At 39.6% G+C, this 72,089-nt stretch overlaps 1 protein-coding gene across 6 annotated transcripts; it reads right to left on the minus strand.

Annotated features, from left to right (window-relative positions):
* Window positions 1-34,532: 34,532 nt before the first annotated feature.
* Window positions 34,533-49,548, minus strand: LOC104090970 (uncharacterized). Of its 6 annotated transcripts, none has more exons than XM_009596190.4 (21): window positions 49,148-49,547; window positions 47,137-48,342; window positions 46,758-46,961; window positions 46,111-46,215; window positions 45,939-46,004; window positions 45,683-45,847; window positions 45,144-45,215; window positions 44,936-45,066; window positions 44,641-44,779; window positions 44,476-44,545; window positions 44,257-44,384; window positions 44,092-44,148; window positions 37,798-37,983; window positions 37,595-37,687; window positions 37,418-37,503; window positions 37,089-37,155; window positions 36,936-37,002; window positions 36,690-36,826; window positions 36,334-36,425; window positions 35,719-35,785; window positions 34,533-35,154 (listed from the first exon to the last, which is right to left on the minus strand). In XM_009596190.4, the coding sequence occupies exons 1-21, from the start codon at window positions 49,274-49,276 to the stop codon at window positions 34,951-34,953; spliced, it is 3,471 nt and encodes a 1,156-aa protein (XP_009594485.1). In that variant the 5' UTR covers window positions 49,277-49,547; the 3' UTR covers window positions 34,533-34,950. The 6 variants fall into 6 exon arrangements, with proteins under 6 accessions (XP_009594485.1, XP_009594486.1, XP_009594484.1 ...); XM_009596191.4 differs by having other exon boundaries at window positions 34,533-35,072; window positions 47,137-48,348; XM_009596189.4 differs by having other exon boundaries at window positions 47,137-48,348.
* Between the last annotated feature and the right edge of the window lie 22,541 nt (window positions 49,549-72,089).

The following is a 72,089-nucleotide window of genomic DNA, read 5'->3' on the forward strand; positions in this document are numbered from 1 at the left end:
CTCTAGCAGATGACTATACTGGAGTGGAAATGGGAACGCATTACTATGGACTTCGTAGTCGGGTTGCCGCGGACCTTGCAGAAGTTTGATGTAGTTTGAGTCATTGTCGACAAGTTGACCAAGTCGGCACACTTCATTCCAGTTGTTACTATGTATACTTCAGAGAGGTTGGCCCAGATTTATATTCAGGATATAGTTTGGTTGTATGGGGTGCCTGTTTAAATCATATCAGATAGAGGCCCTCAGTTTACTTCGCATTTCTGGAAAGCAGTACAGAGTGAGTTAGGGACCCGTGTAGAGCTTAGCACAACATTTCATCCACAGACCGATGGGCAGTCGGAGAGGACAATTCAGATCTTGGAGGATATGCTCAGGGCATGTGTGATTGACTTTGGAGGGCAGTGGGTTCGATTTTTACCTTTGGCCGAGTTTTCTTACAACAACAGTTATCAGTCCAACATCGAGATGGCTCCATTTGAGGTTTTATATGGTCGGCGATGTCGTTCTCCCATCGGGTGGTTTGAGCCCGACGAGGCTAAGTTATATGGTACTGATTTGGTGAAGGATGCCTTGGAAAAGGTAAAGTTGATTCAGGAGCGAGTTCGCACAGCACAGTTCAGATAGAAGAGTTACGCGGATAAGAAGACACGTAATTTATCATTTATGGTGGGCGCGAAGGTTTTCTTGAAAGTCTAGCCGATGAAGGGGATTATGAGATTCGGGAAGAAGGGCAAGTTGAGCCCAAGGTTTGTAGGCCCATTTGAGGTGTTAAGACGAGTTGGGGAGGTTGCTTATGAGCTTGTCTTACCTCCCAGTCTATCGGGAGTTCATCCGATTTTCCACGTGTCTATGCTCCAGAGGTATCATGCCGACTTGTCACGTGTGTTGGACTTCAGCACGATTCAGTTAGATGAGAGCCTGGGTTATGAGGAGGAGCCAGTTGCCATTGTGGGTAGGCAGGTTTGCCAGTTGAGATCCAAGGGGATTTACGTAGTAAAGGTTCAGTGGAGGGGTCAACTAGTCGATGAGGCGACCTGAGAGTCCGAGAAGGACATGCGGAGTAGATATCCACACTTATTCAGCACTCCAGGTATTACTCTAAACCCGTTTGAGGATGAACATTTGTTTAAGAGGTGGAGAATGTAACGACCCGATCGGTCGTTTTGCTTTCTAGAACCCCGTTGCCCTAAATAAGACTTCTCGTACGTGCTTTTACTGTTTTATGACTTGTGGGGATGGTTAGTTCGAGTTTTGGAAGGGTTTGGATTGAAATTGGAACACTTGGTTCCTTAAGGTTGGCTTAAAGTCTAAGTTTAACTTCGGTCAATATTTTTGAGTAAATGACCTCGGAATCGGGATTTGACGGTTCCAATAAGTTTGTATGATGATTTCGGACTTGGGCGTATGTTCGGATCGGGTTTTGGATGACCCGAGAGCATTTCAGTGCTTATTAGTGAAAGTTGGCATTTAGGGTGAATTTCATAAGTTGGGGTTGAAGTGGATCTTTACATTATAGACGTCCATTTGGGATTCCGAGCCTGGAAATAGCTCTGTATGTTGATTCTGGACTTAGGGGTGCGTCCGGAAGTGGATTGGGAGGTCCATAGGTCGTTTCGGGGTCATTTGGTGAAAAATGAAAATTTGAAGTTTTTGGAAAGTTTGACCGAGGGTGGACATTTTTATATCGGGTTTCGGATTCCAGTTCCGGAAGTTGGAGTAGGTCCGTAATGTCATTTAAGACTTGCGCGTAAAATTTGGCGTCATTCCGAGTTGATTTGATAGGAATCGGACCCGCGAGTTTAGAAGTTTTTGAGTTCATGAGTTAATCCATGCGTTTTGGCGTCCGATTCGTGGGTTTTGATGTTATTTCAGTGTTTCAATCGCTCGACCGAGTTTGTATGATGTTGTTAGACTTGTGTGTGAGTTTGGTGTGGAGCCCCGAAGGCTCGGGTGAGTTTCGGACGTTCGGGAGGATGAGAAAATTTTTTAGTCTTTTTGGTGTTTCTTGGCAGCTGTTGTAGGTCTCGCAAATGTGAGAATTTGTTTGCATTTGCGAGAAAGGCTTCTCAATTGCGAAGAAGCCTGACCTGGGCAGTGTTCGCATTTGCGATCTCAACAGTGTCCGCATATGCGACTCCTTGGTTGCATTTTCGACCTTGGCAGTAAAAGCCCAAGTTCGCATTTGCGATGGATTTGTCGCATTTGGGACCTTCGCAATTGCGAACCAGGTGTCGCAAATGCAACATCTGAGACTTGTACACAACTCTATTAAATGCGGGACTTAGGCCATTTAGCTCATTTTCTTTCATTTCTTGGCAATTTTGGAGCTCTTGGAAGGGGGGTTTTCACCTAGCACTTTGAGGTAAGTAATTTCTACACAACATGAGTTAAATAAATAGATTATGGGTAGATTAACATGTAAAAATTTGGTAAAATCAAGGGTTTAGATAAAAACCTAGGTTTTTGGATAAAAGTGGGATTTGACCACGAAATTAGTCATGAAATGTAGTATAAATCATATATTTGAGTTCGTGAGGTTATGGGTAATAACTTTCTTCAAAACTTTCCGAAATCCGAGCACGTGGGCCAGGGGTGAATTTTAGGAATCTTACATTTAGGGTTGGGTAATAACTTTAATAGTTGGAATATGAACTTTTGAACATGTATTGATTAGTTTATATACTATTTGATTAGTTTTGGATTGTTCGGCACCAAATTGAGGGTTTGAGAGTAATCTTGGACGGAAAAGTAGGCTTTGAGGCAAGGTAAGTCTCTTTTCTAACCTTGTAAGAGGGAATTAACCCTATAGGTGAATTGAATTAAAATGTGCTTCTATTTGTGGGGGCTACATACGCACGAGGTGATGAGAGTCTGTACATAGCTACTAATTATGCTATTGTCTAGGTAGTCTAGGACTCATATCATGCTATACTTACAATGTTTGTACCCTACTTGTTAACTTAATTGCTTAAGTCTTTTGAAACCTGGTAAAATAATTAAATTTCACTTACTTGAAGTTGTGAATGGAACACTTGACTGTTACTGAGAATTGTATTTTCCTTAAAATATTTTCTATTTGTGGAGCGGACCGAACGCTTCGGTAGCAGATAGATGCATCTATGGTTCGTGTCGTTCGAACCTCGGAAGTGCACAGATTAAATATTATGTTAGATCTGGCCGTACGACCTCGGCATAATTTGCGCATGATAAATCTTTGGAACCATTTATAATTGATATTGTTTCTTTGGCTTGAGATATAAATTATTAAATGATGAAAAATAAACTTGGGACTTAATATTGGTGAAGGGATTATTTATTGTTTCCTGTTATTGGGTTTTCAGTATTCTTCTTGTAATCCATGCTTAATTAAAATTTTGACATATTATTGTTAGCCCATAGTAAGTGTCAAAGTCGACCCCTCGTCATTACTTCTTCGAGGTTAGACTGGATACTTACTGGGTACATGTTGTTTATATACTCACGCTACACTTCTGTACTTAATTGTGCAGGATCTGAGGCAGGTGCATCTGGATATCAGTCTGGCGCGCACACTTGATTACCACTTCGAGGCTTCACGGTGAGCTGCCTTCTGAGCCCGTTCTGCAACAACCAGAGTCTTTATTTTGATTGTATTTTTCTGTCTATTTCACTTCGGATAGTAGACTAGTATTCTTTTGTATATTCTACTAGATGCTCATACACTTGTGACACCAGGTCGTGGCACACACGAGTAGACTTGCGGTTTTGGTTTTATTCTATAATTATGATTGCACACAGTTGCTTTCGTGTTATTTATTTTAGATCTGTTATTTCTCAAATTCTTTTTAATTTAAGGAAAGTTTAATTACTTTGAAAAGAATTTGTTAAAAAGAGAAAATCACGTGACTAGTTCATAGTTGTCTTTTCTAACGACGGCGTTAAGCGCCATCACGGCCTATTATGAAATTGGGTCATGACAGATATCAACAATGAAATGCAACCCTTATACACTGCATAACAGTAACCCAAATCATACAACAATTTACACAAAAAATTATCACAACAACACCACATAATTACTCGCATTTACATATTTCCTGTAGGTCACAACCTTTCCAAAGGTACAACGAAATCAATTAGTTTCACAGCAAATAGCCCAAGGCTCCACACAATATATGTAAAATCTCAAAAGCAACAACAAAAATGGAAAAATAACTCTACAAGAACAACCTCTTATTTAATCCAAATTTCTGATAAATATATTAACGCATCAATTTAAACTTGTTTAATTAATTATTTGCATATGGAAAATCCATAATGCGATTATTTTCAAGAAATATCAAATCAACAAACACACGAAATTCACACAAAATCCAAGTGGCAATCACACCAAATTATCATATTAAATACAAACTCGACGAACAAGGAATGAGGCATGACAAATCAAGGATTTACTAAGTTCCAACAATTTTTCAATTTAATACATAAGGGTGTCTACGAATTTCAGCCGATATAATTTTAACATATAAACCAAGTACGTACTCATCACCTCGCATACATGGTTTTCAATCACACAATTTTCACATAAGACTCAATGCCTAGGAAAAATTTCCCCGCACAAGGTTAGACAAGATACTTATCTTTTTGAAGTTAGGCCAATATTTCAAAAATCGCCTTCTTGCTTGAATTAACCTCCGGATGGATCAAATCTATCCAAATTAATTGTATAACTTCATTAAAATTTATCGAAAATAATTCCGGATAATAAAATGTCAACTTAAAATTTTGCATTAAAAAAGTCAACTAAAGTTAACGCGGGGCTCGCCTCTCGGAACCTGGAAGAATTTTCACGAATTCCGAACATTCAATCCGATACGAGTTCAACCATACCAATTTTATCGAATTCCAATAACAAATGGTCCTCCAAATCTTGAATTTTCGTTTTTGAAAAGTTTTACAAAAATCTTGCTTTTTTCCATTTAAATCCAAAATAAATGATGAATATAACCATAGATTCATGAAATATAATCACTTAAGGATATAGAATACTTACCCCAACCAAGCTTGTGAAAAATCCCTCCAGAATCGGCTAAATTCGAGCTCCAAAAATCCAAAACGGAAATGGCGAAATGACCATTTTTGGTCCTTAATATTTCTGTCCAGAACCGCTTCTGCAGAACAAATTGCGCGTCTGCGGTCTCCTTTTGCGAGACAAAATGCGCTTCTGTGATGATCACTGCCCAGACAAAGAGCTCGCACCTGCGGAGAAATTTTTGCTTCTGCGATGATCGCAGGTGCGCACACATTTGCGCTTCTGCGTAGAAAACATCGCACCTGCGATTGTGCAGGTGCTGAAGGCTGACCGCATCTGTGACCTTCCTCCAGTTCTGCCCAGGTTGATTTTGCGATGAAATCCTCGCTTTTGCAAGGTCGCTTCTGCGATGAAACTTCCGCAGAAGAGAAAGCACCAGCTGCTGCACAGAAATTCCAACAGCTTTTCTTCAAATTTGAATTGATCCGTTAACTTTCCGAAATCCACCCGAGGCCCTTGGGACCTTAACAAATTATACCAACACGTCCCAAAATACAATACAAACTTAGTCAAGGCTTCAAACCACGTCAAACAATGCCGAAATTACGAATCACGCATCGAATCGAATTATGAGTTTTCAAATCTTCCAACTTCTATATTTTGCGCCGAAACATATCAAATCATTCCGGAGTGACTTTAAATTTTGCATATAAGTCATAAATGATGTAATGGATCTGTTCCAATTTTTTGAATCAAAATCCGACCTCGTTATCAAAAATTCAACCTTCGGTCGAACTTTTCAAAAATCTTCTATTTTTCAACTTTCGCAAAAATGCGTCGAATTGTCCTACGAACTTCCAAATCCGGACATACGCCTAAGTCCGAAATCACCATATGAAGCTATTGACATCATCAAAATTCCATTCCGGGGTCGTTTGCTCAAAAGTCAACTCTCCGGTCAACTCTTTTCATTTTAGCTTCTAAAATAAGAATTGTTCTTTTAATTTAATTCTGAATCTTCCGAAAACCAAACTTGACGGCACACGCAAGTCATAATACATATTACAAAGTTTTTTGGGACCTTAAGTATCTGAACGGGGCATTAATTCTTAAAACGACAAGTCGGGTCATTACATTCTCCCCCTCTTAAAACATATGTTCATCCTCGAACGTGCCAAGAATTATTCTGATGATATTAAATTACTGAGTGTATCCTTACACACATACCCGAGGGTGATTCTACGTCCCCTCAATTTAACATGGGTCCGACAACACCATCTCCGCTGAGATTATTACTTTTTGCCCTCCTTTATAAACTTTAAAGCCAATTCCTTACACTCCAATTAATTTCAAAAGGCCTGATTTTCCATATTAGCACACTGTGTTAGTATCACTGGCAATAGCAATTTTGTGCCTACACACACATTATACGTATGCCCATAATCACATCACTGGTCATAATAACTGTTCATAATTAATTCCAGCATCCTCAATTAATCTTATATTAACCAAAATCGTGTTTCAAAATTTTCACAATACTGACAGCAACACACGAGGCATGAAGACCTCATAATTATTTACGCGAATTAACGAGTCATATTTAACGCCACCTGGGCACTCATCTCGTAGGCGAAATCTCAATATTTACAGCATGAATATGGCTAAGTATGCACAGAAAATATATACAAAATTATCAAATAAGCATAACATGCATGACTCCCTATTAATATTATAGTACAAATTTTAATTTCACAGAGGGAGAATTTAAACTCGTAAAAAAGAAATTCACCACAAGGACCTCTATGATGACTCAAAATGTCATATTTAAATTTAATAAGTAATTCTATATTCTAAGACCTCGAAAAGTACTATGTATAATTCCTTGACTTGCGTGCATAATCCGTATAATTTTTCAGAAAGTTTTTATGTGAAAAATGGATTAAAATGTGAAATATAGCTTTAAAACTCAACTGAGTTGACTTTGGTCAACATTTTGAGCAAACAAACTCGGATCAGTGTTTTACAATTCGTAGGTCCGTATCGTAATTTGGGACTTGGACGTATGCCCAGAATCGAATTCCGAGGTCCCTAGCCCGAGATATAGAATTTTGATGAAAAATTAAAAGCTTGAAAGCTTAATGATTTATAAGAAATTATTGAAGTTGGATTTATTGACCTCAGGTCCGTATTTTGGTTCTGAAGCCCGGTATAGGCCCACTATAATATTTATGACTTGTCTGCCGTATTTGGTGAGAATCGGAGTTGATTTGACGTGATTCGAATGTCCGGTTGTAAAAAATATAAGATTTAAAGTTTTCTTAAAAATTTCCTTTGAATTGGTGTCCGATTCGTAGTTCTAGGTGTTATTTTGGCGATTTGATTGCGCTAGAAAGTTCGTATGATGTTTTAAGACTTGTGTGCATGTTTGGTTTGGAGCCCCGAGGGCTCGGGTGAGTTTCAAATAGGATACGAGATGATTTGAACTTAGAAAATATGGTTTTTCTGCAACTTCATGCTTCTGGTATTTCCTTCATCGCGTTCGCAAATGTACTCTCGCGAACGCGAAGAGCAAAATGGGCTGGCTAAATTTTCCTTCTTCGCGAACGCGAATATTGGGTCGCGAACGCGAAGCTATGGGGACTTTACCCTTCGCGAACGTGACCAGCTCAATGCGAACACGAAGCTTAAGAGGCCTGGGGGAGGAGTCAGATGTCCTTCTACGCGAACGCGTGCACCGGCACGCGAACGCGAAGGCCAGGGGGGAAAGCCTTCGCGAACGCGAAGGAGGACTCGTGAACGCGAAAGCCACGAGCTGCTATTCATCGCGAACGCGGCAGGCCCTTCACGAACGTGAAGAAGGCCTGACGCCTGTTACTTAAAACAGAACCAAAACGGGATTTTTTCCATTTTTCACAAACCCTCAATTATAACTCGGCTTAGGGGCGATTTCTAAGGAGTTTTTCACGATTTCGAACTGGGTAAGTGTTCTTTATCATATAGTGATTGTATTTCATAAATCTAAGTCTATATTCATCATTTATTTCGAATTTAGACGGAAGAAATTGGAATTTTTGTAAAACTTTCCAAAAATGAAAAATTTAGATTTGAAGGTCCATTTGACATCGGAATTGGATAACTTTTGTATGGTTGGACTCTCTCAGAATGGGTGTTCGGATTTCGTAAGTTTTTTCGAGATTTGAGATGTGGGTCCCACTACCGAATATTTTAATGAATTTCGAATTTTTATCCTGAAAATTAGTAAATTCATATGGAATTAATTTCTATGATTCGTATTGAGTATATTGAATTGTTTGTGAATAGATTTGAAGCTTTCGGAGACAAATTTAAAAAGAAAAGATGTGGTTGAGTAATTGATTGGAATTTGCAAAGCGAGGTAAGTCACGTGGTTAACCTTGACTTGAGGGAATAGAACCCTTAAATTATTTGTTATGTGATATGCATGTGAACGACGTATAGGCGAGGTGACGAGTGTCTATACGTCGTCAAATAAATTGTTTGCATATTTACTTGAAAAATCATAAATTATTTTAAATTATGAATTAATTGTTATAATATTTGTTTCTCTCCTATTCTTTGTCAAATATTAATTCTTGAATTCCTGCATTAATTGTTACATGCTATTTGATTTATGTGCCTTAATTGTTATTTGACATTTAGTATATTAAATATTAAACTGTATATTTTCTCTCTGATTTCTATAACAATTTGCTATTTGCCTTTGTTGTTCGTAATTTAATCATAATTAGTGTATGCTTGTTGTCTTATAATTTATATTAATTATTGCATTGATTGGGGAAATTCTTCTATAAGAATTGGTATATGAATATGTTGGAGGAGCGGGTTGCACGCCGCAACAAGATTGATTATAATGAATATATTGGAGGATCGGGTTGCACGCCGCAACAGACTTCTTAAAAGTCCATATTGGAGGATCGGGTTGCACGCCGCAACAGACTTATGAAAAGTCCATATTGGAGGATCGGGTTGCACGCCGTAACAGACTTATTTAAAAGTCGACATACATACATATATATATATATATATATATATATATATATATTGGGGGATCGAGTTTCATGCCTCAACAGACTTGATTAAAATGAATATATTGGAGGAGCGGGTTGCACGCCGCAACAGAACTGAATGTGAATATATTGTGAGAGCGGGTTGCACGCTGCAACAGAATTGAATGTGAATATATTATGAGAGAATTGAATGTGAATATATTATGAGAGCAGGTTGCACGCTGCAACAGAATTGATAGAAATGATAATTGGTTATGACTGCTGAGTTGGCTTCAATTATTATAAACGAGTTACCTGATTTATTTCTACTATTGTTGTTGTTACTAATATTGCGTACAGATAATGTAAGTGACCCGCCTTAGCCTCGTCACTACTTCGTCGAGGTTAGGCTCAGCACTTACCAGTACATGGGGTCGGTTGTACTGATACTACACTCTGCACTTCTTGTGTAGATTTTGGAGTTGGTCCCAGCGGCGTACTATAGACTTACTCGGATCTCAGCTACTAGAGGAGACTTGAGGTATAACTGCATGGCGTCCGTAGTTCTAAAGTCCTCGTCTATTTTACTTTAGCAGTGTGTTTATTTCCAGACAGCTTTATTTTATTCAGACCTTTATTTGTATTTATTCTAGAAGCTCGTGCACTTGTGACACCAATTCTGGGATGGTATTTAGATATCGTCATTTTTATGGATTATTTTACTATATCTCAAACTTTGCTTCCGCATTTGTCTCTTTGATTATTAATAATTTAAAGATTGTTTAAAAAAATTGGTTAATATTATTCTAACATTGGTTTGCCTAGTAAGTGAAATGTTAGGCGCCATCACGGTCCGAAGGTGGGAATTTCGGGTCGTGACAGTTGGTATCAGAGCACTAGGTTACATAGGTCTCACGAGTGATGAGCAAGCTTATTAGAGTCTAAAGGATCGGTACGGAGACGTCTGTACTTATCTCTCAGAGGCTATGAAGTTTAGGAACAATTTCACTTCTTTCATTCCTTATCGTGTGGCATTGATTTATCTTGAAACATATATCTTACATTCCTTTATATCTACTTGTGTATGACACTGCACACTCGGTATCAGTTGTGCGTCGACGGTTCGTTATGCCGCAAATGAACTACGAGGGAGCCAGAGATGCTCAAATATTGCCTCAACGTGTGATTCCGACTGAAGATACAGACGTATAAAGAGATCACCCAGTGAATAATGTGGGGGGGTGCAACGTACCTTGGCATCTGGTTGATTTATATGAGTTGTGAAGGTTAATATTGTGGACCATCCGACGTTGTGAACTATGATTTTGCGCCGAGTGGGGGAGTCCACTATCAATGAATGGATTGCGAATCATGTGTTATATCAGTTTTGGCCTGAAATGTATATATGTGGTACTGAAAGGTTCTCCCAAAATTTACATGTATTTAAGGCCTGAGATTTTGTAGAGGATAAGGTTGGGACTTGCAGTATGTCTGCCTCCATAATAATCTTATATTTCAGTACCAAAGGAGTTAGATAAACAACATTAAATTTACAGAAGGTCTACTCAACGTGGACGTCACGGTTGTGGATTTTGGGGTGCTTCGGAGGAAGTACAGTGGTTGACGAGATTATGGACTAAGAATTGTCTGTATGGAGCTCTACTTTTGTGATCATTTTATATAAATAGGGGTAAAGTTTACCCCAAAGAAGAATCAAAGAGTATGTTAAGAAATGGGTCAGCTCAACAGTATTGAGTCAGCATAACAAAAGAAGAAATTGGCCTTGGGAGAGATAATTCTCCACAGGTGTCTATGGAAAGCCTATGAAGAGGGCAGACCAGCAGATACAACACTGCCCACTTGACTCGATTCTCAGAAATACTTTTGAAAGAGTTTGTTTCCCGGACTCTCCGTAATGCATGGCGCATAGGTTTGAACGATTGCGTCAGGTCACCATGACGGTGTCATAATATGCCACCAGGTTCAATAAGTTAGCCCGTCATATTCCTAATTTGCTTCCTACATCCAGAGAGTGAGTCAACAGACTCATTAAAGGACTTAATTATGATCGTAAAATTTTGTATGACTCGGGAGCTACAGACTGATACTTCATTTCTACTAGTGGTAGAAATTGCCAAGATATTAGAACGTGTTCGGGGTGAGGAAAAAAGGAAACTAAGGAGACCAAGACGTCTCGAGGTTCTGGGGGATTCAGTAGATTCTATTCTTCGAGTATAAATCATTATAGCGGGGGCTCGGATAGTTGGCCAGCCCAGTTCACATATCAGATTAATCGAGGTGCTCCAGTAATTTCTTTAATGCACCACTGACATGAGTTTCCTACAATGGTTATTCCAGTTATCTGGCACATACTCAATATGAGCAGCCAAACCCGCAAAGGGGTTGTTATAAATGCTGTGATACTAGGCACATCATGAGAAAATTGTCCCAAACTTGGGAGAGGCATATTTCATTAAAACACTCGGGCTACGTGCCCCATTGCAGTTACTACACCACCCACACGATCAGTTAAGGGTGGAGGACAGGCGGGTAGAAAGCGTCCTAGAGGTGGAGACCCAGCCGTTGTTATATTTGTTTTATGGTATGGTGTAGGTCGTTACATCAGACGGTGTCGTTATGGGTACGACCTCGATTTAAAATAAAGGAATAATTCCCTTAACTTGATTCGGTTCTGAGTATCAAGACGAGTCCTCCTATTGTGCTCCACTTATAAGAAAGCTTCGTAATTCTATAATCTACTTATGTGTTTACTCCTGTTGGGAGATTCTATGGAGATAACTACGCCTATCATTCCATGTTGGTCACTAATAAGAGCTGTGAGGCTAAATGTGGCTTTCTGTTACTCATTTCGGTAAGTTTTGATGTAATTTAAGGATAATTAATTACAAATTATGAATTATATGCCCTATCGGTGTGAGGTTCATTATGTGTTGTGATTTTGTTTAACGAAAGTAATTTAAAAGGAGAAAATGGAAAGTTTCGATTGGCAAGATGTGCATATTACTTATGATTCAGAACTGAGGTCGAGGTCCTCGTATTTTAAAATAAATTGATATGTTTAAACCGGGCTATGAGCTGCGGTGGAAGTTATATAAGGACGAGATCCTTGTGATAAAAAATTCCTTGTGTTTAAATCCTCCCTTGTGAAATTAAATTTGTATTATAGTACTAATAGGGAGTCATGCCTGCTAGGATTATTTAAAAATATTTGTATGAAATTCTCTGTGCATACTTGCCAAATTCGTGTTGTAATATTAAGTTGTAACCTACGAGGTAGGTGCCCGCCCAGGTGGCGTTAAATATGACTCGTTAATTCGGGTAAACAATTATGAGGTCTTTATGCCTCGCATCTCGTTATTAGTATGAGATTTTGTTAACATGAAGTTAATTGATGATTATGTATTGATTATGAACAACTATTAAGACAGATTGACCCAGAAGGGTGCCCCATTTAGATGGTCAGACGAGTGTGAGTTGAGCTTTCAGAAGCTCAAGACCGCTTTGACTACAATGCTAGTGTTGGTATTACCCATAGGTTCAGGATCGTATACGGTATATTGTGACGCATCTCACAATGGGCTTGGTGCAGTATTAATGCAAGATGGCAAGGTAATTGCATATGCGTCGCGGCAGTTGAAAGCTCACGAGAAGAATTATCCTGTTCATGACTTAGAATTGGCAGCCATTGTTTATGCGCTGAAGATTTGGAGGCATTACCTCTACGGTGTCTCGTGTAAGGTATTCACTGATCATCGTAGCCTTCAGTATCTGTTCAAACAAAAGGATCTTAATTTGAGGCAGAGAAGATGGTTGGAGTTGTTGAAAGACTATGATATCACCATTTTGTATCACCCCGGAAAGGCCAATGTGGTGGCTGATGCTTTGAGTAGAAAGGCTGTGAGTATGGGCAGTCTTGCGTGTATTCTAGTAGGTGAGAGGCCATTAGCTGCAGATGTTTAGACTTTGGCTAATCAGTTCGTGAGGTTAGATGTTTCAGAACCCAGTCGGGTTCTAGCTTGCACAGTCGCACGGTCTTCTTTATATGAGCGCATCAGAGAGAGGCAGTACGATGATCCTTATTTACTTGTCCTTAAGGACACGGTGTGGCACGATGATGCCAAACAGGTTGTTGTGGGGGAAGATGGGGTTCTGCGAATGTAGGGTCGTATTTGTGTGCCTAATGTGGATGGGCTTCGTGAATTAATTCTTAAAGAGGCACACAGTCCCAGGTATTCAATTCATCCATATACCATCAAAATGTATCAAGATTTGCGGCAACATTATTGGTGGAGGAGAATGAAAAAGGATATAGTTGCACATGTAGCTCGGTGTCTGAATTGTTAGCAAGTTAAGTACGAGCATCAGAGACCTGGTGGTTTGCTTCAGAAGTTAGAAATTCCTGAGTGGAAGTGGGAGCGTATCACTATGGAATTTGTTGTTGGGCTCCCACAGACTCAGAGAAAATTTGACGTAGTTTGGATCATTGTGGACAGGTTGACCAAGTCAGCACATTTCATTCCAGTGGCAGTTACCTATTCTTCAGAGAGGTTAGCTGAAATTTACATTCGTGAGAATGTCCGCCTTCACGGTGTGCCCGTGTCTATTATTTCAGATCGAGGTACGCAGTTTACCTCACATTTTTGGAGGGCTGTACAGCGTGAGTTAGGCACGCGGGTGGAGTTGAGTATAACATTTCATCCACAGACATACGGACAGTCAGAGCACACTATTAAGATATTGGAAGTTATGCTTTGCGCTTGTGTTATAGACTTTGGAGGTTCTTGGGATCATTTCTTGCCACTTGCGGAGTTTGCTTATAATAATAGCTACCAGTCGAGTATTCAGATAGCTCCATATGAGGCATTATACGGAAGGCGATGCCGATTGCCAGTTGGTTGGTTTGAACCGGGAGAGGCTCGGTTGTTGGGTACCGATTTGGTACAGGATGCCTTGGATAAGGTCAAGATTATTCAGGATCGACTTCGCACAGCTCAGTCTAGGCAAAAGAGTTATGCCGACCATAAAGTTCATGATATTTCATTCATGGTTGGAGAAAGAATATTGCTCCGGGTTTCACCTATGAAAGGTGTAATGAGGTTCGGAAAGAAGGGCAAGTTAGCCCTAGGTATATCGGACCCTTTGAAATTCTTGAAAGGGTGGGTGAAGTAGCCTATAGGCTTGCATTACCACCTAGTTTATCAGCGGTTCATCCGGTGTTCCATGTGTCTATGCTCCGAAAATATCATGGTGATCCGTCCCGTGTGTTAGATTTCAGCTCAGTCCAATTGGACAAAGATTTGACATACGAGGAGGAGCCGGTGGCTATTCTAGCCCGACAGGTCCGACAGTTGAGGTCTAAGAGTTATCCTTCAATTCGGGTGCAATGGAGAGGTCAGCCGGTAGATTCATTTACCTTGTAGTCCGAGTCGAATATGCGGAGTAAATATCCACACCTTTTCTCCAGCTCAGGTACTTTTTCTAACTCCGTTCGAGGATAAACCTTTGTTTTAGAGGTGGAGAATGTGATGACCCAAAATATTATATTTAAATTTACTAAGTAATTTTGTGTTCTAAGACATTGAAAAGCACCATGTATAATTCCTCGACTTGCGTGCGCAGTCCTTATAATTTTCCGGAAAGTTTTTATGTGAAAATGGATTAAAATGTGAAATAGAGCTTTAAAACTCAACTGAGTTGACTTTGGTCAACATTTTGAGCAAACAGAACCGGATCACTGTTTTGAAAATTCTGGTAGGTCCGTATCGTGATTTGGGACTTGGGCCTATGCCCGGAATCGAATTCCGAGGTCCCTAGCCCGAGATATGGAATTTTGATGAAAAATTAAAAGCTTGAAAGCTTAATGATTTTTAAGAAATTACTGAAGTTGGATTTATTGACCTCAGGTCCGTATTTTAGTTTCGGAGACCGGTATAGGTCCACTATAATATTTATGAGTTGTCTGCCAAATTTGGTGAGAATCGAAGTTGATTTGACGTGATTCAAACGTCCGATTGTAAAAATTTAAGATTTAAAGTTTTCTTGAAAAAATTTCCTTTGAATTGGTGTCTGATTCGTAGTTCTAGATGTTATTTTGGCAATTTGATCACGCGAGCAAGTTCGTATGATATTTTAAGACTTGTGTGCATGTTTGGTTTGGAGCCCCGAGGGCTCGGGTGAGTTTCGGATAGGATACGAGGTGATTTGAACTTAGAAAATCTGGTTTTTCTGCAACTTCAGGCTTCTGGTATTTCCTTCATCGCGTTCATGAATGTACTCTCGCGAACGCGAAGAGCAAAATGGGCTAATTGAATTTTCCTTCTTCGCGAACGCGACAGGCCCTTCGCGAACGCGAAGAAGGCCTGACGCCTGTGACTTAAAACAGAACCAAAACGGGATTTTTTCCATTTTTCACAAACCCTCAATTATAACTCGGCTTAGGGGCGATTTCTAAGGAGTTTTTCACTATTTCGAACTGGGTAAGTGTTCTTTATCATATAGTGATTGTATTTCATAAATCTAAGTCTATATTCATCATTTATTTCGAATTTAGACGGAAGAAATTAGAATTTTTGTAAAACTTTCCAAAAACAAAATATTTAGATTTGAAGGTCCATTTGACATCGGAATTGGATAATTTTTGTATGGTTGGACTCGTCTCAGAATGAGTGTTCGAATTTCGTTAGTTTTTCCGGGATTTGATACATGGGTCCCACTGCCGAATATTTTAATGAATTTCGGATTTTTATCCGGATAATTAGTAAATTCATATAGAATTAATTCCTATGATCTGTATTGAGTATATTGTATTGTTTGTGAATAGATAAGCTTTCGGAGACAAATTTAAAAGGAAAAGATGTGGTTGAGTAATTGATTGGAATTTACAAAGCAAGGTAAGTCTTGTGGTTAACCCTAACTTGAGGGAATAGAACCCTTAAATTATTTATTATGTGAAATGCATGTGAACGACGTATAGGCAAGGTGATGAGTGTCTATACGTCGTCAAATTAATTGTTTACGTATTTACTTGAAAAATCATAAATTATTTTAAATTATGAATTAATTGTTATAATATTTGTTTCTCTCCTATTCTTTGTCAAATATTAATTCTTGAATTCCTGCATTAATTGTTATATGATATTTGAATTATGTGCCTTAATTGTTATTTGACATTTAGTATATTAAATATTAAACTGTATATTTTCTCTCTGATTTCTATAACAATTTGCTATTTGCCTTTGTTGTTTGTAATTAAATCATAATTAGTGTATGCATGTTGTCTTATAATTTTATATTAATTATTGCATTGATTGGGGAAATTCTTCTATAAGAATTGGTAAATGAATATGTTGGAGGAGCGGGTTGCACGCCGCAACAAGATTGATTATAATGAATATATTAGAGGATCGGGTTGCACGCCGCAACAGACTTATTTAAAAGTCGACATACATACACACACACACACACACACACACACACACAGACTTGATTAAAATTAATATATTGGAGGAGCGGGTTGCACGCCGCAACAGAATTGAACGTGAATATATTGTGAGAGCGGGCTGCACGCTACAACAGAATTGAATGTGAATATATTGTGAGAGCGAGTTTCACGCTGCAACAGAATTGAATGTGAATATATTGTGAGAGCGGGTTGCACACTGCAACAGAATTGAATGTGAATATATTGTGAGAGCGGGTTGCACACTGCAACAGAATTGATAGAAAATATAATTGGTTATGACTGCTGAGTTGGCTTCAATTATTATAAAAGAGTTACCTGATTTATTTCTACTGTTGTTGTTATTACTAATATTGCGTACAGGTAATGTAAGTGGCCTGCCTTAGCCTCGTCACTACTTTGTCGAGGTTAGGCTCAGCACTTACCAGTACATGGGGTTGTACTGATACTACACTCTGCACTTCTTGTGCAGATTTTGGAGTTGGTCCCAGCGGCGTACTATAGACTTGCTCGGATTTCAGCTACCAGAGGACACTTGAGGTATAACTGCATGGCGTCCGCAGTTCTGAAGTCCCTATCTATTTTACTTTAGCTGTGTGTTTATTTTCAGACAGCTTTATTTTATTCAAACCTTTATTTGTATTTATTCTAGAAGCTCGTGCACTTGTGACACCAATTCTGGGATGGTATTTAGACACCGTTATTTTTATAGATTATTTCACTATATCTCAAACTTTGCTTCCGCATTTGTCTCTTTGATTATTAATAATTTAAACATTGTTTAAAAAAATTAGTTAATATTATTCTAACGTTGGCTTACCTAGCAAGTGAAATGTTAGGCGCCATCACGGTCCGAAGGTGAGAATTTCGGGTCGTGACAACCTCGTCCTTATATAACTTCCATCGTGGCTTGTAGCCCGGTTTAAATATTTCACACCATATAAAAATGCGAGGATCTCGTCCTCAACTCCAAATCACAAGTATTTTGCACATTGTGCCAACTGAAATTTTTCATTCCCTTTCTTTCTTCTTTTTTAATAAATTCGGTAAATATTTTTTACAACACATAATGAACCCTCATACCGGTAGGGCATATAATTTATAAAATTATAATCAATTATCCCAAAATCACATTAAAACCCACTGTAGTAGTAATAAGAAGTCACATTTTGGACTCATAGCCCACAATAATGTACAAAACAAAAAATGATAGACACGACTAACACCATCAAGTCTCCCAACAGGGATAAACACGGAAGTGGAGTATAAATTCACAAATTCACCATATAAGAAGCATGAAAGGAGTTCCCAACTCGATAATCGAATCACAATAAGAATAGTGCTCCTTTCATTATAAATTAATTCATACATGTAATGATACCATCTGGTGTATCGACCTCAGCCAATTCATAGCAATTATATCAACGGGCCGGGCCTCCCCCTCTTGGGCGCCCTCTACTCGCACGTCCTTCACCCCCTAACTGGCTGTGCACGTGGAGTATTAACTGGAATAAAGCATGTAGTCTAAGTGTTTCGATGAAATTCGCCCCTCCCGAGTCTGGGACAATCTCTCATGATGTGCCTGGTATACCCACACTCATAACAACCCCTCTGAGATTGCGGTTGCTCGTACTGAGTCTGTGCCAGTTAACTAGAATAACCACTGTAAGAACCTCGTGCTGGTGGTACACTAAAAGTATTAACTTGAGCACTACGAGTATTCTGAATTGCGGACATGGCTGACCGACTGTCCGAGCCTCCGCCATGATGAGTCAAAGCTGCGGAGTAGAATCCATTGAATCATCCCGAGTTCCGAGACCTTTTGGCCTCTTTAAACTCATTTTCCTCACTTTGAACACGTTCTAACATCCTGGCAATCTCTACTACTTGCTGAAATAGAATGTCAGTCTGCAACTCTCAAGCCATGCTTATTTTAAAATCATAATCGAGCCCTTCAATTAATCTGCAGACTCGCTCTCTAACTGTAGGAACCAAGATAGGTGCATTACGGGCTAACTCACTGAACCTGATAGCATATTCTAACACCGACATAGTGCCCTGACGCAACCGTTCAAGCTCTGCGTACCACGCATCCCGGAGAGTCTGGGGAACAAAATCTTTCAAAAATATTTCCTAAAATTGGGCCCAAGTTGGTGGTGTTGCATCGGCTAGTCTGCCCTCTTTATAAGCTTGCCACCATCAATACGCTGCTCCTGACAACTGAAATATAGTAAAGGCAACTCTGCTCACTTTCATAATACCAATGGTGCGGAGAATACGGTGGTACTTTTCTAGAAATCCCTGGGCATCCTCGGTAGTTGTGCCACTGAAGGTAGGAGGACTATACCTCTTAAATCTCTCAATTCTCTTTTGTTCTTCTTATGATGCCTCTGGCATGACCTCAGGATGAACTGGAATAACAGGTTGTACCGGTACTATACCCGGAACTTGACCATTATGAACATGTTGTTCTGGAGTACGGGCGGTAGGAGTCTGAACTACTCCCCCACTCTGTGAAATATTTGGTGAAATGGAGATCAATCCCGCCTGAGTCAATGTACCAAACATGTTTAGGAATTGTGCTAAAGTCTCATGAAGTCCGGGGGTAACAACAGGTGTCTCTGGTGCATGTCCCCCAATTAGAGCAACTGGCGGCTCCTCAACTGCCCCTTTAACCGATGTTCTAGCTATGACACATTCATGTAACGACCCGGCTGGTCATTTTTAGAGTTATAGCCCCGATCCCCTATTAAGTGCTTCTCCCATATCTATTTCTGCTATTGTGACTTTTCGGGAGGTTTCGTTTTGATTTTGGAATGATTTGGGACATTTAGTCCCTAAACGAAAGCTTAAATCTTAGGATTTTGACCGTAGTTGGAACTGTGTGAAGACGACTCCGGAATGGAGTTTCATCGATTCCTTAGGTCCGTTGGGTAATTTTGGACTTAGGAGCGTGTTCGGATTGTGTTTTGGAGGTCCGTAGCTTATTTAGGCTTGATATGGCGAAAGTCAAGTTTTTGGAGATTTGGACCGGTAGTGGAAATTTTGATATCGGGGTCGGATTCTGATTTCGGAAGTTGGAATAGGTCCGTAGTGTTGAATATGACTTGTGTGCAAAATTTAAGGTCATTCGGATGAGATTTGATATGTTTCGACGTCGTTTGTAGAATTTAGAAATTTCAAAGTTCATTAGACTTGAATCCGTGCATAATCTGTGTTTTTTATGTTTTTCGACATGATTTGAAGGCTCGACTAAGTTCGTATGGTATTTTAGGATTGGTTGGTATATTTGGTTGAGGTCCCTGGGGCCTCGAGCGTGTTTCGGATGCTCAACGGGTCATTTTTGGACTTAGGGAGTTGACAGATTTACTGGTTATTGCAGATATTTTTCTTCATCGCATTCGTGAGGGAGATCTCGCGATCGCATAGGTCATATGAGAGGTCAGCTAAAATTGCTCTTCACGTTCGCAAAGTTGAAGACGCGATCGCGTAGGGTTATCAGGCAGTGCACCGCGAACGCGTGGGCTAGGCCGCGTTCGCGAAGAAGAAGTGAGGCAGCAGTGGAGTTTGAGTGTTACTCTTCGCGATCGCGTGAGGACTATTGCGATCACGTAGGTGTGAGCAACTAGTGCATCGCGTTCGTGTGAGGTGTTACGCATTCGCGTAGAGTAAATTTCTGAGGGAGCGAAATTGTTCTTCACGATCGCGAGGCCTTTTTCGCGATCGCGCTTAAGAAACCACTGGGCAGAATTTAAAGTTCAAAAATGAGGGTTTAAGTTCATATCACAAAATTTGATTGAGAGCTCGGTAGAAGGCGAAATTTGGAGAGCTTTTTGGAGGAAGATATTGGGTAATGATTCCTAACTCCTTTATGATTAAATCCCACTAATCTATGCTTGATTTCAAAATTTAATTTCGGATTTGGGGTGGAAATAGGGAAAAAGTTAAGAAAAGTTCTTAGGCCGAATTTTGGGATTTTGATCGAGTTTTTGGTATCAGATTTGAATGAATTTGGTATGGTTAGACTCGTGAATGAATGGGTGTTCATAATTTATGACTTTTACCCGATTCTGAGACGTGGGCCCGGGGAGGCTTTTTGGGCGTCTTTCTATTTTCCTGCCTTAGCTTTGATTTCATTAGCTAGATTAGTTACTTGTAGCTATATTTACGTTATGTAATTGATTGGATTAGATTTGGGCCACTCGGAGTTGGATACTCCTGGAAAGAGTGTGATTTCGGATTTGATTTGAGCTTGGTTCGAGGTAAGTGGCTTGCCTAACTTTGTGTGGGGGAAACTCCCCTTAGGATTTAGTACTGTTTGATATGTAAGCGCCGTGTACGTGAGGTGATGAGTACGTACACGGGCTATTTTGTTGTAAGAACTCTGTTTCTCACTAAGTCATAACTTGTTTTCTCCTTATTTAAAACACACTAGCATATGTAACTATCCTGTTTAGACTAGAATAGCATGCCTACTTGTTTAACTGCCTATTTGAACTCTGTGAGCATGTTTAATGAAATTACCTGCTTTCCTTGACTTGAACTTAGTCTAAACTATAGGATTTCTTGTTGTAATTGTTATTTCGGTTGGTTGCACTGCATATTTACTTTGGGACTACGGAACGGTATTCCGGGAGATCCCCTTGTACTGCATATTTATTTTGGGACTACGGAACGGTATTCGGGGAGATCCCCCTGTTTTGCATATTTATGTTTGGACTACGGAACGGTATTCTGGGAGATCCCCCTGCACATTTATGTTTGGATCTACGAGACGGTATATCAGGAGATCCCCTGTTGTTATCACTGTATTCTGAGCTGTTGTCTTTCATTGATTCTATTCCTGTTAGATTTCCATATTTATTTTTACTGCGATATTTCATTCTTTCCTATTTCATTATATTTATACTAGTAGGGCCCTGACTTGATCTCGTCACTACTCGACCGAGATTTAGGCTTGGCACTTACTGGGTACCGTTGTGGTGTACTCGCGCTTTTTCCTGCACATGTTTTTCGTGTGCAGATCCACGTTCATCCTACCATCCTCATCACTAGTTGCAGTCGCCACTGCTTATTGGAGACTTTAAGGTATATCTGCTCACGCCCGCAGATCCTCGGAGTCCCTCTCTATCCCCCTATGTTCATTTTGCCTTCTTTCTATAGAAATGATGTATAGAATGGTTAAGACTTCTTAGTAGATTATGACTTATGGTATTCCGGGTTTTGGGAACTGTTTTGTACATTTTCAGAGGTGATAATTATATATGCCGAGTGGTATTCAGTTGCTTATTTGATATTTGTTACTGTTAGTAGTTAATGTTCATGCTTTAGTTTCATTTCCACAAAAGTGTTAGGCTTACCTAGTCGTAGAGACTAGGTGCCGTCACGATAGGTCACAAAGGGAGAAATTGGGTCATGACAGTTCATTTCCTCGGCCTCTACCTCGACCCCGGCCTCTTGCGGCCCTAGCAGTATGCGCGGGTGTCTGCTCATATGACCCGGTAGCACGTGTCCTCACCATCTGTAAGAGAATAGAGATACAAAGGCTCAAATTTCAAATTCAACAAATTTCACACGACAGGATTGAAAGAAGTGGAAATTTCCTAACAGTTTTGTAGCCTCTCGAAGATAAGTACAGATGTCTCTGTACCGATCCGCAAGACTCTACTAGACTCGTTCGTGACTCGTGGAACCTATAAACCTAGAGCTCTGATACCAACTTGTCACGACCCAAAATTCAACCACAGGCATCGTGATGGAACTTAGTCTTTGAGACTAGGTAAGCCGATTACAATTACATTTCGAACCATTTTTTTTAGATAATCAAATCCAACAACGGAAATAATTATAACAACCTCCCAAGACTGGTAATACTGAATCAACTCTAACTGAATACATGCAATGATCTCAAGGATCGAATATACAATATTGTTCGAATAAGTGTTGACAATAATACAATAAAATAGAAAGACTCCAAGGGACTGCGACGACCAAGAAGCTCTACCTTGAATCCTTGCGATCAACACACTAACTCTATCCGAGTCCGGTATCTCCTGGCTCTGCACAAAAATGTGCAGAAGTGTAGTATGAATATACCACAGTCGGTACCCAGTAAGTATCAAGACTAACCTCGGTGGAGTAGTGACGAGGTACGGTCAAGAACTCACTAGTATAATAACCTGTGCAATATAGTATACAAAAATAATAAAAAATAAATAGCAGTGATAGAAACAACAATCAACTAGTGATGTAAACAGCAAGGCAGCAAGAACATCATAATTATTATTCAAACGAATAAGAAACACAAGTACAACCAATTAAACAAGTCCTTCAAATATAAATCTTTCACATATAATTCTTTCGAATAAATACTTTCTGAATATATTTCTTTTGAATAAATATCCTTTGAATATAAAACTCTTTCAAATAAAAATCTTGCAAATATACTCCTTTCAAATAAATATCTGTTAAGTATAAATCTCTTTCAAATAAACATCTTTCAAATATACTTATTTCAAATAAATATATTTTGAATATAATTCCTTCGAATAAGAGTCACTCTGTGACACCTCATTTCATAATCATAAAATACGGGTCTCAGCCCACTTTCATATTTTTCACTGTACCTCGTGCCCATATTTCTGTCAACACCGCACGGACAACTCACATGTCAATATAAAAAATTATTATATTTTTCCGGCACCTCGTGCCCACATTTTATTTCACATCTGCACGAACGATTCACGTGCCAATAACATAATCATTATATTTTTCCGACACCTCGTGCCCACATTTTATATCACATCTGCACGGACAGTTCACGTGCCAATAACATAATCATTATATTTTTCTGGCACCTCGTGCCCATATTTCATATCACATCTGCACGGACAGTTCACGTGCCAATAACATAATCCGCCCGGCAATAGCTACATGCTCACAATTTTAACATGAATCAGACTATTATCAAGTTACCAACAACAAGACAAGTTGCACAATAGATAAGAAATAAACACCAGAAAAAATCACAACATCATATAAAAATCACCAACAAAATAATCTCACATCATCATGTATCATCCCTGACAATAGCCACTCTTATCTCTTCTATAGCCATCCGTATCACTCCATAATAATAGCCACCCTTGTCCCTCCGCCCTGACAATATCAATAGCCATCTTTATCACTTCTATAGCCACCCTTATCACTCCTATAATAGCCTCCCTTATCGCTCCGTCCAGACAATGTCCCAACACAGGTACAACAGTGAAATGCCACCCTTATACCCACATGATATCAACAATGAAATGCCACCCTTATACACCGCATAACAGTAATCCAAATCAGATAATAATTTACACAAAAAATTATCACAATAACACCACATAATTACTCGCATTTACAAATTTCTTGTAGGCCACAACCTTTCCAAAGATACAAAGAAATCAATTAATTTTACAGCAAATAGCCAAGGCTCCACACAATGTATGTAAAATCTCAAAAGCAAAAGCAAAGATGAAAAAATAACTCTGCAAGAACAACCTCTTCTTTAATCTAAATTTTTGATAAATATTTTAACGCCTCAATTTAAACTTATTTAATTAATTATTTGCAGATGAAAAAATCCATAATGTAATTATTTCCAAGAAATATCAAATCAACAAACACATGAAATTCACATAAAATCCAAGTGGCAATCACACCAAATTATCATATAAAATACAAACTCGACGAACAAGGAATGAGGCATGACAAATCAAGGATTTACTAAGTTCCAATAATTTTCTAATTTAATACATAAGGGTGACTACGAATTTTAGCCGATATAATTTGCACATATAAACTAAGTACATACTCGTCACCTCGTGTACATGGTTTTCAATCACACAATTTTCACATAAGACTCAATGCCTAGGGAAAATTCCTCCCCACAAGGTTAGGCAAGATACTTATCTTTTTGAAGTTAGGCCGATATTCCAAAAATCGCCTTTCTTGCTTGAATTGACCTCCGGATAGCTCAAATCTATCCAAATTAATTGTATAACTTCATTAAAATTAATCGAAAATAATTTCGGATAATAAAATGTCAACTTAAAATTTTGCATAAAAAAGTCAACCAATTCAACGCGGTGCCCGCCTCTCGAAACCCGGCAGAATTTTTACGAAATCCAAATACCCATTCCAATACGAGTTCAACCATACCAATTTTATCGAATTCCAATAACAACTCATCCTCCAAATCTTGAATTTCCGTTTTTGAAAAGTTTTACAAAAATCTTGATTACTTCTATTTAAATCCGAAATAAAAATGATGAATATAACCATAGATTCATGAAATATAATCACTTTAGGATATAGAACACTTACCCCAACCAAGCTTATAAAAAATCCCTCAAGAATTGCCTAAATCCGAGCTCCAAAAATCCAAAACGAAAATGGCGAAATGACCATTTTTGCTCCTTAATATTTCTGTCCCGAACCATTTCTACGGAATAAATTGCGCATCTGCGGTCTCGCTTTTATGAGAAAAAATGGGCTTCTGTGATGATCACTGCTCAGCCAAAGAGCTTGCACCTTTAGAGAAATTTTCGCTTCTGCGATGATCGCAGGTGCACACACATTTGCGCTTCTGCATTCCCTCTTCGCTTCTGCGTAGAAAATATTGCACCTGCGATTGGCAGATGCGGAAGGTTGTTCGCATCTGCGACCTTCTTCCAGTTTTTACCAGGTCGCTTCTGCGATGAAATCCTTGCTTCTGCGTGGTCGCTTCTGCAAGGTCTCTTCTGCGATGAAGCTTCCGCAGAAGCGAAAGCATCAGCTACTGCCCAGAAATTCCAGCAGCTTTTCTTCAAGTCCGAATTGATCTGTTAACCTCCCGAAATCCACCCGAGGCTCTCGGGACCTTAACCAGTTATACCAACACGTCCCAAAATACAATACGAATTTAGTCGAGGCTTCAAACCACGTCAAACAACACCGAAATTATGAATCGCGCATCGAATCAAATTATGAGTTTTCAAATCTTCCAACTTCTATATTTTGCGCCGAAACGTATCAACTCAATCCGGAATGACTTCAAATTTTGCACACAAGTCATAAATGACGTAATGGATCTGTTTCAATTTTCGGAATTGAAATCCGACCTCGTTATCAAAAATTCGACCTTCGGTCGAACTTTCCAAAAATCTTCTATTTTCCAACTTTCGCCAAAATGCATCGAATTGTCCTACGGACTTCCAAATTCAAATTCGGACATACGCCTAAGTCCGAAATTACCATACGAAGCTATTGACATCATCAAAATTCTATTCCGGAGCTGTTTGCTCAAAAGTCAACTCTCCGGTCAACTCTTTTCATTTTAGCTTCTAAAATAAGAATTATTTTTTCAATTTAATTCTGAATCTTTCGAAAACCAAACTGCGGCACACGAAAGTCATAATACATATTACGAAGTTTCTCAGGACCTTAAGTCATTGAACGGATCGTTAATTCTTAAAACGACAAGTCGGATCGTTACACTGAAACACCTAATTGAGAACACTAAAAATGACATCTCAGAAGATAGGTACATGCCAAGGAATGGAAGTGAGAAGGTTATCAAAAAGGAATGTGAGTGAGAAAACATCATTTAATTTTTCTAAAGATGATGTTCACTACATTACTTAAGTTTGATTTCTTGCACAAACTTAACGTTGATGTTAAAATTAACATGCTTCTTGTTTAGCATCTGATTATCACAGAAAATCATTTATGTTTGGGGCTAATTAAATTCTCTTTCCAGCATATCTTTTACTTAACGTTGATGTTAAAATTAACAATGTATGTTTCAATGTTGTAGATTGATTTGAAGATGTAGTTCCTCCAGAAAAAATCAATACGCTCGAACAGGTGTGTGGCGAATGTCATTTTGCATGGCTTTCCTCAGGGTGCAATTTGAAGAAAGAAGCAATGACCAATGTGCTTGTGAAATACACATAAGACTATTTCACTTATGTATTTGTGAAATCATACTATTAGGTATTTACTGCTATATATGTCGTCTAAGCTTATTTGGTAATTATTTACATGCATATATTTATGTTCTGGCATACGTATCAAAAGAAAATTAATAAAATATAATATTTTAACTTTTATAATATTGGCCCGTGCCAAGCTATTAATACCTAGCGTTAACATATGTTAGCATCAAAGATAGAACCAAAAGGGATAATCACATCCTTTACAAAAGAATTATTAATCCTCTTTTAGTCTCCAATGATAAAGAAAGCTTAATGTTATTTTATTAGTCCTTGTCAGGCTATAGAGTCTACCAAATCTGCCTTTGTAATCGGTGAATTAATTTAATCATTTGTTATTTAATGAATTAGGAAATTATACTTTATGGCCCTATCATAGAGGATACACATGTGTACTTACTTTACATAAATAAAGGAGGAAAACAAAACAAAAAGAACATACACCGGTGCATGTGGTTACCTGCAAAATCACTTTACAAAGTCAAGTATCCTTGGTATTTATCAGCAGCACCGGTATTCTGCCTCTGAGCCTGAGCAGCTACTAAGCTACTCAACAACTGCACTGCACTGCGCATATCGTGGTCTGTAGTGCCAGACGGAGGAACTGGATGTACTGGGTGCCTCCTAATATCCTCTGGAGGAGACAGAGAGGTATGAGACGGCATCTCACTCTGAGGCTCACTTTGGCCTGCTATGGCTGGAGGCACCTGAATGTTACCCTCTCCTACAGCTGTATCAAGCCGTTTACTAATCGCTTGCTTCCTAGTCGAAGGCATCGCTAAAAGAAAACAAGGTGAATATTAGATATGAACACTTACGACTCAACTCTACGCACGATCTAGATTCAGGAAGAAGGTAACAACCCTAGATGTCACGTAGCCTCCTGATTATAAATGTGGCGCGCTACACATCCATAATCAAAACTCTACTAGACACGGCTCATAGACAACCCCTAGGACAGACTTGCTCTGATACCAAGTTTGTCACGACCCAACTGGAGGGTCATGACTAGCACCCGGGCCATACTTGCCGAGCACCAACGTACATTTTATCTAACCTTCCTTATTATCTTTAAGGGCCGACAAGATCAATATAAATGGTAGACATGGATCATGAACATCCAACAATGAAAGATAATGTCATGAACATACATAACATGGGACGACAAGACTGTCAAGAAACTATATATAAGGTACGAGCTACCATGGTGCCATGAAAGACTATACAACAAAAATCAGCCGACAAGGCATTCCAAACCATACATGAGTCGACACCTGTCTATGAGCCTCTAAAAGAACATAAGTGCTACAACATTGCCGGAACAGGGCCCCGACATACCCATAATGTCTATAACAAAAATGCATACCAAGACCACGGCAAGTCCGGAGAAAGGATCTTGCCAATAACGCTGAACCGGATAGCCTACTGTGATGGGGGAGCTGCGTCTACCCGTCTATCAGGACTTGCAGCACGACATGCAGCGTCCACAAATAAAAAGGACGTCAGTACGAATAAAGTACTGAGTATGTAAGGAAGGAAAGCATAAGTAAGAACAATAATGTAAACAGTGATAGGGAATATACAACCTGTGACATCTGGGTACCTCTGAGGGCTACTGACATAAAATACATGATACATACATACATATATATATATATATATATATATATATATACATAAACTTTTAAAACATACGCCTTTGTGGGCATCATCATCATCATATCGTACCCGGCCGTAATAGGCTCGGTAAAACGTACCCGGCCATTATAGGGCTCGGTAGAATCGTACCCGGCCACATGGAGCTCGGTAAAACCCAACTGATCAGTGGTTTCACAATAGGTGCCATACCCGGCCGACTATAGCGCGGCTCGATAGAGTAAAATAGATACATATATATATGATGCATGCTGGACTCATTGGAATCATATTTTGAACCTTTCGGAGTGACGTAAGGTCGGTATCCTTCGTACACGTTATTAGGATTAACTCTTCATCAAGAATCTTATAAGAATCAGGAACTACCAACAACATTGATAATATAAGAATAAGAGAAGTAACATCAATATCAATCGTTTCATAAGAAGGGCAGCAATGTAAGTACTGCTAGCTTCTAAGAGTAGAGTATCTTTGGGAGCTCGTTCATTACATTATGCACAATCGGAGTCGTGTAAAAGAATGAAGGGGATAGCCTCACATACCTTGTATATACTGCCCAACCTCAAGCTATGCAAATGTCACGACTCCTTAGTCTACAATAAGAGAAATGACACTATCATTATCGTTTAAGCGTCGTAACTATTATGTATCGACCACAACCTATTTTACGATGAAACGGACAACACCTCCCTATTTATATGACTTTCCACAAGTCAATACAATCACCAAACAGCCCAAACAACATCATTAATAATCATATTGAGCCTCCAAAACAGTCCACCAACTAACAACATTACTACCAAGCCTTTCGATATATATTTCACAAGTTCTAGCATCAACGACTTAGCCACAACTTGGATAATCTTAAATATATATAGAGTAAGAGGTTCCTTACCTTTAAACATAAATAACAACTCCAATTTGACCTTAATTTTCCACGAAATATCCCTTCAATTCTACCACAAGAACAAGGAAGTGAAACTAGCAATTAATTCGGGTTTTTCAGCACTAGAATTACTTTAGAAGACTTGAAATAACCTAGGGTTGATATTAAAAACTTGAAGGTGTATTTACAGAACATAAAACACCTAAAACAACATCCCACACGAGCTAGAACAACACAAAAATTAGCAACAACAAGAAGAACAAGAAACTTACTAGCGCCACCGGATTCCCGACATTTGATTTGTGTTGTTTTCCCTTTGTTTGGGTCTTGGATCATAAGAGAACCTTGAGAGACTGTTTTTAGGGTTATAAGGTCTGAATATACTGAAAAATAATGACTTAAAACGGGGTTGATGTATCTTATATATGTCCATATGTCTTAAACCGCCTTTGTGGGCCCCATAGAGAGCAGCTTGGCGCACTCTCGCAAAAATGCGAATATCTCTCTATTCCTAGATCGTATCGACGAACGGTTTAATGCGTTGGAAATTAGACTCATAGATCTTCAATTTGATAGGTATATCACCTCATAATTCCAAGCACATTGGGATAAAAATGCAGTAACATTTAACCTAAAGTTTAAGTAAAATTATAAACCTAAGTTGCAACAACTTTTATCGACTTTTGTTTCATAACTCGCTTGACTTCAAAACTTATGATACGGATATTATATGATTCAAATACATTAAAACAAGACCTCTTGGGACATTTAATCACCTCTAGTGTTATCCGAAAATACGGGTTACAACATCCTTGATTCGTTTAACTTCTAATACTTGTTAACCACTCTTATACACCCTTGTATCGTTTAAGACCAATAGGATTAACTTCTTATCATCTCAAAGATAATCTCTTCTTGGATTTACGTCGAATAACTTACGGCGTGATCTATGATATGCGAATTTGGGTTGTAACGCATATGATGACTCAATGCATGGAACTGGTCCTTTGCTATGTTGCTTTTTGTTCTTGACGCCTTGAAGTCACTCGTAGGTTGGCAATACACTTGAGAGAGATTGATGAATTCTAGAGTGTGCAAGTGCAATGTTTTGCCTTTGCTTCATGTTAATATTATATAAGTGAAATCACTTGAATGATGCAAGCATGGTTGGTACAAAGGCATTCCCCATAAAGTGACTACTCCACCGTTTGCATTGTTGCGTGTATACAGAGGAACAGTTGCAGTCATTTTACAGCTGTGGGGAGTTGACTGGTACTGTCAGCAAGGGAACTGATGTCGATCTGTTCCCTCTGTTATTTCTTGGACTCTGAATATTGGAACATGTCCCAGGCTTGAGACTTATTGATTTTGAGCACTCAAAGGATGTGGAACAGGTTTCCCATCTGGTTCTCAACAAAGTTTGTTAAATCATCAAATCATAGCAAGACATATAACTTATCAATTTTTCCCTTTTTGATGATGACAAACTTGTAATTGAAATTCCCCCGGAGACTGCTTGTTCCCCCTCAATTAATTTTCCCCTTTGGCATCATAAAAAGATTAGTGACAGACAATAAGAGAAAAGAAGTCTAGCCTGATTAACTCATGCCACTTGTGTGCACACAAACATGACTGAAAATAGAGCAAGAAGCAGACAAGATAAGCATCACAAAAGAATAGGATAATCATTAATTTTGGAAATAAACAGGGAGCAGTTCCATTTATTGCAAAATCATCCACAAAATAAAAAACAACAAAAAAAGGTACCAGCCACTAAACATATCCAAATTCAGAACACCAAAACAGAGAACAAACACTAGAGCTTGACACTGGGAAGGGAATGATTTTAAGGAGCACTGGAAGGGGGGGAAAAGATGAGGAGGCAAGAGTTCTAAGGAGGATATCCATTCGATCATTGGCAGACCTTTGCTCAGTGAGTAACCTCTCCTTCAGGTCCTCGACTTGTTGCATGAGATCAGCATTCTCCTTGGTCAGACAGGCAACCTCTGTGATGTGTGTGCTACTGGAACCTGGTGCCTCCTGGGCCTGACTAAGTTGTCCCTCAAGAATAGCATTTCGGGCCTTCAACTTCCTTATCTCTTCATTGGCAATGTTCTGAGCTTCAATCAGTTGACAGATTGCTGCCGACCCCTCCTTTCTTATCGATGCTTTCACACTCTTCTAAGGTGGTTTTGGAGAAGGTATGCTTGCGAGTACCCACTGAGGCCTTTCCTAACGGAACTTTGAAGAACTCAAAGACTTTGGTGAGCAAGAACCCGTAGGGCAGCCCATGATTACCATCCTTGAAATCCGCCACTTTCTTCATATGCTCAATCATGATACCGGGCAGATTGATAGTGGAGTATGCATCCAGTGCTTCCATGAGGAACAAGTCTGCTCGAGACGTAATAGAATGTCTTTCTGCACGAGGGAGCAACACTTTGTTCACCATCTCAAATAACATCTGGTACACTGGAAGGAGGTCCTTCTTGTGTACCCGTTCCCCCTACTGTACGGCATCATCCTTCAAAATGGCATTTCTGAAATTTGAAGAACAAGTCCCCTCGATGGAGGATATTCCACCAGTAGGCACACCCAGGATGGTTCCCAACATAACCTCATCCATCACAAAGTCGACATTGTTCACCCTCATACAGATGCTATCATCCTCCACTGTGAAAAAGTCAGCATAGAAACTGTGCACCTCTGTCTCATACACCTTAGGACTCTCATTTGTGAACAAATGTGTCCACTGTTAAAAGTCACAGATATCCACCAGTTAGCGCATTGCAGGCATGTCAAGAATATCAGGGGCAAATGTTCTACCCCACGGCACTTTCTGATTTCTCAGATTCTCCCTTCTTTCATTCTTGGCCACCCCCACCTTGGTACTTTTTGAGGAACCAGGTTCCTTATTGGCACCAGCCTTCCGTTTCACTAATTTTCTCACACTTTTAGCTTTCTCTGCAGGTTTCTCAGACACCTTCTCAGACACAGATTTCTCAGATACGTTCTTACCAGACCCCTCAGCCATTTTTTTCTCCAGACTCACCCACTTCAACATTACTAACCTCCATCACTTTCACCGAGGACTCTTTTCCAGATTTTTGAACAGCAGGTTTCTTGGATGACTTACGGATTAAGGGACTGGGTTCCTCATCCATCTCATCATCAATGTCGACAACAAGAGCTATAGGCACTACCTTTTCATGTACTAACTTTCCACCCTTCACCAACCTTCTCCTCTTCTTTTCTTTCTTATTTTTCTTCAGAGCTAACTCAAGAGCCTCCTTCTGTTACAGCCTAATAGTAGGTCTTTTAAGAGTGGGTGTTTTGGGAGTTGCCCCGCTACTCCTAGCACTAATAAAGCTTGCAAGAGCCACATTATCATAGTATTCTTCATTACTTTCATTCTCCTCCTCAGACAGAGATATCATCTCGGGAGCAACAATTGTCAATGGCTCAACATAGAAATAGGGAAAGGGGGCGGGATCAGTACTGACATGGGTTCTTTTAATTAACATGGGGTTTCATCCCAAGTAGGAGAAGAGGGCTCCTCTTGGGCGGAGGGATCAGGTCCCTCGAGTGGTTCCCCAGTAGTACTTTCAGGTGCCAAAATTTTGATAGGCACCAATTCCCTACCCTCTTCCTGTAGACTCTCACCTTCCCCCTGAGACCCATTGGTTTCAGACACACCTTCATAGCAACCATCCACATACCCCTCAAAAGATATTGACAACATATTCTCTATGGCCTCTCGTTCTTCTAACCCCAACGGAAACTCAAAAGGCACAGAAGGAATATTACCCGTAAGATCTACAGCATTCAAATAGAGACTTGGGGTAGTCATTATATTAACCACACTTTGTTGTGCCTCAGAACTTTCTTCCAAACACAGACTTGAAACTTCCTAACTTTCTTCTCCCTCTACTGTTTCTTTCTCAGCCATTTTTTTCGGCGAGACGGAGAGAGAGGCCGAAGCTACAAACCTCTTGGGATTCGAGGTCTTGCGACTCCGATGAGAACCAGAACTTGATTGGTTTGGAGAAGAGGCAGTGGGTGGTTGGGAATCACGTTTAGGGTTTGGACTGGGTAGTATAGGGCCTTTCACTGGTGCTTCAAGATATGAAGATATGGTGTGGACAATACTAGGAACATTTGAGGATTCGAGATTTTCATACATTATGAAGTGGAGTGAGAGTTTATGAAAGAATAGAGTGTTCGATTGTTTGAGAGAAAAAGGGTGATTTACATCTCGTTACATGTAAAGGTTAAGTTACAGCTTATTATCCAAACATCACTATTTTTAAACATCCTAAAAAGAGTATCACTACAGTGTGGGGGTAAAATCGGGGATAGAGTTATCCCCGATTTCCCGTTTAGAAGCAAGGAATAACGTTACTCGTTACTAGCTCGAGTAAGACCGAGGGTGCCCCGGATCGGAACCAGGAGCGGACGAATAATACATTAGGAATCAAGCATGGCTGAACCCGGGGAGATTCCAGCTCGAGCGATACGAAGAATCGAGGGTAAAAAAAGACGGTTAAAGAAGACAAACAAAGAACCAAAATATCCGCCATCAGCCGGATATTACGGCGCGGATCACGTTCGGTATTGGCTATAGATCATGTTTTCATGAGAGAAGGAAAGAGAGGATTTTTACCTTATTTAGACTTGTATTAGTGTTAAAACTCCTCTACTATGTAAATAGGAGAACCTTTTCTTTTTTTTGATACTGTTACTGGCACGCATATCAAAGCAATAAAGTTTATTTTGGGCTTTTAGCAATTGTTCAAGTGTTCTTCAGCTGTTCATCTATTTAGTTGCAACGGAGCTCTTTTCCAAGGGCTCGACTGAAATCGATCTTTAGCATTCGAGTCTAATGCCCGGCTTAATTACTTCGCCACACTTGGTTTGATCATTTATCTTCTTTTAATTCAATTACTTACTGTTCTTTGATCATTTGTGTTAAATTATACCACATATCTTTTAAACCGCGTACAAATTTAATTATTATACATTTTAAAGGTAAACAACTAACGTAAGTGGGCCCTCCACACGATTCAAACGAATCGCAGTGCCTTTTTTCACGCATTAAAAGGTTGCAAAGACTATTAATTAATGTTTGGATTTAATTGATTTACGAGACCATAGGCAGGGTACGATATTTGGAGGGATGTTGGAGTATTTACAACATAGGACAGGTACACAATTAGATTTTGGTAGCAAACAACAACCAAAAAAAAAAAATCCAGTGTATTCCCACATTTTGGAGTCTGAGGAGGGTAGTGTGTACGCAGACCTAACCCCTATCTCGTGGAGATATAGAGCCTATTTCCAATAGCCCTTGGTTCAGTGAAGCATAAGCACTAAAGTAATGAAAAGAAGACAGCCAGACACAACGAGAAGCCATAAAAAAGAAGCATTAAAACAGCAAAATAGTAAGATGACAAAAATGAAAGCAACAACAGGCAATAATAGAAACTTAAGACTAAAAACAGTACGAGAGTACGTATTAATGCTACTAGTAAGAACAAGAAAAACCACTCGGTCACCTAACAATAGTGCACTGAATAAGATGACTAGACCAAAAGTTTCACAAGAATCAACTCTCCCAGTAGTATATGTGAGCAACAAACTCTAACAAGCCATAATTATCTGCCCTCCCATTTCCTAATTGAAGCAAGAGTCAGCCAAGACAGTGTTATTGTACACAATTATACATAGATACATGTTTCCACTACTAGCCTTGCACGGTTTTCATATTTCTCCACACCTAAGCCTCCCAACGTAAAATCTCATTCCAAAATGAACAATGTTTAATCAGAGGAGTGGACTAAGCACCAAAATGAATTGATTTCCACAAGTTCACAAGACTAGTAGTTACATTGCGTGTGTCGAAATGTTAACATCTTCCTCGGGTGATAAATGGATTCCAATTCCATCTCCTGCTGCGGCAATAACAATGAGCATGCTGATGCCAAGGTGGCTGCTGGTACTGTTTGTTGAAAATGCCTCAAAAGATTAATCATGCATTTTTTAGTTTCATCTGTAGCAAGATTCTCTCCAACACATAAAACCTTACATAAAAGAACCAACTTTCAATTACTTCATGGCTACATCAACATAAAAGATAATCTGATGCAAATGTCAAAGTACAATAAGACAGTCATAAAATTAGATTAATCAACTACAGTCAAACCTCTTTATAACAATCTCGTTTGTTCCAATATTTTTTGGCTGCTATAGTTAAGTGTTGTTATAGAGAACATATTATATTATAATATAACATGAGATATTGGTTCCAAAGAAAACTTGGAAGTTATAGTGAAGTTTTATTATAAAGGATGGTTGTTATAGAGAGGTCTTGTTGTACACAAACGAAACAAACAAAAATGCAATGTCAAATTAACCCTCTAATAGACAGATGGAGAGCTAATTGTCAACTGACTAACGCATAATGCAATTAGGAAATAAAAAGACATATATCAGATGCATAAGATTTCTACTGCCTTTCTTTCTTTTCTTTGCCTATTAGTCTATTACGCAGGGGCCAGGGAAAGGGAAGGGAGAAAATCAAACTCAAATCTTTTGCACAAATGATGACTCATTCTAACATCTGCTACTTGTAATTTTGAACTAACCTCTACAAAAACTGAAATAACCTTTGGAAGGTACTGATAGTTGGGACCCAAAAGTTCTCCGTCTGATCTGTAAGTTAGAAGATTTTGTTAAACATTCAAGATTAAAAAACATTAGTACGCGAGATTACATTTTAGAGTCTGCAAACATTGGTTAATTTAGTTAATTGAAAAACCAAAAAATCCCAGTAACAATCACCATGAAAGATAATTTTGCTAAGTAAAAGGAATATATCAATTGCTAAAGCAGCATTTTGTATGAATGTGTTAGGAAAGTATAGGAAATTAGAAATTTAATATCAAGAAAAATAATATATAATTGTGTAAATTTCAGGAATCTGATTCAAGATTACTTGGCCAAAGGTTTGTTCCGGATAGCAGACCGACCAATGGGAATCGAGACATCACCGTTTGCGCTTCGTATTTTATTTCTCAGCCTTTTGATACTCAGAATTTTAAAATGATTTTTAGACTTGATTAACATGGTTTTTACCTCATACATTGAATTTAGTTGTAGTTCTTTCAAGTTCTTTGTAGGATGATGGTGGTTGATGTAACAAAAGGAAAGTTTCAAAAAATAGTAAAACAAAAGAGGTAACGAGAAAACTAATTCAATACCTTTCAACCATTGAACAGAGCTGTTTGTGAACTACTTTGGCTTTAACCGTGTCCTCTTTTATGGGCAGACAATTCAACCAAGCCGGAATAATCTACCAAAAAACCTCGAATAAGAATTTTGTGGTATTTTTACAAGATTATGAAGTACATTGGAAGAGCATCATTTCATCTTGGAAGATGTATTCAGTCTAAAAAATTTAAACCAAAAGATTATAGCTAGTTTAAAACCACTGATGTATGAAATGAAGTGCCCAAAATCTAAACCTGATAATTTAGAATAACTATAGTATATACAAACTGAAGATAGATTTAATGCATGAACAAGAAAACATCTCGGATTCCCCAGAAAAACATACCTGTGTTGAATCGATACTTTCCTGATGAAATTGACATATCTTACCAAGCGCAAAAGCAGCATTATAATATGCACTTAAATTCTCAGGTTCACGATCGGGTAGATGTGTTATCACTACATTGATCCTCGAAAGAGCCTCTGAAACACACCATGAGATTTAGTAAGTAGTAAATACAAAAATATATCACTCTTCGTCCATTTCCCCCTGATGAGAAGGATCTCAATATCAGATTCAACAGTATCTTACCTCCAACAAAAGGTTTGAAAACAGAACCACCATGTTCCGCACACAACCCAAGTCCATAAAGCGCATTCTGAACATGACGTTAATGGTGTTTGGATAAATCAAAAAGAAAATGTAAACGACTGAAAACTGACCCGTCTACCAAGATAGACAAACCTGTCTAACAACTGGATTTTCGTCGTCACTTGAGTCCAAAAGAAAAGGAAGATATATATTATAGTACCTAGTTTGGAAAGAAAGTGACCATCAGAATTATGATCTTGAAAGGGCAACCCGGTGCACTAAGCTCCGGCTATGCGCGGGTCCAGGGAAGGGCCGAACCACAAGGTTCTATTGTACGCAGCCTTACCCTGCATTTCTGCAAGAGGAGAGGCTGTTTCCAAGGCTTCCTCCTAGTCATATGGTAACAACTTTACCAGTTATGGCAAGGCTCCCCTTCATCGGAATTATGATCTTATTTAAGAAAAACATAGATATAGACCTACTTTAGAGCTGCTTCGCCGCAATACACCACAAGTATGTCAAAAACATGAAAACACACACTTCTCTCTGCAGCTGTTTTATCCTTTCCCTTCAAGCAAGGGAAAAAACACAATGAGAAATATAAAGGAAAAACAACCTAGGGGTTAGAATGACATTGGTTATAGTGACCTGAAACTTACCATCATAGGCAATAGATATGATGAAAGCTCATCGAAAAAAGGTAAGAAAGCAGCCTTGAATGTTTGGATCAATGTAATCAATATGTTACCAACCTGATAAAACAAGTATAAGTGAGTCAAGAATAAATTAAAGTGAAAGGCTAGTATAAAGATAATATGGTGTCATGAGTTGTATCTGAACTTCATTCTCTTATAAAACATACATTTCTGCAAACTTCTTCTTCTAGCTCTCTTACAGCCCTCAGCAATTCAGCCTCCTCAGCATCAAAGTCTTCTGATTTTGCTCTCTTTGCGAGTTCTCCATTTCTGCGTGAACTTTCCATAAGAACGTGCTTTATCTCATAGATGATGCTACGGACCTGATCTTCCATGAGAAGTGATCCACAGATCTGAAAGAAGTTACCAAAAGTACCATAATAAGTGAAAATTGCAGTTCAAACTCATTTGATTTCTACGACTAGTGCTGCTTCTTGCTTTGTCAATAATCATGAAGCAGTTCATTAGTTGGCTTAACAGTGATTTACTGAAAATAAGTTTCATTATGGAGTCAATCTAGTACATAGTTAATAATCTGTTTTCTGTCTTACCTATTCATGTCAAGGGAAATTTCGTAATTATGGGATTTATGGTAGGAAGAGGAGCCTAGGAGCAACGGGGTACGAGCTGTCGAAGCAGTCACTAATGTTTGCATTAGGGTAGGCTGTCTACATCACACCTCTTGGGGTCCCGCCCTTCTCAAGACCCTGCATGAATGCAGGATGCTTTGTTCATTGGGCAGCCCTTTATGGGATTTGAGGGACGAGCTTGGAAAAGTGTCTCGCTCATCCTAATGGGCATTATTTTAAGAATGGCTGAGAGAAGAAGAAGAACTTAATTGCAGCAACAGGCACAAACTGAGGTGGAGTCTAGGAAAGGGAAGTCCAAAGGGGGAACTGAACTCAAAAAATTGGAATGGGGTTTACAGGAGGGTAGTGGCAAGAAGGTTAGGGGCAGTTCTCAAAAAACTCACTCTAGATGAAGATAAAAATTGAGTTGGAATATACATAGTTTAAACAATAGGAATAAGAGAAGTACGCTAAAATCTCTCATTCACAAGTGGGGGATGTACATTCTCTGCTTACAAGAGACCTAAGTTGCTCCGACATGGCAGTTTAGGTGCCGTACCCGTGTCGACACGACACTAGTATGGGTGTGGGTATGGGATCCGTACCGGATCTGGTCAAACAATTTTGGATACTTTGACCACATCAGACAGAAAAATTCGAGACGAGATACAATTTGATTCCCGAAATCAGAACAAAAATTAGGGTAAATCTAAAGAAAATAGCATTACTTATCTAGGAAATCAATACTTTGCTTATCTACCACTTGAGAATAAAGAAATTCACACTTTACAAGCTAAGTATTCCACATAATTTCTCATAATTTAGAGATATTTTTATTTTTTTGAATTATTTTTAGCCGGATCCGCCCATCCGTACTCGTACTAGAATCCATATCCCCGAATCTTAGAATTTACATCTTGAAGGATCCAACCTCTAGATCCGCACCGGTGTCGGACACCCGCACCCGTGACCGAGCAACTTAGCAGGAGACTAAAATTGAAAACTGGAGCACTTCATTGATCAGTGAAAAATGGGGAAGCAGGTGGGTGTCATGGGTTGATCTTCCTGCATGTGACACCAAAGGGGGGATTCTAATTATGTGGGACGGGGGATTCTGGCACTGTGTTGATTCCCAATCTGGAACATTCACATTATCTTGCAGATTCGAGAGCTTAGCAGAAGACTTCAACTGGGTGTTCACAAGAGTCTATGGATCTCACACAAACCCAGAAAGAACTAAAATGTGATATGAACGTAACTAGCATCAATCAGAGGGCTTTGGTCTGATCAATGGGTAATTGGTGGTGATTTCAACGTGCGTAGGTTTGAAAGTGAAAGACTTAACTGTACAAGGAGGTCCAAAGCAATGAAGGGCTTCTCTGACACAATTCTAGACTTAAGCCTGATTGATATACCATTACAAGGAGCAGAATAACTTGGTCAAGAGGGGAGGATCACCTTCAGGCTTCAAGAATTGACAGATTCCCGATTTCTACTGAATGGAGTGACACCTTCAAAGCTGCAAAGCAGACTGTAATGCCTAGAGTTATTTCTAACCATAAACCAATCATGCTGGAGAGTGGAGACGAGGAAAACTCACCATCTTATTTTAAATTTGAGAATATGTGGCTTCAAACAGAAGGTTTCCTGGACTTAGTAAAAGGTTTGTGGCAGTCCTACACAATTAGAGGCTCTCCTGACTTCATACTATCTCAGAAATTAAGGAGCCTCAAGAAAGACATTAAAAAATGGAACAAGGAGATTTATGGAAAGATCGAAACTAAAAGAGACAGAGCTCTTGAAGAACTGGGAGTGCTGGAGTAAATAGCAGAACAGAGGGCACAGACTGCAGAGGAAAAATTGAAAGCTTTCAACCTGCTACTACAACTCCAACATATTGCAATTGCAGAGGAAACATCCTGGAGACAAAAATCTAGGTGTTTATGGCTGAAGGAGGGAGACAGGAACACCAAATATTTTCAAAGAATGGCAAACTCTCAGAGAAGAAACAATCATATTGACAAACTCAAAGTGGGTGAAGCATAATTGAAGACAAGATATGCATCAATCAAGAAATTTTGGATTATTATCGAAAACTATACCATGAGTTGGAACCTTGGAGGCCTACAACTAACTTTGGAGGGTTGTCTTCTTTAGCCACTGAGGAGAGTGAAGGGTTAGAAGCACCAAGACCTGATGGGTATACTATGGCTTTCTTTCAACAGTGCTGGGATATCATCAAGGCAGATATTTTGAATACTCTTAATTACTATCATCAGCAATGTCATATGGTAAAATCTTGCAATGTCACATTCACTGCACTTATACCTAAGAAAAAAGGAGGAATAGAGTTAAGGGATTGCAGACCTATTAGTCTAATAGGCAGCGTGTACAAGATAACTGCTAAAATTCTGACTAAAAGACTAAAGAAGATCATTGGCAAACTTGTTTCAGGTCAACAAAGTGCTTTCTTGAAAGATAGACAAATAACAGATGCTTCCCTGATAGCCAATGAAGTTTTGTATTGGAAACTCAAAAGTGGAGAAACTGGGATATTGTGCAAATTGGATATTGAAAAGGCTTTTGACCAATTAAATTGGTCATTTCTTATCAACATTCCGAAGGAGATGGGGTTTGGAGACAGGTGGCTAAGATGGATTTTTTTCAACATATCCATAGTCAAATACTCAGTGTTGGTTAACAGAAGTCCTGTAGGTTTCTTCTCCTCCGAAGAAGGCCTAAGGCAGGGAGACCTCCTCTCCCTTTCCTCTTTATACTAGCAATGGAAGGACTCACTCAAATGCTGGAGAAAGCCAAAGTAGTGCAATGGATACAAGGATTCCAAGTAGGAAGGAACCCTGACAATGCAGTCACTATTACCCATTTGTTGTATGCTGATGACACCCTAATATTCTGTAGGGCTGAGAGTTCTCAAGTATCATATCTAAACCTCTACTGATTTTTGAGTCTCCTTCTGGTTTGCACATTAACATGCTGAAGAGCATCATTTATCCTATCAATGAAGTCCCTAATCTAGAGGAGTTGGCAGACTTACTATGTTGCAAAATAGGCTCTCTACCTACCACCTATCTAGACCTGCCCCTAGGAGCTAAATTCAAGTCAGTAGGTATTTGGGGTGGCATCATTGAGAAAATGGAAAAGAGGTTGGCAACATGGCAATGAAATATCTTTCACTGGGTGAAAGACTCACACTTATCAACAGTGTTCTTAATAGTATTCCAACGTACTGTATGTCACTATACCCCATGCCAAGCTCAGTTCTGAAGCAGATGGATAAATTGAGAAGAAGATTTTTATGGCATGGAAACAACACAACTCAAAAGTTCTCACCGGTGAAATGGTCCAAAGTCACTCAGCCAAAAATCCAAGGGGGTTTGGGTATCAAGAATTTGAAGAATCGCAGCAAAAGCATGTTAATGAAATGGCTTTGGAGGTATGGGCAACAATAGGCAGGTTATTGGAAGACAATTATAGATGCTAAATTTGGTGCTCAAGGCCACTAGTGTACCAAGGAAAGTACATTACCACATGGGGTTGGAGTTTGGAAACACATCAGCAGTCACAAGAACGAATTTTTCCAGAACACATCCTTCAGAGTTGGCAATGGTCAACATAGCAAATTCTGAAAAGACAAATGGATTGGCAGCACAACCCTACAAGAATCCTACTTATGTTTATATCAGCTTGCATGTAACAAGGATGTTTCTATTGCCCAATACAGAGAAAACAACAGCAGTTGGAACCTCAATTCAGAAGGAATCTTCAAGATTCGGAAACCAATGACCTACTCACTCTCCTTGAAGCCTTGGAAGACTCTACCTGACAGAATCTTATGGGGAAGCTCTAAAGAAGGGAGGTACACAATCAAACCTGGTTACTATTATCTGTGCTCTCAGAATGGCATCCTGGAGGATTGGCCATGAAAGCATATGTGGAAGATTAGACTACCTCTGAAAGTCTTATGCTTTTCTTAGATAGCACTTAATGGAGCATGCTTAACACAGGACAACCTCAACAAAAGAGGCATAACCTTAGTAAACAGATGCTATTTGTGCCACCAAAGTTCAGAGGATGTTTGCCACTTATTTCTACACTGCCCTCTCACAGCTGATCTTTGAAACTTCTTCCTTTCTATTTTAGCTTTACATTGGGCCATGCGTCAGAACATTAAGGAAGCATTTATTAGTTGGCATTTTTGGAGAGTTGATAAAACCATCAAAAGGATCTGGAGGATGATCCCAGCCGTAATCTTAGTGTCTGGACTGAAAGGAATAGCAAATGCTTTGATGGGATCTCAACTACAACTTACACTCTTAAGGCCAGATGCTTAGTTAGATTGTTTAGCTGGCATTTTCATTCCCCTGAAAACAATTGTTGATAATTTTTTGGATTTTGTTAGCTCCTTAATTCTAGGATAGACATAGTTCTGGAGCTAACTTTTTGGCTGCCATGTATTCCGCATCTTCTGGATGCCTTTTATTAATGATAATTATCGTGGGAGGAGACTCGGAACACTTTCCAATTACGATGGGGTTGCACCAGGGATCGGCTCTTAGTCCGTTCCTATTTGCCTTGACGATGGACGTGCTGACGCGACGCATCCAAGGGGAGGTACCTTGGTGCATGTTGTTTGCAGATGATATAGTGCTGATAGACGAGACTCGAGGCGGGGTCAATGCGAGGTTGGAGGTTTGGAGACAAACCTTAGAATCTAAAGGTTTCAAGTTGAGCACGACCAAACAAAGTACTTGGAGTGCAAATTCAGTGACGGAACCCTTGAAGCTGATGTGGATATGAAGCTCGAGACTCAAGTCATCCCCAAGAGAAGTAGTTTCAAGTATCTCGGATCTATTATACAGGGTAACGGGGAGATCGACGAGGATATCACACATCGTATTGGAGCGGGATAGATGAAGTGGAGGCTTGCCTTCGGTGTTCTTTGCGATAAAAATATGCCGCCTAAACTTAAGGGTAATTTTTATAGAGTGGCGGTTCGACCTACCCTGCTATATGGGGCCGAGTGTTGGCCAGTCAAGAGCTCCCATGTGCAGAAGATGGAAGTAACAGAAATAAGAATGTTGAGATGGATGTGTGGGTGTACCAGGAGGGATAATATTAGGAATGAAGTTATTCGGGACAAACTGGAGTGGCCTCCGTGGAGAACAAGATGCAGGAGTCGAGGCTGAGATGGTTCGGGCATGTTGAGAAGCGTTGATGCTCCTGTTAGGAAGTGTGAGAGGTTGACCATGGCAGGTTTGAGAAAAGGTCGAGACAGACCTAAGAAGTACTGGGAGAAGTGATTAGGCAGTACATGGCGCGGCTTAAGATCACTGAGGACATGACCCTAGATAGGAGGGTGTGGAGGTCGAGGATTAGGGTAAAGGGTAGCAGGTAGTTGAGAGTTTTCCCCATTCTTACTAGTAGTTCTAGTAGCACACATGTACTTTCATATCTCTCAGATTTATACTACACCATGTTGTTTAGTTTGTTTCAGTTACCGTATTCTCCTGTTATTACTATTTTGGTGCTACTCACTTTGTTCCCTCCCCCCTTTTTTTACTCCGTCTTTCTACCTTTTTCTTCTTCTTTCTCTCCCTCTGCTTTTTATTCTTATTCTTCTTCTCCTTCTCCTCCCTACTTTTATGAGCCGAGGGTTTATTGGAAACAGCATCTCTACCTTCACTAGGTAGGGGTAAGGTCTGCGTACACACTACCTTCCCCAGACCCCAAGTATGGGAATATACTGGGTATATTGTTGTTGTACTTCATCAAAAAAAAAAAAAAAAAACTCAAAAGAATCACACCACCATCATAGGAAAAAAAACTGCATAATTGAATCAAAGTAAAGAAATTCATCTTAACATGACGTACCAATAGGCATTCATTCAATCCCCATAATATATTTGCACATATTTTTGCCTGAGGCTCCTGCATGAGATAGCAATCAAAGTGTCACTTTCTCATTATTCAGATAAATGGAGCTCAATCCTTTTCCCCAAAGGAAAAAAAAAAACAGAAGCATATGTTGAAGGCAACTGAATATAAAGCATCCCCCAAAGCCAGTATTATATCGCCAGACAACTGCTTGAAGTGTGACTGGTTTCCACCTTGAGCAATCTCTTTATCTACCGCCAGTTTAGCAGAAGGCAACAGGGATGACAATGCTTAACCACCACAAATTATAACATCTCATCAGAAGTTGAAGGAGTTAAAATAAAAATGAAGAAAACCATATGAAATCGAGCAATTTTTTACCATAATTAGCATAGTTCCTGACATCATCGTCGATATAGAATTTAAGAAGCGGAACTAAAACTGAAACAACCTGTTTCATGATTTAAGCCATAAGTATCACCTGTTGTAAATCCACTTAACAGAACACGAGAAAATGTAATCGTGCAAGTGATTATTCATGCTAACCTGGGAAATCCATGGATAGAATTCTTCCTTCAAATTATGAGCATATCTACCAAGGAGACCACAGGCTATAGATTTCACCTCTAAGAGGTCACATCCTTTGATGCATATCATTTCATTCACAAACTTGACTTTGTGTATACTGCAAAATGTGAAACTCAAGTTGATCCTAGGTAGCCCCAATAACCACATTTCCCTAGCAGCCTTAGTACTGATCAGTAGGGCAAAAGAAATAACAAGAAATCCTATGAACTTCAAAAATAAATACAAAGCCAAAACCTCAATGATAAAAGCTTACCTATCATACAATTTATCAGTCGATACAGTCTTATCGGGCTCAAATTGAGCACATTCAACTAAAGAGGGCATGACTGTACTCATGTGAGGAAGAAAATCCTTTCCTATGCACTGACAAATTCTGTTACATGCCTGCGATGAAATCAAGAAAAGCTGAGAGGCCAATATAAAAAGTTCTAAGCTCGTAAAATCAAAGGATTAACACATACCTGTAGAATATAAACAATAGTATCAGACTCTCTCACTTGTGATTTTTGAAATGACTTGAGCACTTCCATAACCTTTAATGACACCAAAAACAGAATTTAAAAAGTTGATGTTGAGAAATGAATGAACGGGTAAGATCACACAAACACGTCGCCAAGAGAAGAACGAGAGCATCAAAAGAGAGGCAGAATGTAGGACAAAAGAGGAACTAGGAGGAGAAGATATATATGAGTCATTAGTCGTTGCTCCCAAGTGCTGAAGACAATGGTAATCCATCTGCAATGGCACTGCTGAAAAATACTCGCTCATGATGATGTTTACACCAAATCAATGGATACATGACATGTGTCGTTGACGCTTTATCACTTGATTGTGGTTAATTAACTTGTATTTTCACCTCAAGTTATCATTAACCATTGATAAATTATGGTTGTATGGTATAAACACCGGGTGTATATAAGTTTTTCCAATAACATGAATATATGTCTTGCGCATCACACGCACATGCAAAAAGATGTAATGCGCATAGTTGGGATAAGACCTGCTCTAAGTCATCTCTGAATTTCTCTTTGCCTACAGCCAATGCAACCAGGCTTATGCACTCGAAGGCTCTGACTTGAAGCTTGTGATTAGATTTATCATTTGCATTTACCCGGATAGTTTTCAAATATGGCATTACAAAATCATAGTACTCTCGGAATTGCTCCTGTTGAAGTATATATGATATATTAGCCATCAATATCAATAACATAAGCAGATACTGAACTGAGTCAAAAATGAATGCAAGTAGGTAATACCTTAGATAAATCAGCAATACCAGACAATGCCTTTAATGCTGCTCTTTGAACCATTTCGTTGTCGTTCTGCATTCCAAACAACAGCAATGAGTAGGAAAATACACCATCAATCTCTTAAACTTGTTAGCAGTAATCTGCCTTTTGTAACAAGGTGGCCTCTAAATTTGCATACCTGTAAAAGTACAAGCTGTTTGTTGAGTATTCTATTTAAGTAGCGTACCAAAGTTTCTGGCTTGTTAGATTTACAGAAATCCGAGACAGCTAAAGCTGCATGTGCCTGTGAAAATGCCATAGAAAGTATCATGAAATAAATGAAGTCAGTAATGACAGATCTATACACAATCTTTACGCTGTGAATTCGTCAAACTCTATTAAAGGTCACTTCAGATACCTCCCCTAACATATCTCTGTGTAGTAATTATTTTCTCTCTTGTGTCATATTTACAGTCATTTAAGGTGAGACTTCATGTACACCAAAATATAGTCATAAGCTTAAATTTGAGGCAGTGCGCAATTAAGGCTCCATAAGTAAGGCCAAAGACTCTTGTCAATAAAACATACTAGAATATGTAGAGTTAATTAATTTTTTTCTCTGGATATAACAACAACAAATTTTTTTAAGATTAAAAAGATTAAACCTATACAAATTTATAGATCATCAAGTTTATGGAATATGTAACCCCATTGTAAAGGTGCAGCAACTTAGATACTTTTGCTGGTTGTTTCCTGCATGAATAATAATTTATTCTTTTATAGCTGCAATTGTATTTTGGGAAGTCCACAATAACCATAAAGGGTTCATATCACCGTAGGTCAGACCTGCACTCGAGGATGTTGAAAATCATCCATAGCTGCAGCTAATGCAGGCAATACTAAGTTATGGTATTGTACTTGCAAATGTGGACAGAAGTCAATTGAGAACTGCGCAACTGCATTAATAGCAGCCCATCTGACTCGAGGATGAGGATCTTGGAAAGCATGCAGAACCATATACACTATTTGCTCCAAATACTTCATCATCACCTACAAACAAAGAAACCATGGGCTCAAGATAATAGACGAAGAAAATTAAATTAGAACTAATAGGGGCTAGTGGCAAACAATCTTATCTATCCCAGCAGTTTGCTAGCGAAAAAACACCTCTTAAATGCTACAAAATCATCGCAACATAATCATGAATGAGACATCAGATTTGTACCTTTGAGCTTCCTTCAGCTATCTGAGAAAGTGCAATGAGAGCTGCGTGCCGTTTCTCCCACTCAGGGACTATCAAATAAGCATCCAGCTGCTCTAGTGCAATAGGAGCTATAGTCTTGCCACCTAATGCTTTAGAAAACCGGCTTAAACACTCCCGACCATAAATGTAGTTATCAGTAACCCCTGCCTGGTCATTCCAGATCTCCGAACTATGCCAGCTAGGCTTGTCCTTAATATCCAGCAACAAATTCAACAACACTGCAAAACAAGTGGTAGTAAACAAAGGCAGCTTCTTCATCATACCAGGGGCCTTCTCCCTAGCCTCAACCAAAGCTAATACGAACTCAATTGCCAAGTGCCTTGTCCTTTCTTCCAAACTCTTATCCTCTGCTATGTCAAACATGGTACCCACCACATCCACTAGCTGCCTCCTCAAGAACCTAGGTTCATTCTTCGCCAACTTTATAAGAAATAACAGCACCTGCTCTGCTGCATCCTCCCTCCTCTTGTTGTTCAATGTGTCAGTCAAAGCCTTCATCATACCTGGCAATAATTCTTGAAACCGCTCTTTTTCATTAGAACTCGGTACGCTCTGAATAAAGGTGATCACAGCTCTTGCGGCAGTGATCCTCACTTGGAGGTGGAGGGTATCATCATTCAGTGTATTAAGGAATAGCTTGTGCAAATCTTTTACGCAAGGTACTGTTGTTTCGCCTATGTCCTTAGATAGAATCGCAAATATTATGCAAGCTGCCCCTTTTAAGTACGGGTCTAAACTGGAATTAGTGACACATTGGTACAGGGGTGGCAATAATTCAGGCCAGGTTTTATCTGCACGAACTGAATCAATAAGCGTCCAAACAGTTATAAGGAGCTCTTGAATGATGAATCCTGGTTCTTCAACGGAGAAACGATCAACGATCATAGATTTGATGATAGATTGAGTGGAGACACTTAGATTATGCCAAGTGCACAAGTCATTATCATTAAGCAACTTGCGAAGGAGTCCAGCACACCTTTCACGGTAATAAATGTCATGGGAAGGGCCAAGATAGTCAACAAGCTTAAGAGCAATGGACTCTGGATCCTTTTGCTTCATCATGTTGAACATCCACTCAGCCTCGGATCGTTTCTCCTCAGAGTTGGACCAGTGATCGGAAATAAAGGTTTGAAATGGCTGTGAATCAGGCCCCAGAATCGCCTCCATCTGGAACTGAATCAACTCGCTATCCATTACTGTATAGTATATTTTGAAAAGAGAAAGAGAGAGAGGGACACTACTATGGGGTTCTCAGAAATGTGCCATTGACTTACTTCCCTAAGAAAAACCTTTTTTGTGATAGGCTTAGAAGACTTTTAAGAGATTAGAAATGTGATCACGAGACATTATCTCCCATTAAGATTAAATATAAGAAAATCACAGCTAACAAAAAATATACAATAATACAACTTGATGGCTCAAAGGTCAATATCACAATATACTATTGAAGTCCATGGTTCATATCATTACATTAAAGCTTGTCTTATGAATGATTTCGTTTCTAATTTGGAAAGATAATAAGATTAGAAAGTTTACTGCACCTTAAAGTCAAACAACGCCAATATGTTGTTTGTTGGTAAATTGGTAAGTCGAACATGAATATAAATTGTTTAGACTACTTAATTATTCACACATTCATTGAATGATGAAGCTAGGCAACAATTAGGTATATTTTAGTAAAGTTATAAGAGAATCATACACAATACTTCTCCTCAAATCTCAAGGCGTGAATGATGAAGCTAGGCAACATTAAGAGTACTTTTTAATAAAACTAAATTTATATTAATTTAAGAACTTTTATTAAGAGATTTAAAATCTGAATGAAACATTGTCGCGCATCCTGAATATTGAATATTAGGAAGTCACAGCATAAAAAAAAATATCATGATGTAACTTGATGGCTTCAAGGTCTATAATATAATAGTAATGATTTCAATATTCATACTGTATGTCAGAGTCAGATGCTAGATACCGAATTTTCAGGAACTCCTTCAAAAATGGGGGAATGCTCTCTCCAACTCAATTCAACGACGCGCTGACTTGGTACCAATTCAAACCTTAGCCTGCCTTCATTTTTTCCAATCATCATTTGCTCGGCCATGTGAAGGCTGTTTTTGTAATCAAACTATTAGCCTTCACTGCCATTGAAAAAGACTTTGCCTTTGGCGTTAATCTTAAGAGGAAATTGTCTGATAGCTTGAGAGTCGTCTCCCTCTAGATCTCTCAATCAATACAGTAATGGATACCTGTTTGTCTCAGTGCCAAAATGCCCAGATGAAGACGATTCTGAGGCCTGGCTTTAGAGTTCCGTTAGAAACCTTCATTTCCGATCACATGTCGTGCTCCGAGAAAATAAATTCGGAGGCTGTCAATGTCAATGTCAACTTCTCCTTATATACCCCTCTATTTTTGCATATTATATATATTTAACTTTCGTTATATTATCTGGCTGAATTTATCCCTACCGTTATACTATCAGGCTAAATTTATCCTTATCGTAAGTGAACTTTTAAAAATTATACATTAATCTGTTAAGTAATTCAAATATTTAAATCACTTATTATTTTTCTTACTCCACTATTTTCAAAAATTATTATTTATGTGAATGCTAGACGTACTAGATTATACAAAATATTCATGGATATTTTCTTAATTATCAATGCACTAACTTCTCTTCTTGTGATAATGGGTTCAGAATTGGTATAAAATTTTATTTAGTTTTCAACCATATAAACACCGTAGAATTTAGTGGGTCTATTTATTGTGTATTATATGCAGCCGATCATAGCATAAATATTCGAATATATTTTGTTATTATCTGGTTAGTATAGAGTTCGATTGACTACCTTAAGAGTGCATAATGTATAGGCATTTGATTAAAGCAAAGTTGAATTCGACAATGTAAAGTTTTCAAGGAACTTCAACTTATATCACTAATACTTGTAAAGTCTCCATATTTTTGGTGCAACGAATTCATTAAAGTTGAAATGTTGTAAATACTTTCGAAATTTAGAAAAGCTACATAATTTAGATTCTTCAATTTACTAAATTTTATTTACTAACGGTTGTATTATTTTTATATTTCTTTCTCTAATTTTTTTTCAATTAATAAAGTAGGTAAATGCCAATTATTTTTAAAATAGTGAATCAAGAAGAAGGATCATTGACTTATTTAAATGATTTGGGAGATTCTAGGTCACTTGACGGACTGAGGGGTAATTTTTAAAAGTTTACTGATGGTTGCGGTAAATTTGGTCGGATAGTATAACGGTAGGGATAAATTTGTCTGGATAGTATAACGAGCTTAAATGTAGATAATATCCGAAAGTAAAGAGGTATATTTGGCCATTTTCCCCCTTTTTGGGGTTAACAGGATGATTTATATATATACTGTGTTTCGATGTCTCAAAAACCTCATTTTAGTCTTTCTCGATTTGCGTGCGAAGTCCGGGTGTTCTTCCGGAAGGCTTATATGTTAAAAACTGAGAAAATCAAGAATTGTTGCCTAAAAAAATTTATTTGAGTTGACTTCGGTCAATATTTTTAGTAATTGGACCCGGATTCGTATTTTGACGGTCCCGGTGGGTCCGTACCGTGATTTAAGACTTGGACGTATGCCCGAAATCGAATTTGGAAGTCCCTAGCCCGAGATATCGGACTTTGTCGAAATTTGAAAGTTAAAGGCTTAATGAATTTGAAATGTTTGACCAAAGCTTGACTTTTTGGATAACGGGTCTGTATTTTGGTTCCGGAACCCGGCATAGGTCTAATACCATATTTATGACTTATCTATGAAATTTAGTGAAAACGGAGTTGGTTTGACGTGATTCCGACGTCCGGTTGTGAAAATAAAAGTTTCAAAGTTTTCTTAAAAATTTCATTTGATTTGGTCTTCAATTCGTAATTTTAGGTATTATTTTGGTGTTTTGATCGAGCGACCAAGTTCGTACGATATTTTAGGACTTGTGTGCATGTTTGGTTTGGAGTCCCGAGGGCTCGGGTGAGTTTCGGATAGGCTACGGAGTAAAAATCAGACTTAGAACATTGCTGGTGCATCAGTTTCTAGTGCAGGCCGCTGATCTCGCATTTGCGAGATCAGGCATCGCAATTGCGAGCTATTCCTCGCATTTGCGAAGATTGGTTGGGCCTCATGATATTCGCATTTGCGAACAATTCTTCTCATTTGCGAAGCGGGTCAAGGGAAGGCAGTGATCGCAAATGCGATAATATATCGCAATTGTGATCATATGGTCGCAATTGCGGAATGGTCAGTTTCGCATTTGCGAACTTTTCTTCGCATTTGCGAAGGCAGCAGGAATGTGGGAGTTTCGCATTTGCGGGATTCGCATTTGCGAAGCCCAGGTCGCGATGCGACATATGCAGCTGAACAAAATATGACTTAGACGGGATTTTTGGTTCATTTCTCAAATTTTCAAATCCTAAAACCTTAGAGGCGATTTTTCCAAGACTTATTCTTCCCCAAATCATTGGTAAGTGATTCTAACCTATTTTCTTTCAATCTTTCACTACTTTTCCTAAGATTTCAACCTAAAATCTAAGGTTTTCCATGGTGGAATTAGGGGGTTTTGGGTAGAAACTAGGAATTTGGTAAATTGGGGATTCAGATCTCAAATTGAGGTCGGATTCCAAAACAAATTACATAACCAGGCTCGGAGATGAATGGGTAATCGGATTTTGGTCTGAATTTCGGGTTTGGACCAAGCGGGCCCGGGTGTTGACTTTTTTAAAAAATGCCTAAATTGAATTTTTGCAATCGTGGGTAGTTCCTAAGGCTTAATTCGAATCGTTTGGTTGGTAATATCCTAGATTCTATTGATCTGGAGGCTTGTTTGAGAGGCAAGGCTGTGGTTGAGCAGTGAGTGATCTTTGGAGCGAGGTAAGTGTCGTGGCTAACTTTGACTTGAGGAAATTAGGAACCCTCAGACTATTTGCTATGTGATATTCATATGAGGCCGAGGCCGTGCTAGAGGCCGAGGCAGGGGCAGGGCTCAGCCCAGATCCCGAGCAGCAGCCCCAGCAGTGGAGCCTCAGGTAGAGTTTGACGAGGAGGTTCTAGCCCAGACTGTTCCTGCACGGCCAGCTCAGGTTCCGGATGGGTTCATTGCCACCCTAGTGCTGCATGACGCTTTGGTCCGTTTGGTGGGCCTTATAGAGAGTGTGTCCCAGACTGTCGCACTTCCCATGGCACCAGCCGGTCACTCAGGCTGGAGTAGGAGCCCAGACTCCTGTTACTCACACTCCGGAGCAGATGGCTCCCCAGTACCAGACTCCAGCAGCTCATCCAGTCAGAGTAGTTCAGCCGGTTGTTGCGGCACAAACCAGTGATGGGTCAGCTATGTCTCATGAGGCTTTGTGGAGATTGGACAGGTTTACCAAGCTCTTTCCAGTTCACTTCAGTGGTGCTACTTTAGAGGATCCCCAGGAGTATCTTGATAGCTGTCATGAGGTGCTACGGAACATGGGTATAATGGAGACCAATAGGGTCGACTTTGCTGCATTTCAGATGACTGGTTGCGCCAAGAAATGGTAGAGAGATTATTTGTTGACCCGACCAGCTGGGTCGCCTGCTCTTACTTGGGATCAGTTCTCTCAGATCTTCCTAGAGAAGTTTCTGCCTATCACATTGAGAGAGGAGCATCGCCGTCAGTTCGAGCATCTCCAGCAGGGCAGTATGACTGTTACTCAGTATGAGACTCGTTTTGTGGATTTGGCCAGTCATGCTCTTCTTCTGCTTCCCACCGAGAGAGAAAGGGTGAGGAGATTTATTGATGGACTTGCCCAGCCTATCAGAATGCAAATGGCTAAGGAGACTGGAAGTGAGATTTCCTTTCAAGCGACTGCCAATGTCGCCAAGCGAGTCGAGATGGTTCTTGCACAGGGAGGTCAGGGGTCTGACAAGAGACCTCGTCATTCCGGTGGGTTCAACGGTGCCTCATCTGGAGGCAGGGGTACTTTTGGTAGAGGCCACCCTCCCAGGCCGTTTCATTCAGCGCTTCAGGCATCCCCTAGTGTTTCAGGGAGTCGTGGTCCATATGTGCCTCATTCTGGATAGCCAACCTATAGTGCACCATCAACTCCTATCAGTGCACCTCCTATTTAGAGTTATTACCATGGTCATCCAGCCCGTTCGGGTCAATCTCAGTTTCCACAGCCACAGTACCAGGATGGATGTTTGAATGTGGTGGTTATGGGCATATCAGGAGGACTTGTCCGAGATTATTGGACATCCTGCCACAGCATCACGGTTCTCGTGCCATGGTTCCGGTACCGGTTGCTGCCCCGCCTGCTCAGCCAGCCAGAGGTAGGGGTCAGGCAGTCAGATGTAGGGGCCAGACTGTTAGAGGTAGATGTCAGGCCGTTAGAGGTAGAGGCTAGCTAGTTAGAGGCTGTCCCAGGGACGTGGTTCGGAGTGGTGGTGCCCAGCCCTGATGTTATGCTTTTCTATCCAGGCCTGATGTTGAGTCATCCGATGTTGTTATTACAGGTACTGTTTCAATTTGCAGTAGAGATGGTTCAGTTCTATTTGATTCGGGGTCTACTTACTCCTATGTGTCATCCTATTTTGCTTCATATTTGGTTGTGCCTCGTGATTCTTTGAAAGTGCTCATGTGTATGTGTCCACACCTGTGGGGGATGCTATTATTGTAAATCGTGTTTATAGTTCGTGTGTGGTCACCATTGGGAGTCTCGAGACTAGTGTAGACCTTCTACTTCTTGATATGGTCGATTTTGATGTCATTTTGGGTATGGATTGGTTGTCACCTTATCATGCTATGTTAGATTGTCACGTCAAGACAATGACCTTAGCCTTGCCGGGGTTGCCTCGATTAGAGTGGAGAGGGACTCCTGGCCATTCTACCAGCAGGGTTATCTCTTATATGAAGGCTCGACGTATGGTCGAGAAGCGGTGTCTAGTGTATTTGGCGTATGTCCGCGATTCTAGTGCGGAGGTTCCTTTCATGGATTCAGGTCCAGTTGTTTGTGAGTTTCCCGAGGTTTTTCCTGCAGACCTGTCGGGGATGCCACCCGACAGGGATATTGATTTCTATATTGACTTGGCTCCGGGCACCTAGCCCATTTTCATTCCGCCATACCGTATGGCCCCGCCAGAATTGAAAGAATTGAAGGAACAGTTGCAAGATTTGCTTGATAAGGGCTTTATTAGACCTAATGTCTCGCCCTGGGGTGCACCTGTGTTGTTTGTGAAGAAGAAAGATGGATCGATGAGGATGTGTATAGATTATCGGCAGTTGAACAAAGTCACCATCAAGAACAAGTATCCATTGCCGAGGATTGATGATTTATTTGATCAGCTTCAGGGTGCCAAGGTGTTTTCGAAGATTGATTTGAGATCTGGCTATCATCAGTTGAGGATTAGGGCATTCGATGTCCCTAAGACAACTTTATGGACTCGGTACAGGCATTATGAGTTTCTGGTGATGTCCTTTGGTTTGACAAATACCCCAGCAGTATTCATGGATTTGATGAACCGACTGTTCAAGCCTTATTTGGACTCCTTTGTGATCATGTTTATTGATGATATCTTGATCTACTCCCGCAGTCGAGAAGAGCATGAGCAACATCTCAAGATTGTGCTTTAGACTCTGAGAGCCATCCAGTTGTATGCTAAATTTTCAAAGTGCAAGTTTTGGATAGATTCAGTTGCTTTCTTAGGGCACGTTGTATCAGCAGAGGGCATTCAGGTAGATCCTAAGAAGATTGAGGCATTCAGAACTGTCCTAGACCCACTTTAGCTACGGAGATCAGGAGTTTCTTGGGTTTGGCGGGCTATTACCGTCGAATTGTGGAGGGGTTTTCATCTATAGCAGCCCCGTTGACCAGGTTGACTCAGAAGGGTGACCCGTTCATACGGTCAGATGAGTGTGAGGTGAGCTTTTAGAAGCTCAAGACTGCTTTGACTACAGCGCTGGTGTTGGTGTTGCCCATAGGTTCAGGATCTTATACGGTATACTGTGATGCATCTCATGTTGGGCTCGGTGCAGTACTGATGCAGGAGGGAAGGGTGATTGCGTATGCGTCGCGGTAGTTGAAGCTTCATGAGAAGAATTACCCTGTCCATGACTTAGAGTTGGCAGCCGCTGTTCATGCGCTGAAGATTTGGAGGCACTATCTTTACGACGTATCGTATGAGGTATTTACGGATCATCGGAGCCTTCAGTATTTGTTCAAGCAAAAGGATCTCAATTTGAGGCAGAGGAGGTGGTTGGAGCTATTGAAAGACTATGATATCACCATCTTGTATCATCCCGGGAAGGCCAATGTGGTGGCCGACGCATTGAGTAGGAAGGCAGCGAGTATGTGCAGCCTTACGTTCATTCCAACCTTTGAGAGGCCGCTTGCATTAGATGTTCAGACTTTGGCCAACCAGTTTGTGAGGTTGGATATTTTAGAGCCCAGCCATGTTCTAGCTGGTACAGTCGCTCAATCTTCTTTGTTGGAGCGTATCAGAGATCGGTAGTATGACGATCCTCATTTGTTGGTCCTTAGGGACACAGTGCGGCACGGTGGTGCCAAGCAGGTTACTGTTGGAGATGACGGAGTCTTGAGGATGCAGGGTCGTGTTTGTGTGCCTAATGTGGATGGACTCTGTGAGTTTATTCTTGAGGAGGCCCATATTTCCCGGTATTCTATTCACCCGGGCGGCGCCAAGATGTATCAGGACTTGCGGAAACATTATTAGTCGAGGAGGATGGAGAAGGATATAGTTGCTTATATAGCTTGGTGCCTGAATTGTTAGCAAGTGAAGTATGAGCATCAGAGACCCGGTGGTTTGCTTCAGCAGATAGAGATTCCTTAGTGGAAGTGGGAGAGTATCACTATGGACTTCGTTGTTGGACTCCCACAGACTCAGAGGAAGTTTGATGCCATTTGGGTCATTTTGGACAGGCTGACTAAGTCAGCGCATTTCATTCTTGTGGCAGTTACCTATTCTTCGGAGCGGTTTACAGAGATTTACATCCGCGAGATCGTCCGTCTTCATGGTGTGCCCGTGTCTATCATTTCTGATCGAGGTACATAATTCACCTCACACTTCTGGAGGGAAGTACAACATGAGTTGGGCATGCAGGTTGAGTTGAGCACAACGTTTCATCCTCAGACGGACAGACAGTCTGAGCGCACTATTCAGATCTTGGAGGATATGCTTCACGTATGTGTTATAGACTTCGGAGGATTGTGGGGTCAGTTCTTGCCCCTTGCAGAGTTCGCCTACAACAACAGATACCACTCGAGCATTCAGATGGCTCCCTTTGAGGCATTATGGGGTAGGCGGTGCCGGTCGCCAGTTGGGTGGTTCGAGCCGGGGGAGGCTTGGTTGTTGGGTACAGATCTAGTACAGGATTCCTTAGATAAGGTCAAGATTATTTAGGATCGACTTCGCACAGCTCAGTCCAAGCAGAAGAGTTATGCCGACACGTAGAGTTCGTGATGTTGCATTCATGGTCGGGGAGAGAGTGTTGCTACGGGTATCACCCATGAAGGTTGTCATGAGGTTTGGAAAGAAGGGCAAGCTGAGCCCTAGGTATATCAAACCTTTTGAGATTATCGAGAGAGTAGGAGAGGTGGCTTACAGGCTTACGTTGCCACCGGGGTTATCAGCAGTTCATCCGGTGTTCCATGTGTCCATGCTCCGGAAGTATCACGGCGATCCATCCCACATGTTAGATTTCAGCTCTATCCAGTTGGACAAGGATTTGACTTACGAGGAGGAGCCGGTAGCTATTCTAGCTCAGCAGGTTCGACAGCTGAGGTCTAAGAGTTATCATTCAGTTCGAGTGCAGTAGAAAGGTCAGCCCGTTGGGCAGCTACTTGGGAGTCCGAGTGAGATATACGGAGTAGATATCCACATCTTTTTACCCGGCATAGGTCTGGTATGTCTGTGATATTTGGTGAGAAACAGAGTTGGTTTGACGTGATTCGGATGCCCGGTTGTGAAAATAGAAGTTTCAAAGTTTTCTTGAAAATGTCATTTGATTTGGTGTTCAATTCGTAGTTTTAGGTGTTATTTTGGTATTTTGATCAAGCGAGCAAGTTCGTATGATGTTTTAGGACTTGTGTGCATATTTGGTTTGGAGCCCCGAGGGCTCCTGTGAGTTTTGGATAGGCTACAGAGTGAAAATTAGACTTAGAACATTGTTGGTGCATCAGTTTCTGGTGCATGACTCTGATATCGCATTTGCCAGATCAGGCATCACAATTGCGACCTCTGAGGGTTTCGCATTTGCAAGCTATTTCTCACATTTGCGAAGAGTGGCTAGGCCTCATGATGTTCGCATTTGCGAACAATTCTTCGCATTTGCTAAACGGGTCAAGGGAAGGCAGTGATCGCAAATGCGATCATATGGTCACAATTGCGGAATGGTCAGGTTCACATTTGCAAACTTTTCTTCGCATTTGCGAAGGCAGCAGAAATGTTGGAGTTTCGCATTTGCGAAGCCCAGGTCGCAATTGCAACATTTGCAGCTGAATAAAATATGACTTAGACGGAATTTTTGGTTCATTCTCAAATTTTCAAAACCTAAAACCTTAGAAGCGATTTTTCCAAGACTTCTTCTTCCCCAAATCATTGGTAAGTGATTCTAACGTATTTCCTTTCTATCTTTCACTACTTTCCCTAAGATTTCAACCTAAAATCTAAAAAATTTCATGGTGGAGTTGGGGGGTTTTGGATAGAAACTAGGGATTTGGTAAATTGGGGATTCAGACCTCAAATTGAGGTCGGATTCCAAAACAAATTACATAACCGAGCTCGGGGGTGAATGGGTAATCGGGTTTTGGTCCGAATTTTAGGTTTGGACCAAGCGGGCCGGGGTGTTGACTTTTGTTGACTTTTTCAAAAAGGCCTAAATTGAATTTTTGCAATCGCAGGTAGTTCCTAAGGCTTAATTCGAATCGTTTGGTTGATAATTTGCTAGATTCTATTGGCCCGGAGGCTTGTTTGAGAGGCAAGGTTGTGGTTGAGCAGTGAATGATCTTTGGAGCAAGGTAAGTGTTGTGGCTAACTTTGACTTGAGAGAATTAGGAACCCTCGGACTATTTGCTATGTGATATTCATGTGAGGGGCGTATAAGTGAGGTGACGAGTACTTATGCACCGCCAAATTATCTGTTTTCCCTGTTATTTTTTTCATTTTTCTCATATTGTCTCTTTCCTTATCTTAATTGTTACATGCTCTAATTGTGTTCCCATGCCTAATTGCTACTTGCTAGATATTGCTTCCTCCTGTTAATGACATTAGTTCTTCCATAGGTTCATTATCTCCTGCTAATTGCTTAAGCTGGTTATCGGCACCTTTTGTTGTATATTCTGAATTGGTCTCGCTGAGTAGTATTACTTACGTGAACTTTTATGGTGTAGAAGTTTTCTATTTATTTTGGTTTGAAGTTTAAGTATTCTGAAGGGTTTTTGTGATTTGAATTGTGGAATTTCTGTACATACTGAGTAATTAATATTTATATAGTGGGATCGGGTTGCACGCCACAACAGGAGTAATAAGAGTGATATACAGAGGTGGAATAAGGGTGAATTGATACTATACGGTGGGAATAGGTTGCATGTCGCAACAGGTGTAATATGGGTGGATTGTATGGCGGAATAAGGGTGAACTATGATTGTGTTATTATGATATGGTGGGATCGGGTTGCACACCGCAACACTTTTATTTATATTCACTATTGTGTATGCTATTATAAGAAAATAAGGGAGGAATATGAGATGTACAGTGGGATCGGGTTGCGCGCTGTAACAACCTATGCGTTTATGCTTTCCCCTGGGTTGTGTTAAGCTTTACGGTATTCTCTATTGCACTTAAGGATTGGTAATTTCTGAACGTTGTTGACTTATTTCCGAGAGTTGTAGATATTTCTTGCAAATTACTGCTTTATTCTATTCCGTCTTCCTTTTCGGCTTTTATCATATATACTGCGTACAAGCTGTAATGTGAGTGACCCGTCATAGCCTCGTCACTACTTCGTCGAGGTTAGGCTCGGCACTTACCAGTACATGGGGTCGGTTGTACTGATACTGCACTCTGCACTTCCTGTGCAGATTTTGGTACTGGTCTGAGCTGATCATGAGGTTAGCTGCTGGATTCATCCGATAGGAGACCCAAGGTAGATCTAACGACGTCCACAGACCCTGGAGTCCCATTCTAGACATTTTATTTTACTGCTTCTTTTATTTCGAAAATAGTTGTATTTCCTTCAGACATTTACTTGTAGTGAAATCTTAGAAGTTTGTGAATTGTGACTCTAGATCTGGGTAGTAGTATATACAAATATTGAGGCTATTATATACTTTCGCACTCATTTTAAACTCGTTATAGCTTATTTGTTGTTATTTGCTGAAATGTATAATAAGTGGTTTAATGATTCTCTAACGTTGGCTTGCCTAGCAAGTGAAATGTTAGGTGCCATCACAGTCCCGGTGGTGGAGATTCCGGGTCGTGACAACAATATTAATATTACAGGCCAAAATCTTCCTAGGAGAGACAGTTCCTAAGATGTCTGCCAAAAAAGCTTCATTCGCAAACACTGGAGGAACTGCCATGATTGTTGTTCTTCCTAAAAGGTTTTTCTTTGCTCCTTCCTTTGTCATCAGATCAGCTAGTTTGTTCATCTCTTTGTAGCTGTGTTTCACCTCAATGTATCCCAATCTTAGGATGATTGACCAGCATTAAAAAATAATTGAGTCAAAGACATGGTTACCCAAATTAAGCATTCTTATTACCTTTGTCGAATCTATATTGATTTCCAAGGGAGTGAGTCCTCATTGCTCTGCAATTTGTAATCCCTGCAACACTGTAAGTAGTTCAGCTTGGGTGTTTGTGCTGTGAGGCAGACTTCCTATGAATCCCAGAACCCAGTTGCCGTTGGAGTTTCTAAAAACTCTTCCCACACCACCCTTCACAGGATTCACTAAGGCAACCCCATCGGTGTTGAGCTTGTAATGACCTCTTAACGGAGGAACCCATTTGACCCAGATGATCTTTTTATTTGTGGGTGTGTGACCAACTGAGATAGTGATATACTCAGTTGCGTTAGCCATTACAACAGAAGTAGGGACACGATTTTTTTGTTATTAAAGAGATTGTTATTCCTAGTAATCCATCGTTGCCAGAAGATAAATGGAAACAGATCTTCCTAGATAAGAATGTTATTGAAGGGCTTTCTTCGAAGGGTTGACCAAATATTAGACGAAGAGCTACTAGTGAAGGTAAGGGACTGAGTTGGGGTTGTGGTGGTGCTTTAGGAGATTATTTGCTGCAGAATGATTTTGCATTAGGGCTTTCAAAGAAGATGTGTACAGATGTCCCAATTTTAGTAGAGCAGAAGCAGCACATTGGGTTACAAGGAACCCCAGTTTTGTGGAGATAGGCTCATGCAGGAAGCCTTCCTTGGTATAAGAGCCATATGAAGGTTTAGATCTTGTTAGGGACCTTTAGCTTCAAAATCCACATGTATTTGTAGTTTTCCTCTTCCACTTTCTGGAGAGTTTTATTTGCAATAATGCTATAGGCTAATTTAGTGCTGAAGAGGCCATTGCTAGTTTTACCCCAAATCATTTTGTCCTCCTTTATAGGATTGGATGGAATGAAGGTAGCGGAGAGGAGATCTCTAATGTTTGGAGGGATGTTCATGGATATGGAGGAGGTATACCAAGCACCATTGTCATAAATGGTAGCTACTTTGGCTGAGTGGTCAGTTTGTGTAAGAGGGCCCTCAATAATATTCCTAATGGGTGAGTGGTTGGGATCTAAGAGTCATTTAGGTAGCCGACTCTGTCTCCTTCTTGCACCACCCATTTTAAGGCTTTTCTGCATGTGTCCCGCCCTTTTAGAATATACTGCCATGTAGAAGATTTAGCTTTGGGGGGGGGGGGGATAAATCCAGTTACAGTGTTTGGCAATCAGAGTCTTTGCCCATAGAGAGGAGATGTTGTGAAAGAGTCTCCATGCAAGGCCGAGTGAATAGCTTTGTTTTTATACTCAACTTTTTTGTCACAACCTAAAATCCAACTAGTCATGATGGCACCTAACCCAAACCGTTAGGTAAGCCAACTTTCAACTATCCAATTCCAATGAAATTAATAAGGTAATTAATTAAAAGAAAATAGATAAAACCAATACATTTTCCCAAGAACTGGTAGTACAAATCATGAGCACCTAAGAATAGAGTTTACAAAGCGGAGATGAAATAAATACATAGTCTGTTTGAATAGTACATAAAACAGAGTTTTTATAAATCTAATGCAACCATGAACGAGAGGCAGCTACAATAGGAATGCAGGTACATCTTCAAATCCTGCAACCATCGAGCATAACAACAACAACTTCCAACATCTACATGCAATGTGCAGAAGTGTAGTATCAGTACAACTGACCCCGTGTACTGAGTAAGTAACAAACCTAGCCTTAGGTTGAAAGTAGTGACGAGCTTCTACCAAGGTCGGTTCCAAACCAATAGTCCACAACAGTCCATAACAACGCAAAGCAGATAATACCAAAAGTAACTGAGAAATAAAATGCTCAGCTAAATCATGATTTCAAAGATAACAGTTCTTCCTTTCAAGTACATCAGTGAAAATCCAAATTGTTTACCGAAGTTGCCAAAAATATGAATAAGTGTGAAAACAATCATTTTTCCCAAAAATCTTTTCAATAATAAATGAGATGTTTCTTTTTCTTTCCAGATAACCCGTGTAAAAACAAATGCATCACTATGCCCATCTGTCAAAAATATGGGAAAAATCATGAATGATGTTATGCTTTACAACATGAGGAAAATACATCTCTATGCATGTATGTCATGTGTGCATGCCAATACGATGCAACTCAGTGATAAAATCATATAATAGCCCCTCGGGCAGACCTCACAATCACTCGTATACAACCCCTCGGGCTTACTTCACAATCACTCGTAAACAGCCTCTCGGGCATACCTCACAATCACTCGTAAACATCCCCTCGGGCATACCTCACAATCACTCATGCCTCCCAGTCACTCATCACTCGGCACTCGCACTCAGTAGGTACCTGCGCTCACTAGGGATGTGTACAGACTCCGGAGGGGCTCTTTCAGCCCAAGCGCTATAATCTGCGCGGACAACTCACGTGCTATAATAATATCTGGATCCGCACCGATAACTCACGCGCTATAATAATATCTGTATCCGCACGGACAACTCACGTGCTATAATAAGCTAATTTGACTTGCTACGGCGTGCAACCCGATCCCATAATTATCCTCATAATCAGGCCCTCGACCTCACTCAGTCATCAACCTCTCCAGTCTCTCTCTCATGGGCTCACAATGTCATGAAAATAGCCCAAAAATAATGATATAATGTATCAATAATAATAACAGAGACTAAGATATGATATGTAATGACATGAATATGGCTGATTATGAATTTTTGATTTAAATAATTAATTTACAGCAATATCACCTTTGTGGGTCCCAATAATACTGGCACATAGCCTCAACATAATTTTTTTTAATATGATTTTCAGCTCAATTTCTTTAACACATAAAACCGCATGGAAATTGCCAAGATTATTTAACTACAAAAATTTCACAGAAACAATTATGTCATAATTTCTATAGTGCACGCCCACATGCCCGTCACTAGCATGTGCGGCACCTCCCAACAATTCCAAAAATACATATATTCAGGGTTCATACCCTCATCTCCAAGATTAGAAGAGTTACTTACCTTGAACAAGCCAAATCCAATGTCGAGCAAGCTAAGCAATGCTCCAGAAATTCCATTATGCGCGTATCAACTTCCAAACGGCTCGAATCTAGTCATAATAATTTGACTCAGTTCACACAATTTATAAGAATTAATTCCATATCAAAATGCTAAAAATTTCCACAAAATCTAAAATTACGCCCCAAAAATACCTGTGGGGCCCACGTCTCGAAATCCGATGAAACTGACAAAATAGGACAACCCATCCAACAAACAAAATTTTGACACATACCCATGAATTGATTTGTCCATAGAAGACTCACCCACTTGGCTAAAAGCCGTAGATTAAAACACTTCATAACTCACAATACTCATACACTATTACTGTCAGGATGCCACTGTCAGTTCAATGAAACCTTTTCTCAAACTCATGCAACGCCAACCATAAAAATACTCTAAATCATCTGCTAAACTCGCAATCATTCTCTTGACACTCAAGTCAACTTTCTCAACCATATTCAAATTCAAATCTCCACACATACGCCCTGCTGGCAGAAAAGAAACTCTCCACTCACATATAAGGAACATAGGTAGATTACTCCGCAGGGGATAACTCACCTGCTTAGCCTCAAATTGGTATCTTGTTATACCCTTTTGCAGTCACAATTACTACGCAATCACTTAATCTTTATAAGTCCAAACTTATTAACAAGGCATGCGAATTTAGTCTGTCCCAAAATTTAACAACGTGAAAGATCCTTCAAAACATTCATACTCGAGACTGTACGTCATACCAAATTGAAAATCAAGCACCCAATGGCCTTTCCTTTACATTCCAAGGAAACACTTCTCGTCATATTCAAATTGTCTTAACACATCCCACGGTCACATCATACCCATCACACAGCCATTTCACCGCTCATCGAGCCACAAATTCCCCTCGCAGGGTCATTATCGGACATATGAGTTCAATTATACAGGTTACAACTGAAGCTATTGAGATTAAGCTGCGGTCCAACCATGGCCTCAAGTCCTCCGGATTGGCCCATCACCAAAACACAGAATACTCACCTCGAACCTCATCCATGGAAATCATAAGCCACCGATGCACAACTGATACCATGCGCTCATGTGCGCATACGAATACATGGAAGGAATTCAAAGAGTTATGTCCCAAGCTGAATCAATCCCGCATGATAAGGAAAGAAAGATGGGAAGTATATATCCTAAATGCCCTGTAGCCTCTCGAAGATAAGTATGGACGTCATCATACCGATCCGCAAGACTCTACTAGACACTTGCTCATGACTTGTAGAACCTATGAACCTAGAGCTCTGATACCACCTTGTCACGACCTAAAATTCAACTAGTCATGATGAAACCTAACCCAACCTGTTAGGTAAGACAACTTTCAACTATCCAATTCCAATGAAATTAATAAGGTAATTAATTAAAAGAAAATAAATAAAACCACTACATTTTCCCAAGAACTGGTAGTATAAATCATGAGCTCCTAAGAATAGAGTTTACAAAGCAGAGATAAAATAAATACATAATCTGTTTGAATAGTACATAAAACAGAGCTTTTATAAATCTAATGCAACCATGAATAAGAGGAAGCTACAAAATGAATGCAAGTACATCTTCAAATCCTGCAACCATCGAGCACAGCAACAACAACTTTCAACATCTGCACGCAATGTGCAGAAGTATAGTATCAGTACAATCGACCCTATGTACTGAGTAAGTAACAAACCTAGCTTTAGGTTGAAAGTAGTGACGAGCTTCTACCAAGGTTGGGTCCAAATCAATAGTTCACAACAGTCCATAACAACGCAAAGCAGATAATACCAAAAGTAACTCAAAAATAAAATGCTCAGCTAAATCATGATTTCAAAGATAATAGTTCTTCCTTTCAAGTACATTAGTGAAAACCCAAATCGTTTACCGAAGTTTCCAAAAATATGAATAAGTTTGAAAACAATCATTTTTCCCAAAAATCTTTTCAATAATAAATAAGTTGTTTCTTTTTCTTTCCAGATAACCCGTGTAAAAACAAATGCATCACTATGCCCATCTGTCAAAAATGTGAAAAAAATCATGAATGATGTGATGTTCAACAGCATGAGAAAAATACATCTCTATGCATGTATGCCATGTGTGTATGCCAATGCGATGCAACTCAGTGATAAAATTATATAACAGCCCCTCGGGCAGACCTCACAATCACTCGTATACAACCCCTCGGGCTTACCTCACAATCACTCGTAAACAGCCTCTCGGGAATACCTCACAATCACTCGTAAACAGCCCCTCGGGCATACCTCACAATCACTCATGCCTCCTAGTCACTCATCACTCGGCACTCGCACTCAGTAGGTACCTGCGCTCACTGGGGGTGTGTACAGACTCCGAAGGGGTTCCTTCAACCAAGCGCTATAATCTTCACGGACAACTCACGTACTATAATAATATCTGGATCTGCACGGATAACTCACCTGCTATAATAATATCTGGATCCGCACGGACAACTCACGTGCTATAATAAGCCAATCTGGTCTGCTGCGGCGTGCAGCCCGACCCCATAATTATCCTCATAATCAGGCCCTCGGTCTCACTCAGTCATCAACCTCTCCAGTCTCTCTCTCATGGGCTCATAATGTTGTGAAAATAGCCCAAAATTGATGATATGATGTATCAATAATAATAACAGAGACTAAGATATGATATGTAATGATATGAATATGATTGAGTATGAATTTTTGATTTAAAACAATTAATTCACAGTAATATGACCTCTATGGGTCCCAATAATACTGGCACATAGCCTCAACATGATTTTTTTTTAATATGCTTTTCAGCTCAATTTCTTTAACACATAAAACTGCATGAAAAATGCCAAGATTATTTAACTACAAAAATTTCAAAGAAACAATTATGTCACAATTTCTATAGTGCACGCCCACACGCCCATCACCTAGCATGTGCGTCACCTCCTAACAATTCACAAAATACATATATTCAGGGTTCATACCCTCAGCTCCAAGATTAGAAGAGTTACTTACCTCGAACAAGCCAAATCCAATGTCGAGCAAGCTAAACAATGCTCCAGAAATTCCATTCTGTGCGTATCAACTTCCAAACGACTCGAATCTAGTCACAATAATTTGACTCAGTCCACACAATTTATAAGAATTAATTCCATATCAAAATGCTAATATTTTTCACAAAATCCGTAATTACGCCCCAAAAATACCCGTGGGGCCCACGTCTCGAAATCTGATGAAACTCACAAAATACGATAACCCATCCAATTACAAGTTCAACCATACTAATTTCACTCAAATCCAACTCTAAATCGGTATTCAAACTCGAAAAATTCATTTTGTGACATTATAGAAATTTCCTTCTATTTCTATTGAAGATTCAATAATCTTACACCAGAAATGAAGATTAATTCATGGAATATAATCACAAGGGAGTTAATAATACTTATCCCAAGTTGTGTGAAAAATTTCCTCTCCAAAATCGCCCAACCCGAGCTCCAAAATCCGAAAATGGGTGAAAATGTCGAACCCTCGAATTTAAGGTTTTGTCCCAATGATTTCCGCATCTGCGGACAAGGGGTCGTATCTGCGACCTTCGCTTCTGCGGGAAAAATCTCGCTTCTGCGAGAACGGCTTGGCTAGCCACAATCGCTTCTGCGATGCCAAGGACCGTACCTGCGGTCGTGCTTCTGCGCTAAAAGGTTCGCACCTGCGGACTTGCCTCTCCCTTAACTCCGCATCTGCTGAGCCTCGCTCGCACCTGCGGGCTCGCAGATGCGGTTAACGCCTTCTCACCTGTGCCCTACCCAGGCTAGCCCAGCTCCGCTTCTGCGTAAAAATGGCTGCATTTGCGGCACCGCACCTGCGGCCAATTTCTCGCAAGTGCGATCATACCAGAAGACAGAAATTTTCCAGATTTCTTCTAAGTTCGAATTTGATCCGTTAACCATCCGAAACTCACCCGAGGCCCTCAGGACCTCAACCAATTATACCAACAAGTCCCATAATATAATACGGACCTACTCGAGGCCTCAAATCATACCTAATAATATCAAAACGACGAATTATACCTCAATTCAAAATCAATAAATTTTGAACTTTCAAATTCTAGATCTTGTGACGAAACACATCAAATCAATCCGGAATGACTCAAATTTTGCACACAAGTCATATTTCATATTACGGACCTATTCCAATTTCTAAAATCGGATTCCGACCTCGATATCAAAAAGTCAATCCCCGGTCAAACTTCCAAAAATTCAACTTTTGGCATTTCAAAACTAATTCCACTACGGAACTCCAAATAATTTTTCGGACACGCTCCTAAGTCCAAAATCACCATGCAGAGCTATTGGAATCATCAAAATTCGAATCTGAGGTCGTTTACACATAAGTCCATATCCGATCACTATTTTAACTTAAACTTTAAATCTTGGAACTAAGTGTTCCAATTCATTCCAAAACCTCACCGGACCTGAACCAATTACCCCGACAATTCACACAATAACTGTAAAGTATAATTTGAGCAGTAAATGGGAAAACAGGGTTGTAGTACTCAAAACGACCGGCCGAGTCGTTACATTTTTGTATTCCCAACCCTCTCTGGTTTTTAGGCTTGGCAACAGTGTCCCAGCCTACTAGGTGCATTTTCTTCTTGTTGGTGTAGTGCTCGAGATGAAGTTCCGTTGTATTTTATCAATTGCTTTTGTGGGTTTTGAGGGGAGTTTGATGAATTACATGACATGATTTGGTATGCTATTCAGGGAAGCTTTTGCTAGGGTAATTCTCCTAGTCATGTAAAGGAAACTTGTTTTCCACCTAGCCAGTTTGGATTGCATGTTGTCAATAATGAATTAGAAGTCTCTATTTATCCCACAAAGTTTCTTAAATATATTTTTATTTCTAATAATTTTTTATTTGGTGATTTATATTTAGATTTTATTATTCTAGAAATTCAAATGAAAAAAGATTCAAAGTACAATTTGACCTGACTTTTAAAAAAATACTTTATCTTCACAGATTAATTATTGAATGATTCCAATAAATATTTTTTAATTCTTTATGATTTTTCATTTATGAGGTTTTTTTATTCTTAAACTTTTTGCCTTAAAATTTGAACACGTCATGTTGATATACTTGATTATTTATCCTAGAATCACCAATTTATTACCTAAGTGGAAAATTTTGGTCATAGGGACTCCAAAGAAGGTTTAGGAAGAGGAAGTTCCCATCATAGAAAGTGAAAAATTAAAGTTTTCCGAAGAAATAATTTTTGTCTTAAATATATTATTCATATGGGAAAGCAAAAGGAAATGGATTTTTGGTTTTTCTTTTTCTTCTTTTTGGTTTTCAGGTCTCCAAGAAACCGTTGGATAGATATAGTTCAAAAAAGCTCTCGATACACTACTTATGAAGGTCCTTGCGGCTCACACGCTGCCCTTTTATCATCGTCAATATTTTTCATAAATTCAATACTAAAATCACCAGATTAATTAAGGAGAAGGAAATAACAAAGAAGTATTTGAAAAAGGGGTAAAGCTTAAGTTTTTGACAAGAAATACAAGGCTACTAATATAAAGAAGGAACAACAAAAATATGGGAAAGAGTAAGAGGACAAATCTTAATCAGTAGTGAATACTATTGGGTTAGAAGAAAAAACCACAAGTATAAGATCTACAGAAAGAAATTAAAATATTACAACTAGAAACTATAATAATTTAATAATAAATATATAATAATATTTATTACTTTTTTTTATTGCACGCGCATTCATTTGGTTTTTAGGTGGTCAATCTTTGATTATTTTATATATTTTTCTCTATTGAAGGAACTAATATTAATTGAAATCTCCAAAGAGAATATATAAATAGAGTGATAATGGGAAGTTATGTAATGAATAATAATATTTAGTCAAATGACAAATTATTTAAAATGCGTGCCAGCTTTATAAGAAATAACAACACCTGCTCCTCTTCTTGTTCAATGTGCCATTCAAAGCCTCATCATACCTAGCAATAGTTCTTGAAACCCCTCTTTATCATTTGAATTGGGTATGCTCTAGATGAAGATGACCACAACTCTTGTGGCGGTGATATTCAGTTGGAGTTAGTGTAACGATCCGACTGGTCGTTTTGAGTGTCATAGCACTGTTCTTCCATTTATCGCTTATCCTATGCTCAATTATTATTATGTGACTTGCCGGGGTGGTTGGTTTGGTTCCGGGGATATTTCTGAATGAATTGGGACACGTAGTCCCAAAGTTGGAAGTATAAGTTAAAAGAGTTGACCGGATGTTGACTTATGTGTAAATAGCTCCGGAATGGAATTTTGACGGTTCTGATAACCCGTAGGGTGATTTCGGACTTAGGAGTGTATCCGGATAATGATTTGAAGGTCCGTAGGTGATTTTGGCTTGAAATGGCGAAATTTGAAAAATTAAAAGTTTTGAGAGTTGAGAACTTTGACCGAGAGTTGACTTTATGGTTATCGGGCTCGGATTTTGGTTACGAAATTTGAAATAGATCCTTGTGTCATTTATGACTTGTGTGCAAAATTTAAGGTCAATCGGGATTGATTTGATAGGTTTCGGCATCGATTGTAAAAGTTGGAATTCATTAGTTTTCATTAGGATTGAATTGGGGTGCGATTCCTATTTTTGATATTATTTGATGTGATTTGAGGCCTCGACTAAGTTCGTATCGTGTTTTAGAACTTGTTGGCACATTTGATTAAGGTTCGGGGGAGGAGGGGGAAGACTCAGGTGGATTTCGGATGGTTAACGGATCGAATTTTGAACTTATGAAATGGCTGAAGAGTTCTGGACTGGTGTGATCGCACCTACGAAGGTCTTGGTCGTAGGTGCAAGGCCATAGGTGCGTGGATGGCATCGCAGAAGCGGATTTTGGCTTGCTGAGGGGATGCGCATGTGCGAGGTATTTGCCGCACCTGCGAGAGCGCAGATGCGAGGAAGGAAGCGCAGGTGCGAAGTGGGCGTGTGGCAGTAGTCTCTGCAGAAGCGGAGAGAGGGTCGCTGGTGCGCCTCAGGTGCGAGCGCAAGAGGCCGCTAGGGGAACCATAGAAGCGAAGGAATTGTCGCTCCTGCGAGACCGCAAATGCGGGTAAGTGGGTCGCATGTGCGAAAAGCGCTGGGTCTATATAAACGTATGGTTCCGAGATGTTTATTATTTTTGGACTTTTGAAGCTTGGTTGGAGACGATTTTTGAGATGGGTTTCATGATAATTCTTGAGGTAAGCCACTTTTGATAATTTCTAATCATTTATATTGAATTTCCATTGAATTTTCCCTATAGATTTGGTATTTTTGAAGTGAAAAATTGGGGATTTTGACCCATATATTGGAGAGTGAAAATTGGAGGTTTGAGTGGCGAGTTGGAGTCAGAATTTGGTAATTTTGATATGGTTGGATTCGTGGTTGAATGAATGTTCGGATATTGTAACTTTTGTTAGATTCCGAGACATGGGCCCCAGAGTTGACTTTTTGAATTTTGATTAAGAACTTAGTTTTTCAATATGGAATTGATTCCTATAGCTTGTGTTGACTGTATCAGATTATTTGTGGCTAGATTCGAAGATTTCGGAGGCCGCTTTGAGAGGCAATGGCTTATTGAAGTAGAGATTTGCACGGTTTGAGTCACGACCCAAAATCTACTATAGTTCCTGTTGGCGCTTAACGCTGCTGTCAGGCAAGCTAACGATAAACTACCAACTTAATTATGAACTTTATTATTTTTCGAAATCGTGAATTTTATTAGATAAGGAAATCAATGATTAAAATCATAAAAAATTACAATTTAACCGAATAGATAATAAAAGTAAGTAAATGTTAAGCAAAATCACAAACAACTCCTAGAACAACCCAAAACCCGGTGTCACAAGTGCATGAGCATTTACTAAGGAGCACATAATAATACAATATCTGTGTAGAACGTAAATAAGACATGATAGAGTAAATGGTATGATGGAGACTCTATAGACTACGAAACGTATCATGGAATGCAGCTCACCATAAAGTCTCCTCAACAGCTGCGCCTACGCGCCAAGATAATCACTAATTGAACCTGTCAGATCGGTCGGGTCGTTACAGTTTGAGGTAAGTAACACTTTTAAAATTGGTTTTGAGGGTATAAATCCCTGAACTTCGTGATATGTGATCGGTGTTGGGATGACACACATGCTAGGTGACGGGCGTGAGAGCGTACACCGTAGTAATTATGACTTAGTCGATTTCGTGGGGCTGTGTAGTCACTTTATCTGAATATTATTATTGTACCCTATGTGTAGAGCACTTGAGCTATGGTTTATGTTAGAAATTATGTTTAGGCTATGTGTTATTTATCTCAGTCTCTATTATTATTTATTATCACATCATATATCATTGATTTAGGCTGCTTGGTATGAGTGTTGTGAGACCGAGAAACTGGAGAGATTGATGACTGAGTGAGGCTGAGGGTCTGTTTGTGAGTGATATTGATGAGATCGGGTTGCATGTCGCAGCGGGTACTATTGACCCATGATGGAATCGGGTTGCATGCCGCAACATGTATTATTTATTCATGATGGGATCGGGTTGCACGCTGCAGCAGGATATTAGCATTTGGGCAGGATCTGTCTCTTTAGAGATCTAACATACCAGCAGTGAGCGCATGTTCTATTGATTCATGATGGGATCGGGCTGCACGCCATAGCGGGTACCGTATACTGCTTTTAGCCCAAAGGTTAGATTTATTACTTATTGAGTTGGTTGTACTCACGCTAGACTCTCCACCTCGTGTGTAGATCCAGGTACTTCTGGGCACGGTTGTTGATAATTTCTGGAGCTTCATTAGTTCGGAGATTATCGAGGTAGTTTCCTTGGCATGCGCAGACCTTGACTCTCCTCATTTATCTTTAGTTTTGTTTATACTGTTCTACCATCCTAGACAATGTTTTAGTTGTCAGACCATGTTATTATATAAATGCTCATGTACTTAGTGACACCTGAATTTTGGGAACTTCTATATTGAGTTGCGGTATTTTCATTAAGTATTTATAAGATTTTCCTTCGAACTTATATTGCTATATTTTCCAAATTTAAAATGCGTAGTTTTGTTATGAAAGTCGGCTTGCCTAGTATTG

The sequence above is a fragment of the Nicotiana tomentosiformis genome, chromosome 11 (genome assembly GCF_000390325.3).
Source record: "Nicotiana tomentosiformis chromosome 11, ASM39032v3, whole genome shotgun sequence".
Taxonomy (NCBI): Eukaryota; Viridiplantae; Streptophyta; class Magnoliopsida; order Solanales; family Solanaceae; genus Nicotiana; species Nicotiana tomentosiformis.

What these genes read in the sequence shown, in the direction of transcription:
- LOC104090970 (XM_009596189.4), bottom strand. Translation starts at nt 49,276, where the DNA reads ATGGCCGAGCAAATGATGATTGGAAAAAATGAAGGCAGGCTAAGGTTT. An exon ending in AAGAAGAAGTTTGCAGAAAT is followed by an intron (nt 37,688 to 37,797) that starts GTATGTTTTATA and finishes TTGTTTTATCAG; the next exon opens with GTTGGTAACATATTGATTAC. An exon ending in TTATTTCAGTTTTTGTAGAG is followed by an intron (nt 35,155 to 35,718) that starts GTTAGTTCAAAA and finishes CTTTTATGTAAG; the next exon opens with GTTTTATGTGTTGGAGAGAA.